We start from the raw sequence: 61,534 nt of genomic DNA on the forward strand, positions 1-61,534 counted from the left end.
CCAAAAACTGTTGAGAAACTGTTATTTCTGAATAAAAATGAATAAAATGTCCCCTGTCCTGTACATCACTGTCCAAGTTACACAAGCATATTCAGTCCCCTCTTCCTAGTTCCACAAGCACTTTCACTGTCCTCTGCCTGCTTAAGCCCATGCCATTTTCCTAAAGTGACATAACATTATTACACAACCTGCCATATCATATGATACTACCATTTTGGGAATATTTACACACACAGAATACATTAAAAAAATATTTTATTATGCACATATGTGATAATTTATGTACAGAAATGATTTGGTCATACATTTTTGTAATTCCGTCATTCCCAACAGCCATAACAGACACAAAAATTCAATGCATCACATTATGTGGTTCAGATACAGCTGCCTGTGATTATACACTTGGCCAGTAGGTGGTATCGTGTGCACATGAAGCTTCGAGTAATGAACCCTTTCTCGAACCAATTGGCTGAAGTGTTGCGATGCCTCATGAGGCTTCATCTCGCCATCACTACTACTGATCCTAAAACAGTCTTTGCACATCAAGTCAATTGCAAACAGCAGAACCAACTTCACCATACAAATTGAAATATGTTACCTGATCAATTAAGTTAGGACGAACCCCCATATGTTACGACCTGGCTCAAGAGGCCGTAACATGAGGGAGACAAGACGAGTTAAAAGTAATAAATAGACATTCATTTAAGGAACCAGTAACTAAACAAACAAACAAATCAACAGCCAGGTCCTCCAAACAGGAGGGAATGAGCGGACTGTCCTTGTTGAGCTGTGGATTTATATATCTATCAGGCTCAGGTGTGGCTCATTAGCTGCTGATCAACATCCTGAAAGACAGAAGACAGCAACCAGGACACAGACCCATAGTGTGAGGGAGGGGTCATCCCACTAGGTCTTCCAGTAGAAATAGAAAGCTTAGTTTGGCTTTTGTTTTACTTGTCGCACCACAAAAGTCTTAAGATGTGTGATGGAAAAAAATCCAGAATGCGTACAGTCTCAGTGAGGAAGAACCCTTTGTAAAGTGAACACGCATTCTTTATTACATTACATTACAGTCATTTAGCAGACGCTTTTATCCAAAGCGACTTAAGTACACAATAAGTGTATTCAACATCGGTTTTCAAGAGAACAACCAGAAGTGCATCTCCTTTCTTCAAACAAGCATCTAAGAGCATAAACCAGAGCCAACATACAGTGCAGAAACAAACGAATGCAATAAGTGCCACAAACTAATATGAAAACAATAAGTGCAATAAGCTAGTATGAATACAATATACTTACAGAAATATATAAATGTATATAATTACAGAAAACAGCCGCGACCGGGTCGATTGGCCGTAGGGACCTCTGAGCGACGGGGCAACCAATCTCCCCGAGGCAGCAGAGCGAAGAGGTCGGGCGGGGGTGTAGGGCTTGACCATGGCCTGGAGATAGGAAGAAGCTGTTCCTTTCACTGCCCTGTAGACTAGCACCAGAGTCTTAAACTGGATGTGAGCTCTTACAGGGAGCCAGTGTAGAGAACGGAGAAGGCAAGTTGTGTGGGAGAACTTGGGGCGATTGAACACCAGGCGAGCTGCAGCTTTCTGGACAAGCTCCAGAGGTCTGATGGCCGACGCCGGGGCTCCGGCAAATCGTGAGTTGCAGTAGTCCAGTTAGCATGCGTGGTTCCGACACAGCCTCCCTCCACGTCACCTGGTAGGATCGACCTGTCAGGTAGGATGCAAACAGGGAGAGTGCAGAGCCTGAGACGGCCATCCCCTCGAGGGTGGAGAGGAGGATCTGGTGGTTCACAGTGTCAAATGCCGCAGACAGGTCCAGGAGAATCAGGACAGAGGAGAGAGAGTTAGCTCTCGCTGCATGAAGCAACCAGTCACCGCAAGAAGGTCTGCAGACTCTGCAGGCCTCTGGCCTCTCTTCTAACCTAGAGACGCAGAGGTGAGATCTGATTGGATAAAAGCTCTACTTAAAACAAGCTGCACTGGAAGCAGAGCAACTGAGGAAGACAGTAGCTGTGCAATGAGAAAATAAGATAATTTAAGAGAAATTATTTTATTTTATTCAATTTAATTTTAATTTAATCATTGTATTGTAGGTGTGTGGAAACAAACAAGGAGTCGAGTATTCCCTTTGGCTGCACCATGTGGCCGTTTATTTCCATCCATACAAACATTTCACACCTTCACTTCCTGTCACCCTTTAACCCCCTCTGTCACCAGGGTTACGCCCCTTTCCTTAAAGGGGCCCCGTGAATTCGGTCGTCCCCTACATGCCTCCCCCCAGAATTCACCAACTCCCGAGATTAGTCCCAACCATTAATGTTTGGGGGCCTGGATCAACCGACCAGCCCGACTCCGTGTCTCTGGGGCCGGAGGCAGAACCACCGTTGCAGGCCCCCTCCGGGTCCTGTCGTGCTGAGGTGGGAGGGCACGAGGCCGCCCCCGCCGTGGGGGTTCAGCCAACCGTATAGGTTGGTCCAGGTCCAGATGTGCTGGTTTAAGGCGGTCAACCGACACGTACTCCAGCTTGCCGCCCATGTCGACCTTGCAGGTTTTGTCTCCGGACCTCCCTCACCCGAAACGGCCCGACGTAGGGGGGTTGAAAGGCTCCACGGTGGCCGTCCTGGCGAACAAACGCATACTCCGCTGACCTGAGGCTGGACGGGACATATGACTGCGGAAGGCCGTGCTGCGACGTGGGCACTGGTTTAAACAGCCTGGCTTTTTCCAGGAGCGTTTCCCGCTGCTGGGTTGCAGACCAATGGTCTGTGACTTTGGGGATAAACTCCCCCGGGACCCGCAGTGGCTCTCCATAGACCAGCTCAGCCGATGAAGCTTGCAGATCATCTTTGGGGGCTGTCCTGAGCCCCAACATGACCCACGGGAGCCTGTCCACCCAACTGCTGTCTTTGAGGCTGGCACGGAGAGCAGCTTTCATCGACCGGTGGAACCGCTCGCATAAGCCATTAGCCTGCAGGTGGTAGGCGGTAGTGCAATGGAGCTTCACCCCTAGGCTTCCTGCAACTGCATTCCACAGCTCTGATGTAAACTGTGGGCCTCGGTCCGAGGAAACGTCAGCTGGGGCTCCAAACTCCCTCCACTCCCTCCCTCCCACCCAAGCCTGAATAAATGCCTGAGCCACCTCATCCGCCGTTGTTGATGACAACGGGACAGCTTCTGGCCAACGAGTGGTTCGGTCTACCATCGTGAGGAGATGTGTGAACCCACGGGATGGGGGCAAAGGTCCTACCAAGTCCACATTCACATGATCGAACCTCCTTTCTGGCACCGAGAACTGTCGAGAGCCGCCACGACATAATAATATCTTGTCGCGTCCGCTGTAATGTCTCTGAGGGCAAACTGTGCCTCAGTTTGAGCGAACCACACCGCCGCTTGCGCCTCCCAAAACTCCGGCAGTTTCAGCGAAACTGCGTGCGTCGTCATTCTTTCTTCTGGAAACGTCCAGGAGTGTCAGGGTCACCAATGTAGGTGTGTGGAAACAAACAAGGAGTCGAGTATTCCCTTTGGCTGCACCATGTGGCCGTTTATTTCCATCCATACAAACATTTCACACCTTCACTTCCTGTCACCCTTTAACCCCCTCTGTCACCAGGGTTACGCCCCTTTCCTTAAAGGGGCCCCGTGAATTCGGTCGTCTCCTACAGCAGGGGTCCCCAACCTTTTTTGCGTCACGGACCGGTTTCATGTTATAAAATATTTCCACGGACCGGTGTTACGTCCCTACTGGTTTCTGGACCTACTGGTTTTCCTTCTGTGCGCGTGTTGTGTTCGCTTAACAGCTGCAGCGGTTTTCTGCCTCTGTCGCCTGTTTCGTCACACTTTCACAAACATATTGCTGGAGATCTAAAAGACACATCTCATATCAATTGCAGGGATTATGATTGTATGAGTGAGCACTGCATCACAGCCACGTATGAAGAAATACATGGAAGAAAATACATTTATGGAAAGATCGCAACAACCTGGATTCGTACTCTGTCCAGCAAAACTCCCACTTGTACTTGGTAATTTAACATTTAACACCGGCAGCAGAGTTGTTGTCCCAAACATACTTTTAAGGCTGCCGTCATTTTCAAGCTCCAGCAGCTGATCTCCCTCTGGCACGGATAAGCTCGATTCACCTGGTTTGTTCACAAATGGGTCGCGGATCCATTCCTTCGCAGTTCGTGGGTCTTTTGTGGTTGGGAAGTAACGCTGGTGACAAGCGTGTTGACATGTGTCACGAGAGACAGGCGCATGTAATTGGGAGAGAATCCGGTCATTTTTCAAAATAAAATATCTTTCCGACTCTGATAATCAATGAAATGAAAAAAAGTTATTTATTCTTTCTGTGCGGCCCGGTACCAAATGACCCGCGGCCCGGTACCGGTCCGCGGCCCGGGGGTTGGGGACCACTGCCCTACAGTATATTAAATTATAAAATATATTTTATTTTTTAATTTTTTAAATATATATATATATATAGCTTTGTGATTCTGTTTAGGCCAGCAGAGAAGGCCTTGCAGGCCCTGACGGCCCGCCACTGGAAGGGGGGTGACTTTGGCAGTCTTGAAAGCCGTGGGAAAGCATCCTGAAACAATGGATGTGTTGATGAGGTGGGTGAGGAAAGGAAGGAGTTCAGTCGCAATAGACTGAAGAAGAGAGGAGTGGATCTGGTCAAGGGAGCACGTGCTGGGGCGGTTAGATGTATCAAGGTTGGTTCCGGTTATGACGTGCAACTGAGCAGACGTGTGGAGCAAGGCTCTGGCAAAATTAATATATTTTACTAACTAAATCGAGCTACCTGTGACCTGAAATGCTTTTTTAAGGTACATTTTACGCGATGTCGAAAAATCGAGGGAAAGGCCGACCTAAAATCGACAAAAAGACAGACTTTGAGACTCTACCTGAGGAAGACACGGAAGACGTAACTAGCGATATGCCAACCCATGAGGAGACCAGCAGCAATGAGAGCCAGATTCTATCGGCCATACAGTCCATGAGGAACGAATTTTCCGCTAAACTACATGAAGTCATTTCCTCCAACCGAGAGATAAAAGAAGCTGTAGGGGCATTTTCTGAAAGACTGAGAAGCAGAAACTCGCATTTGCACTGCGGAAGACCAGATCACTTTGCTAACAAAGCAAGCCGACACCGCGTGGAAAAGAGTCCACAAGCTCACCTCAAAGATGGAAGAGATGGAAAACCTACAACGTCGCTCCAACCTAAGACTGGTTGGATTACCCGAGGGAGCGGAGAGCGGAGATGCACGTACATTCTTAACGGCATGGCTGCACAAGGCTCTCAACATAGATGCAGAACACCCGGTAATCGTCGAGCAAGCCTACAGGCTGGGGAGAATACCACTGCAGACCCAGGATCAGCAGGGTCCAGACAGAATACGACCACGGATTCTCCTGGTGAAATTCCTGACCTACCGAGACAGAGACCGAGTTATGAAAACAGCACGTCTGAAAGATGAAATCAAAGTGGACAGTGGGCGTGTCATGTTCTTCCCGGACTTTTCATATGAGGTCCAAAGACAGAGGAAACTTTTTGACGGAGCGAAACAGAGCCTGCGCCAAATGCATATGGTGTATGGATTTATGTTCCCAGCAAAACTGCAAATTCCACACGATAAAACCTGGCACCACTTCACCTCACCAGCCCAAGCTGAAGAATTCATCCGGAGGATTCAGAAGGGGAACAACAGCGATCGTGATACATAGCAGGGACCAACACCTGAAGAGTAATGAATATCAGAGAACACTGGCTGAATGGTGAGGTGGTCTATTCACCATTGAATTCTGAGAGTATGTTGTGGTAAGCTTGAACTGATGGCGAGTTAAGAAGATTATTATTGACATAGGCCAGGTACAGACTTGGACTTGGCTGTCCATTCAGTTAGGCGAACTACTAAGATACTTTATTATATTAAGGTCACAAATGAATATTGCTCCATCCATTTATTCAAGAAACCCATTTGCTTCCCAGTGAGTACATCCCCTTGAAAAGGAGGTGGTCAGGTCATATCTGCCTCATTCTCCTCTCATGCAAGAGGGGTAGCAATACCTATTCACTCATCTGTTCCATTAAGAGTTTACAATACCATACAACAGGGATTCCCAAAGTGTGGGAACCTGGGGGTGCGCGAGCTGCCTCTAGGGGGTGCGCGAGAGGAAAAGTGTAATGGCGTCTGATGGTGTAATAATGTTAAATATAAAAAAAAAATTTCACAAATTTTTCACAAAATAAAAACATGAATTATAAAAATCCCCTTTGTAAGATTTAAAATTAAAAACTTACAATTTAATAAATGCAGTCTTGACGCCTGCCGCCAGTCATACACACTAGCCAGCCTAGCTTGTGCAGCTAACCTCAGCTAACAGCGAACTTCATGCATTCAGCAACATTAATTTAAATATGCTAAACTGGCTGAAATCGGGGAAACTGTCAGGTGGGACATCTGAAGCTATCAGTCGTAAGAGGGGAGAGAGAGAGAGAGAGAGAGAGAGAGAGAGAGAGAGAGAGAGAGAGAGAGAGAGAGCACAGACAAATCGGGAGCACATCGGCCCATCGCGGAGTCAAGGAGTCTGTGTCTGGGCTTCACTTGGATTGGCAACGCAGATTCCCCAGATTGCAACGCAGATTGCCAGTGCAAGTCAAAAGCCCCTTACATTGTTTATATCGAAATTGGAGGAGTTACAAAACAGCCAAAAACAACTGGAGTCTCATTCATGTGTTGGGTCTATAAATGACGCACTACGGGCTTCATATCTGGTTACAGAATAGCGAGAAAGGGGCTACCGCACACAATCGCCGAAGACGTGAGCTTGCCAGCTGCCAGAGAGATGGTGGAATGTATGATTGGGGAGAAAGAAGCAAAAAAGCGCGAACCCGGTCGGGATGTAGAAGGGGGTGCGCGGCCTAAAAGGTTTGGGAACCGCTGCCATACAAGACACAGCAGGCAGATTTGTTGTTGTCCAGGGCTCTTTACTAAATCAAGATATTAATTTAGTATGTCTATATGGTCCTAACAACGATGATACACAGTTTTATAATAACTTGTTCCTAACTCTATCAACATTGCGTGGTCATATTTGTATGGCAGGGGACTTTAATTGTACTCTTAACCCAACATTGGATAAATTATCAGGTGTGGACGCCTCACATACGCAAAGTAGGAAGGTAAAACAAAACTTTATGTGCGAGTTAAATCTTTGTGATATCTGGAGACATAAGAACCCTTCCAGACGGGAATATTCATGCCACTCTGTTACACACAATTCTTACTCCCGCATAGACTACTTCCTCATTTCTAAGCCTATGATACCTGATGTGAATGACTCATTGTATAAAAGTATTGTTATTTCAGATCACGCTTTACTTCTAATCAATTACACTGTCAAAGCAGCTCAGAAGGGTCCCACTACATGGCGATTGAGCCCACGATGGTTACATGATAACGAGTTTTTCAAATTAGTTGGAACCAATATTGATGTCTATTTCGAAGTCAATACTACTCAAACATCAGTGTCTACAAGATGGGAGGCATTCAAGGCCTACATATGAGGCCAAATGATCAGCTATACAAGCAGCATATCAAATAAACAGCACTTAAAATGAATGGAGTTAGAAAAAGATATTAAAGAACTTGAGACAGAAATGAACCATAATGATACAAATGAGACGAGACAGAGACTGGCCATTCTTAGAGCACAGTATAATGAATTGTCCACAAATAAAGCACTCAATAGCGTAATGAAACTGAAACAGACATTCTACGATCAAGGAGAAAGGGCAGGGAAACTTCTGGCCTGGCGTTTAAAGTCTATGCAGAACGAAAGATCAATTTAAAAAATTGAGTCTCGCATCTCGCACACTGCACAGCTTCCTAGGTCAGATAGAAATACCCTTCCTTGGTGAGAGCGCAAAACAGGAACTCAACTGCCCAATTGCAATATCTTGTCAGACGTCATAGACAGTATGAAAGGAGGGAAAGCTCCAGGACCCGACGGTGTTCCTATTGAAATCTACAAAAAAATTCAAGGACAGGCTATTGGTTCCTTTACTGAATATGTTTGAAGAGTCACTTGAAAATGATGAGCTGCCTCCATCTTTATACTTATAACTTTAATATTAAAGCCAGGTAAGCCCTCCACAAAGTGTGAATCCTATCGCCCCATTTCCTTAATCAATAATGATGTGAAAATAATAGCAAAACTGCTTGCCAGAAGGTTGGAGAAACATGTGCCATCTATTGTGGCCTTAGATCAAAATGGATTTATTAAAGGAAGACAGGGCTCTCACAATATTCGTAAACTGATGAACATTATACATGCCAAGAAAGAAATACCGGATGTGGCTGTGATAGGACTTGATGCGGAAAAGGCCTTTGATAGGGTCGAGCATCAATATCTATTTGAAGTGCTTAACCGTTTTGGAATAGGCAACTACTTCCTTAGTTGGATCAAACTCTTATATCATGACTCAAGTGCTTCAGTAATGACCAACTATATGGTATCAAAACAGCTTTCTCTTTGTAGGGGTACAAGACAAGGGTGTCCCTTGTCTCCTCTTCTTTTTGTCCTGGCCATCGAACCTCTAGCAATTGCAATTAGAGGCAATAGTGAGATAACTGGTATCACAATTAATGATATCAAGAATAAAATAGGACTATTTGCTGATGATATAGTGCTCTTTCTGACAGACTTGAAACAATCTATACCTTCTTTACTAAGTTTAATTGGAACATATGGTAGTTTCTCAGGTTATAAGGTTAATGCATCTAAGTATACAATCCTATTTTTGAAAAAATCTGAGAGATTAACTCCACCACTAAATTCTCCATTTAGAAACATTGTGGACAGCTTCACATACCTCGGTGTTAAAATCACGCCTACAATAGAATCCATGGCACCTACTAACTATAACCCTGTGACTGAGTCAGTAGTTGAATCTATTAATAGATGGAAATCTTTGCCAATCTCCATGATTGGGCGTATCAATATTCTGAAGATGAATATTCTTCCTAAATTCCTGTACCTTTTTCAAAACATCCCACTTGCTCCTCCTTCTAATTTCTTTACTAAAATAAAACGGCTTTTTTGTAATTACATTTGGAACGATAGACACTCAAGACTGCGCATGACCCTGTTATACTTACCATATGACAGAGGTGGGTTAAAACTCCCTTACCTCCAGGGATACTATTGGGCTGCCCAACTACGAGCAGCTTCATATTGGTTTGAACACCAGTCAACGCTGCACTGGATAAGGATGGAGGAAACCACAACTTCCAAAATCCCCTTCTATCTCTACCTCTACTCAGCAAACTTAGCCACTTTGAAGAAACACACTGTAAACCCCTTTGTTAAAAATACGCTGACAGTATGGCATGAGGTGTTGAGCTATCTTGGGGAAAAAACTCCTCTATCCCAATACTCACCTATTTGGGGGAACAGAAACTTTACGCCAGGTACGAACGACTCTGGTTTTAAGTTATGGGCAGACAGAGGTATTGGAAAGATTTCAGATTTATATGATTGTGATACTCTTACTCTTTTAAGTTTTAATGAGACCAAGCAAAAGTTTAGCATAGCTACAAAACATTTTTTCAAGTATCTCCAGATAAGAAGCTTCATAACAAAGACACAGAACTCTGTAAATGTCCCCTCTCTAAATTCTTTAGAAAAGATAGCTTTAAACCATTATGGACCAGCTGGACTGATCTCAAAGTTTTATCAGACTATCATAGATGCAGCAAAAGAATCCTCCGATGACAAAAGGCTAGCAAGGTGGTCAGACCTACATGAAGAAATCACTGAAGAAGAGTGGCAGGACATATGTATACAGAGTCAAGTCCAAACAATAAACTCAAGGTTCAAACTTCTCCAGTATAAATGGGTGATGAGAACATACATTACTCCAGAGTTACTGCATCGCATGGACCCCAATACACCGGATGCTTGTGTTAAATGTGGTATCCATAAAGGTAGCTTGTCTCATTGCCTTTGGGAATGCACCCTCATTCAGGATTTCTGGAAAGAGATTCTTACAATTGTATCTAACTGTATTAACGGACAACTTCCATAACGTCCAAAACTCTGTCTTTTTGGGTGTTTCCCAGTAAACTGTACACTTAACAGTAGCAAAAAGAAGATGGTCATATTTTGTCTTCTTGAAGCTGAACATGAAATTGCAGTGGCTTGGAAATCTGTTCACAGGCCGAGCAAACGAAATTGGATAGAGGGACTGATACAGTGCCTCGCCCTAGAGAAACTTACATATGCAGTTAAAGGGAAATATAACATCTTTGCAAAGATTTGGGGCTCATTCATGGAGTTTCTGGAGGGGGAAGATTTTGTTGTAACCATATAGTCTACCGTTTTCCTTTTTGTTTTTGTTTCCCTTCCCCGTTTTTTTTTCTCGTTTTTTTTCTTCTCTGACTGGTCACATTAGGGAATGTGGGAGCATTCTATTTGTGGGGTATGATATGTATCTACCTGTGCATGTACATATCTGTCACCCTCTACTGTTATTTTAAATTTTTGTTTCTGCTGAGAAACAGTCAGTCACGTCCAACAACACATGCCATTTTTATCTTTATTTGAAATTTTTCTAAGTGCCATTTGTTGTACCTTGTTTTGTCTTTGTATTGTGGAAAAGCCAATCAAAAACATTTGTCAAAAAAAAGATGTATCAAGGTTGGGGACCTCGTTAGGGGAGAGGGGAGCAAGATAGGGTAAGATGGGGCATGGAGAGGGGAGGGACACCTGTTGGGGAAGTGCTGGAGATGGTAGACAGGGACACAGAGAGAGTGAGGGCGAGGATGGAAAGGGACCAGGGGGCTGAGAGAAGGAGGACCTGATGTCGTTTACCTTCTTGTCAAAGAAGTTGGCAAAATCGTCAGGGAGAAGGGAGGAAGTAGGAGGAGGGGGTGGGGGTTGGAGGAGTGAAGAGAAAGTTTCGAAGGGTTTTTTAGGATTGGAAGCAGAGGTTAGGATTTTAGAGCAGAAGAAAGCAGCTTTAGCAGTAGATAGAGAGGAGGAAAACGTGGAAAGAAGAGATTGGAAGTTAAGACGGTCCTCCGGGAGTTTGCCTTTTCTCCATTTACGCTCAGCCTCTCTTAGGCTCCGTCTGTCAGTACGCACTGAGTCCGACAGCCACGTTGCAGGTGGAGTTGGCCGTGCAGGCCTGGAGGTGAAGGGACAGAGGTTGTCCAAAGAAGAGGAAAGGGTGGAGAGGAGAAGGTCAGTAGCAGTATCAGGGGATAGGAGAGAGAAGGATTCAGGGTCAGGGAGAACAGAGGTAACAGAAGAGGAAAGATCAGCCGGGGAGAGGGAGCGGAGATGACTACGGGTAGAAACCATGTGGGTAGGTGGAGGAAGTAAGGGGGGAGAGGAGAGTGAGAGGGAGTAAGACATGAAATAGTGGTCAGAGAGCTGGAGGGGAGTGACAGAGAGGTTAGCAGTAGAACAGTGTCTGGTGAAGATAAGATCCAGCTGGTTGCCGGCCTTGTGGGTAGGAGGAGAAGAGGAGTGGAAAAGGTCAAAGGAGAAGAGGAAGGAAAGAAGAGGTTCTAATTTATCAGTCTGGATGTTAATACACAAGGAGCAACAGTGGGGGCCGATGTTACAGACGTTTTTGGTCTCAGACTGATAGAAACAACAATGAAAAACAAACGGCCAGCAACCAAACCAGCGGCCAGATGGCCTTGGTGCTGGAACATTCTCATCCAACACAGGTAGTTATCTTTGCACGCCGGCAAAGGAGAATTCTTCTTTTGCACAACAATAAGAAATATACATCTGGGCATGTACACTAACACAGTGAAGTTCTACTGAGTTCAGAGCAAACTAAGTAGAAATATATACTATACTACGTATACTATACTCCGTAGAAATATATATACTAAGTAGAAATATAAAGTAAAGATTTACCATTACAGATGATACCAAATTTGAATGCAATAAATACAGTGATAGACATTTAATGAATGGATGAGGACCACCGTATTCCAGATAAAGCAGTGAATTAGATCTTGGCAAGGTGGATTAATTTGGGAGAGCAGCAAGGGCATGACAACTTTAACATTAACCTGGTAAATTGAATTAATGCACCATTCAGCAGCTGTTTTGTTTGGAGAGTTTACTTCTACCCTGACTTTCCTAAGCACTCACAACACAAAGAGGCCAAAAGGAATTGGCAGTGTCTGATGCCACTGGTGCAAAACTTTACACCTCCCAATCTGTCCTGTCTGATTCCATTATTACGCTTTTTAAAGTTAACCACACATCAAATTCTCACATGTGTGGCCTTCTTGGCTGCTAAAGGATACCAAACACATTTTATGAGCTAGCACCAGCAACATTGCAGAATCAAACAAAGGGCGTGAAGGCCCCTTACTTGTATTTTTGTCATAAATTAGTGATTTCTGTGGGCATGCACCGCCGATGTCATAACAACAATCATAACAATCATAACAGCTGCATCAATAAAATTGATGAACACATTAATGCTTCAATACTTATAGTCCAATGATATGATATATATTAGTCTGAAATGTGCCATTCGACATAATGAATACAAGTACCTTTGTTGCTTTAAGTATATGTTGATGGTATTCTTTTGTACTTTTACACAAGTACAATTTTAACCTTACTTCTTAGGTGTAATTATTTTACGTACTATTTTGTTCCACTGTGGTATTGCTACTTACTTACAAAATCAAGGACCTGAATACTTTTTCCACCACTGTTGGATAGTGTGTGTGTGTGTGTGTGTGTGTGTGTGTGTGTGTGTGTGTGTGTGTGTGTGTGTGTGTGTGTGTGTGTGTGTGTGTGTGTGAGAATGTGAGTGAGTGAGCGAGAGAGAGAGAGAGAAAAAGTGCACAGACCAAAATCATATTTCAAACTATGTCTATACTATAGGCTACTATACTATGCTATATATTGTTTTTAATTGAAGAAACTCAACTGAGACAAAGACTCAGCTTTTCTGTTGGTCTCCTGCTTTGCAATGCTCGGTCCCACCATTTGCAGAAGATGTTTACAGACAACTATAAACTCCCGTACTGCATCCATCTCTGACATGACTTTCTCATCATGTTCTTCACCCCCAGCTCACCGTCTCCACTCTGACTTCTGCATTCCATGAACTTGGAGTTCCTCTTTCCTCAGAGAAAACAGAAGGTCCCAGCATGTCCCTGGACTTTCTTGGCATCATCCTTGATGATTTTTTTAGGCAGGTAGGGATGCTTGAAGTAAGACTAGAAAATCCACTGGATCATTATATTAATTTCAAATGTCCTCCTGGCCAACAGATGCATCAAACGCCAACTCCTTTCACTGCGAACCCCCCCTCAACTATGCCGTCCCCCAAGGTCTCTCCTTCTTGTCACACCTTTCCATTGCTGCCACTGTTCCATCTCTGTCTGCTAAAGGGCAATGGGACCTCATTTTGATCTGAATTGATCTGACATTGTCTTGAATTAGAATAATCTTAAAAATATTTGTGATATATAACACTAATGTTCTGTGTTAAACGATGAATGCTGTGCCAGATACAGGCCAGCTGCCTCATGCTTGGTGATCGTCTGACATGATGTGGAAAGAAATGTTTAGATCACATTAATTAACAATCACATAACAAATACCGGGCTGGGCTGCCAAGACAAGCCTGTAAAAAAGGCAGATTGTGCAGTTCACAATTTGTACATGTGAATAAACCCAGAATTAAAGACAACTCATAGAATATTTGTATTATTCTTTTTTCTTTTTCTGTGTTGAGAAGAACAATGCTACCACCCAGTGGATAAATAGTGCAATTAACCATCCTAGTTAATTAGATACTCAAACTTAAAACTTAAAGTGTCTACACATGCATTTATTCAGTGGTGGGCCGTCAGGGCCCGCAAAGCCTTCTCTGCTGGCCTTAACAGAATCATAAAGTTATAGCTATTTTATAATTTAATAATTTTTCTTAAATACACTACTGTAGGTGTGTGGAAACAAACAAGGAGTCGAGTATTCCCTTTGGCTGCACCTTGTGGCCGTTTATTTCCATCCATACAAAACCTAAAACACATTCACTTGCTGTCACCCTTTAACCCCCTCTGTCACCAGGGTTACGCCCCTTTCCTTAAAGGGGCCCCGTGAATTCGGTCGTCCCCTACACTGCATGTATTATAATTTATAAAAATATTTTTCCCATTATCTTATTTTCTCATTGCCCAGCTACTGTCTTCCTCAGTTGCTCTGCTTCCAGTGCAGCTTGTTTTAAGTAGAGCTTTTATCCAATCAGATCTCACCTCTGTGTCTCTAGGTTAGAAGAGAGGCCCGTGGCCTGCACACTCACACGTGCATCCATGTGCAGTTTAAGTGAATGGGGATATTGTTGATTGTCATAGTGTTCAACCAATCAGATCTTTAGTTTGACATGTTGGGCGTATTCTTTGACGTGCCAGAGCCTGCTAGCTGGCCTACAAGTACGTGACTGGTCAGTGGGCTAGCGTGACATGTTGACCGGTGACAATCCCAATATCTGCTGCCTCTGTGGAGCTGACATTTTCAGCCCTCAAACGCATTAAAACGTATTCAAGAAATACAACTGGGGAGGCTCGACTGTCTTCACTGGTGTCCATGAATGGAGAAGGACTTCTTACTGGAACTAAAACACACGGATTACTGAACAACCGTGAGATTAAACTCTTTATTAACAAAGAAAGGAGGATGCACTTTGTCTTCAAGTGAACAGCAGCTCTGGTAAGTTAAATGCGTTTGTTTTTACATCTGCAGTAGCTTTAATATGCTTGTTTATATATTATTATTTGTACAACTTGTTTTTATGAAGATTTCTGTTTGGTTTTATATGATAGGAACCATTGTTACGTCCTATGTTGCTCTGGGGACATATTTAGCTGGTGCCAGTGTTAAATCTGGCGACTTTCCAAACCCTCATGGAGACTTTTTTTGTCAAAAGCTACTAGTGACAAATCTAGCGACTTGTTCTGGTGTTGTTGGAGACTTTTGCGGTGTTTTGACTCGTGAAAGCTCGTACGTTCTACGCTGTCGTGAACGAGCAGCGGGAGCTGCCGTGAGCCCCTCCGCGGCCCAAAGCACTCACAGGCGCCTCGCGCAGCAGTCCCAGCTGCAGTCAGAGCAGAGACGAGACACTCTATCTACAGGTGTTGGCTTCATTTTGACACGAAACAAATAATAACCGTAGCTGTGTTTCAGCTGCAGGACAGCAGTGAAGGCCCAGGTATAACATGCACGGACCGCCACTGACAGGCATTGATGGTGGAAGACTGTTTCAGAATCCTTAACGTCTGGGTGGCCATGTAACCCGAAAAAATGGATGGACCCAGTCAGTAACAGGTTTCACTTAAAATTACAGATTTGGCAAAGTAGAGTGACAAGTGTTTGTCTGATGTTTTAAATAATGGGACTACATATAACACCCGTATTTTAGTATTTGTTATAATATTAAGTACTGTGATCATGTGAACAGACACAAACTTCTCAAAAGTCTCTCGAGCTGTTAAAGCCGACTGACAGCTGATCCAGCTGTGATCAGCTGATCCTCCGTCATCAGAAACAGACGTCGCTTCACGCAACTGAGGAAAGGACATCTCATGTCTCTTAAAACATATTTCCTCGTTCCTCTCTCCTCGCATGGTTTCCTCCATACATCCCTGGTGGGAGGGACTACGACGCTAGGAAAGGACCCAAGTGAGGGAAACGGGGATGCAATTAAGAGACTTGGGATGTACCCATTGACTCAGACAGAGACGAGAAACTTCCATGGAGGAGAGATATGAGAGCTCAAAATGCTGCCAAACTGCTGTATTAGGATAGATTGAATACTAGTAGCCTAGTGATAAAACAAGTGAAATATATAGTTATATAGTATATAAAAGTACAATGGAACAGGTTCCAAAATGACAAATCTGCTTTCTGACCTCGCGACCTCTCTGACACAATAAACTTTATAACTTTTGTTTGCTTCACTTTATCAAAGTCAAATATTTTTATACAGCCCTGTGACATGTTGTGCCATGATCTGGGAGTATTTTTAGGCTTTCAGCTGCATTATTTCAAGACATAATTTCAATAAAAGTGGGTTTTTTTCAGGCGAACCGGAAACTTTTCAATTTGAGCTCTGTGCCATCTTCATTCACTATTAACCAGTAACATATTCACAATATTGTTACATATTAACACATCTCACAAGTGTTACCTGGATTATACCATCAAAGTTATTCAAATAGGCCTAGTTACAGATTTGGGGTCTTTTAGGTATGGTAATGCAATTTTTGAGCAGAGGCCTAAAAATAGGGCTAAAGAGGTTCAAATAAAACACTATTTCTATGGGGAAAAGTAAAAACACATATGTGCACATTGGAATATAGTTATAAATACAGAACACATACTGCACTGTGTCAAATATATTGAAGAAAGAGTAAGTTTACCCCTAAAGGTTGAGAGAGGCTTGAATGGGATTTGGAAGGGACAGGAGCAAATGGAGGTATGGTGTGGGAAACTCAGAGAGGGGTAATAGATTAATTATTATTAATCAAGGATGGATGGAATATCGGTTTTGATTTTGAAATCATATTTAATTTTGACAACGGTAAACTAGATCCCGTTCTACACGATCAGCTACGATAGGTGGCGCTGCGCCCCTAAGAAGTGGTATTGCGATCCGCCAAAACACGCGAAGAAGAAGAAGAAGAAGCAGACGAAGAAAAATAATAAGAAAAAGAAAAAGAAGTAGGCGCGTGAGTACACGCTTTAGCTCAAAGTAACAACACGCGGTCATCATTTAGCGGTTCCTTCTCTCTGCTTTGAACAGTAGAAAATGTCGAGACTCCAGAGCGTGAAAGTGTTCGTCTGCCAGCGGCTCACTGCAGCTGTGGAGGAGATAATCGGCCACTTAGAGGCCACAATGACCGAGTATGAAGAGGAGATGGAGTGCCGCCATTGCAAGCTGCTGGATTCGGTTTCCAACCGTGAGGAGAAGCTGCAAACAGCCGGTTAGTGTGAACACGTCCACTGTGTCGGTAGTGCTGCTCTGAGTCAATGACAACATGACGGAAGGATACATGTTGAGCTGCTAGCTCAGGCTAACCCAGCATACGGGTTCTAGAGTAGTACTGTGAGCAGTAAACAACTATTTGCTATATGAAGCTTTGTTTACATAGCCCGGCAGGCTGTGCGGCTGCGCGTGCATTTTCGTACAGGTGTCTCTGTTGTGCTCACACACCAAGTGTTCTCAAACTCTTTGGGACAGGGGGCCCTTACAGACCTGAAGTTTATCCAAGGACCCCCTTCTAATCCCAACCCTGATACAGTGTATGCTTCCTACCGTTTGTACTCAGCTGCCATAGAAACTAATGTTCTTATGCTTTACCACCTAAATATTTAGGTGTGTTACACTTTGGCAATTGTGAGGAAACTGTTGATGTAGATAAAGATGAAAAGGTCGATCATGACCACAGACTGAGGATGTGATTAAATGTTGCTTTCCACACATTCAGACAAGTTGGTATTGGTACATTCAGAAGATGTACTGTCATTTCTGCACATCTCTGTCTACCTTCTTATCTGTGAAGAACTGATGAACCTCTAAGTGCACGCTGCACAGACGGTACTCTTTACCTGGAGTCTCCTCACGCTTCAGATATCATCAACTGTTTCCTGTTGTGCATTCAGACTCTCCATCCCAGAGCGATGTGTATATTAACAGTTTACACCAGGGGTCTCAAACTCATTTTCACTCCGGGCCACATCAGCATCATGGTCGCCCACAAAGGGCCGGTTGTAAATGTAACTACTCCTAACATATTGTTAAATAACTCTCTGCATTTGATTATTGTTTATTCAAGTGTTACAATATTGTACATGCAGTTATATAAATGTAAAAATATATTTAAGCACATTTATGTTATTACAACTTAAGTCCTTTTTAATTTAGGGTTAAGAAACCCACATTACTCTATCAAAGATCAAACTATTAAAGAAAATAGCAAAGACAAATATCAAACACAAGTTATTACAATAACTTTGTTCAAAGCTTAAAATCCTTTCAAGGGTGCGTTTGCACAATCCCACATGAAGTATTTCATGTGTTTTTAAAGCCACGTTTAAAGTAGTCTTCAATGTACATTTACATGTCAAATGTACAGTAACCAGCCAAAGAGCTGCCTCTGTGACTGTGTTCAAGTATCTCATAATTTTGACTTGCTATCATAATTTTGACTTCCTATCTCATAACTTCGACTTTCTATCTCATCATTTCGACGATGTGGATATTTTTGTTGTCAAGTCTAACTTTTAATTTAATTTAATTTAATTTATTTTTTTGCTGATGGATTCGCGGGCCACATCAAATGATCAAATTTTATTTATTTTTTTGCAATAGGACAATGCACATTAATAACATGAGCACTTCAGTCAGTTATGTAAGTGTACCAGATTTAGCCATACGCTGATTTTCTCCTGCAGTTCCTGGCAGGTGGATGGCTTATTATACACATTAAAATGAAACATACGAAAGCACATGAGCGCAGACATATAGTTCATCTGTGCTTGCACGAATTAGCAGGTAACAAGCATCCATCAGAGCACATCAGCAGAAATAGACTCCTGCACCAAGCAATCCAACATTCACACCAGAGCGGAAGTCATGCAGCATGGCAACACACAAAGCATAGCATGAACATGGAAGTGGACGCACCTCAAAATCTGATTATAGCCACGCATTAATAAGACATAAAGTGTATCAAACACTTCAAAAGTCACACACTTGACATCACAACGACATAACCACCATCGTTACTCACGACATCCTCATGGTCAGTTTTTCTAATATTTCTACACCCCATATAAGGTCAAGATGAATTTTATTGTCAGGACCAAAGTACACACTTGGCATGTATGCGGAAGCAAAATAACGTTCTCATCAACAACGTATACAACGGGCGAGACACCGTTAAATCAAGTCACTAAGGAACTAGCTAAAAAGAGACAGGTATACAACACGACAGAGTAATCCCAGGTAATAAATACAATAAATAGAAAGTATAGAACTACAGTATATCAATGGCGGTGCTTATTGATATACATTGCTATTGATATGGAGTTTGGGTTAACATGAACTTGATTTTCTGCAGATGTCCAGCTTCATTTGCTGATTAAAGAAGAGCAGCAGGATTTGAGGCCCAGCCTGGACCAGGAGGACCCAGTGCGCCCACACATTAACGAGGAACAGGAGGATTTCTGGACCAGTCAGGCGGTTAAAAGCCAGCTATCAACACTGCAGGAGGATACCTCAGAACTCCCATTCACTCCTGTCCCTGTGAAGAGTGAGGATGACCAAGAGAAACCTCAGTCCTTACCGCCTCATCAAAGACAAACTGACGAAGACAGAGAGGCAGAGCCTTCAGCCAGCAGCTCAGCTGAACACATGGAAACAGACGCTGATGGAGAGGACGGTGGAGGATCAGAACTAGACAGGGGGTCAGTCCCTGCTTTTAAATGTCTCTCTGGACCTGCTGAAAAGACTTCACGGTGTTCTGGTGCTGTGACTAAAGACCGTGATGATGATCGGAAGGAGATCAGGAAACCTCAGACAGATTTAACTGTTGTGAAAAATATAGTTCCTGTAAGTGATGTAGGACATTATACTGGCAATAAATTGTTTAGCTGCTCAAAATGTGGCAAAAGATTTGGCCAGAAGCACCATCTTCAGACACACATGAGATGTCATACTGGAGAGAAACCCTTTCGTTGTTCTCTTTGTGGTAAACGATTCTCTCAGAAGGGAAATCTGACACAACACATGACGATCCACACAAGGGACAAACCAATTGGTTGTTCTGTTTGTGGCGAAAGATTTACACAAAAAGGAAATCTGACACAACACATGACAGTCCACAGAAGAGAGAACTTTGTTGGTGAGAGATTGACAAAGGGATTCTGAGAGAACTCGATAGCATTCAGTTTACAGTCGCACATCAAAACTCCAAAGTGACAGCAGCAGTAGTGAAACAATGATCTTCTCACTTTCTTACCATCCATCGGGTCATTCAAATAGTAGTAACAATCAATTTTCAATGTTCAGATGTCGGCCTGTTATCTGCCCAGACAATTGTTGTTCTTGCTGCTGTTTACGTTCCATTTGTATGCAAATTTCAAGAAAATGCACCTCAGGAATGCACTGCTGTTTTTGTTTTGTTTTTCATGTACAAATGAGTGTTAATGACAATAAATGATCTTTGAATCCTTTAATGATGATCCAAGTCATTTGGTTTTCATACTCTTAGCAATGTTGATTGGAATGAACATGGCGCTGTCTCCACTGCTACATCCAGTTCTCCTTAAACATTTTTTTGAGTAGTATCAACATAGACATGCAACTGTCGCTCAGGAGGTGATAAGAATATTAAATACACTTAATTAATTTGTCACTTTTCTTAACAAGGTTACGAAGTGTTTTACAGAAAACAAAAATGGCAAATCTGAACCGCAGCTGTAGCCTTCAGTGTACTAACCACACGTTTTATATTGCTGACTCCAGTCCTTTTTAAATTGTAATGAAGTTTGTTTTTTAAGCCCACATGTTGAAGTGTCTCCTCATGGTCAGCACCTTGCATGGTAGCTCGCTGCCATCTGTGCTGCGAATGGGTTTTTGGATCAAAATACTAAATGAATGCAGTCTATTTACAAAGACTAATTCTAAAGACAGAGTTATTACTTTTTTTGTTGTAAATTCAACATTTCTGGATTGTTGTCTTTGGATGATGTCATTGAGAGTCCCTTATTGAATATCAGGTTTACCTTTCAACATTTGCAATCAACTGAAGGTGAAAACAACTAAAACTCAAAGATATCTGTTCACCTTTTATTGGCTGAGAAGACAAAACACTAAAGTTTTTAGTGGCAGCCTAATTAGTGTTCACAGCCTGTACTAACAACGTGAAAGTGAGATGAGCAGCATAATCTGAATCACCTGAATTGGCCAAGTATGTGTGAAAATACAAGGATTATTTGCAATTTCTTGCATTTCTCTCAATATACTTAACACAGAAAATGAAATAACAGCTAGGAACATGAACAAAGCGGAAGAAATAAAGGTAAAGAATAGACAAGTATTCTGTATGTTGCAATTTATATTAACACTTAGCCACCTGCCCATAAGGACTATCCATTCCAAAGATATTAGATAGGGAATGCAATGGTCATGAATCAAGTTCAAGGTTACTTTTTTATCTTAAAGTTACAACAAGGAACTTTCATTTTGTGCTGATTTAGGTGGCCCCCATGGGCAAAAGTGATAGTGTTTCCGAACACCAGATAGCCTTTAGAAAACCTCTCATTTTACTGCACTGTGACAGGGTTAAAGTTTTAAAACGAAAAAATATGGACAACTCCCAGACCGGACAATGGCAGCGACCTGTCAGTCACAGGGTAGCCCCGCCCTAAAGCATACCCTGCTTTATGGTCTATTTAAAAAGACCATAATTTACGAAATGAACATCATGCTGTATTGAAGACTTGAAACGAGAGATTGAGACCATAAACTCATGTTTACAATGTTTACTGAGGGAATAAATCAAGAGAGAAGTAGAGTCATTTTCTCATAGACTTTATACAACCAGAGGAGTCGCCCCCATATATTGAAGCATATATGGGCAAGATACTGAACCCCAAATATCTCCCGGAGGCAGTGCCAACAGTGTGTGAATGTGCATTAGTTTAGATCCTGAGGGGCAGGTGGTATTATATGCTGACATGTTTATGTGGCTTCATGCATAGGCCAAACTAAGCATAATCTGAAACTGAGATGAAATGAACATAAAGCAGCAATAAGGAATGAAAACTTTGATTACGCTATGACGAAGCACTTCAAGAAACCGTGGTTCTGCTGCCTCTCTTAAATTCACCGCTATTGAGATTCCCAACTCTAGGGGTGACAATATCAGAGATCAGTTGTTGAAGAAGGAAGCATCATGAATATGAACACTCAACTCCTTGGAGTCACATCGGTTGAATGAGCAATTATGAGTCCATTTTTGAGTCCATGACTAACCTACGTTGTGCCTACAGGTAAAGTCGAGCCACCACAACCCCTCTTGGCACAATCGCTTACGCCACCCTTGCTTATTAAGGCATGAATATTAAATATCTACTCTGTAGTGTGTTTTTTGTATTTTCTTCTTATATATATTTTGTCTATACCTATATTGTAGTTTTTGGTATGTGTGTTATGAGGATATTCATGTTCTTTGTACTTATAGAGTAAAGAATAAAGAAGGTATGCTGTGTTGCATTCTGGGTCTACTCATCCTCATGTACTTTGACATTAATTATATCTCATGGAAGGCTTATATATATCTAATTGTATACGGTATGATAATAGTACTGTTGACTTTTTGTGTTGCATTTGTATTGGGAAATGTTGGATTCTCTGCTAATCCGCATCTGACTATTTAAAGGCAACATGTAAAACGCATTGTTCGTCCTTATTGTTATTGATTGCGTATTATCCTGCACCAGCTGCACCCAGGAGAGATCACAGCTGTGCACAGTGTTTTTTGGTGTAGGGCCCTGATGAGTGCAGGGCCGAGATCCTTCTTGTGGCACTGGCACTTCTGTGTCACTGAGCGTCAGTCTGTGTCACTCAGCGTCAGTCTGCGGCAGTCAGCGTCAGTCTGCGTCACTCAGCGTCAGTCTGCGTCACTCAGCGTCAGTCTGCGTCACTCAGCGTCAGTCTGCGGCAGTCAGCGTCACTCAGCGTCAGTCTGCGTCACTCAGCGTCAGTCTGCGTCACTCAGCGTCAGTCTGCGTCACTCAGCGTCAGTCTGCGTCAGTCTGCGGCAGTCAGCGTCAGTCTGCGTCACTCAGCGTCAGTCTGCGTCACTCAGCGTCAGTCTGCGTCACTCAGCGTCAGTCTGCGTCACTCAGCGTCACTCAGCGTCAGTCTGCGTCACTCAGCGTCAGTCTGCGTCACTCAGCGTCAGTCTGCGGCAGTCAGCGTCAGTCTGTGTCACTCAGCGGCAGTCTGTCAGTCTGCGTCACTCAGCGTCAGTCTGCGTCACTCAGCGTCAGTCTGCGGCAGTCAGCGTCAGTCTGTGTCACTCAGCGGCAGTCTGTCAGTCTGTGGCACTCAGCGTCACTCAGCGGCAGTCTGTGGCAGTTCAGCAGAAAGCGTCAGCTGTGGCAGGCGAGCATAGTTCGGACCCGTCAAGAAGCTGCGGCGCTGAGGGGGCGGAGCCACATTTCCTGAGACATTTCCTGAGAACACCCATTGTTGTTACGACAGATCAGCTTCCATAAATCAGTTTTATGATTTTAGTTGAGTCACCGGAGCCCCCTGTTCTCTGTATGCATCCTTAGAGCAAGGGTGACAGAGAGTGATGCAGAGTGACGCAGAGTGACAGAGAGTGACGCAGTGCCGAACTAAAACGGATGATTTATTTTCATTATTTTAGCCGATTGTTGTAAATGACTATAAAAGTAATAATTTGGAAAGTGTATTATGTTCCATTTTGTTGCAAAACCAGAAAAATCATACTTAAATAAAATGAATGAGAAACAAAAAAGTACAAAGTACTTACTCTAAGGATGCATACAGAGAACAGGGGGCTCCGGTGACTCATAAAACTGATTTATGGAAGCTGATCTGTCGTAACAATGGGTGTTCTCAGGAAATGTCTCAGGAAATGTGGCTCCGCCCCCTCAGCTCCGCAGCTTCTTGATGGTGCCGAACTATGCTCTCCTGCCACAGCTGACTCTTTCCGCTGAACTGACACAGACTGCCTCTGAGTGACGCTGAGTGCCACAGACTGCTGCTGAGTGACACAGACTGACGCTGAGTGACACAAGAAGGATCTCGCTGTCTCTCCCTGATGAGGGTGACAGTAGATACAGTTGTGTACAGTATGGTAGGCAAGACGCACTTAAACAAAATTGATAGAGTACAAAACGAAGCACTGAAAATTCATCCAGTGCAAGTTGGTCAACGCGGATTTAGGGAATCCAGGCAACATTAGGAGAAGTACCCTTAGATCAAAGAACAGCCGTCTGCAGGGGCCTGGGAATAAAAAAGACCAGACAGAGTGTATGCTGCGTTAATTCGGTAGCAGTTTTTTCCAGTATACAAACTGTAGTGACTTTAACAATATCCATTTTTATATATTAAAGTCACGGTGGGGGCGAACGGGTGAACTTGTTCAGATGCGTGTTCCACAAACATTTCAATGTCCAATGCGCTGTCTTTCTTTAGATCCGTTGATCCTTTTATTTAAATACATATTGGCACCGTAACACAATACAGGATACGTTACTTGGACACGACACGTTGACACGATTACACGGTCAAAAACTGTGAGCGTCCCATCCACACACACACCTGGTCCTCATTACCAGGCACTTACATATATGCACATTTAAGTTAATGTGCCACCCACTGTTCAATGTCAGAACTGCATGCGTTTCCCTCAAAGACAAAATAAAACAACAAAACTACATTATGGCTCCAACACAAACGATAAAATCCAATAGGAAGATTTAATGTTGGGGATCCAGCAAAGTTTATTCAGAATTCATAGGGGTGGAAGTACATTTATGCTTGGTCTGCTTTTATTGGATCATATTCCTATTTGTAGAGGGGTGGCTGAGGAGATGCTCAAGAAATATTTAAGACAATGGTAAGACAGATGGGACAGGGATAACTGGGGTAGTATATATTAGCGCATGCAGAAAACCATTAATGCGTCGGGTGTGTTTGGAGGAAATAGAAGGGAGGAGAAAGTTCTAATTAGATGAAGGGAACAGTACAAGAGATGACTGCTCTAACAGAGAATGCGGAACATGTGCTCATGCACTGTGGAAAGCATGTGGAAGAAAGCTTTATTAAGAGGGAATGGTACCTTGTGGTTATCCTGGAAACAACAGGAGATGTGTACGGGACACACACAGTGGTTGTGGAATATTTGAAGAAGATGGGATGGATCGGCATTTAGGGAGGTTTTTGTTCTTGAATTATTAATATCACGATTTAGTTATTACTTGTTTTACCTCATGGTGTAAATAGTAGCCCTGGGACACTATCTTATCTAGATAATATATTGTCTCCGCACGGTAGGTGGCGGTATGCACATTACAAGCAGCGGTTGCAACCCGCCTTAAAAGCAAACTAAGAAGAAGCAGTCCGCTTCAAGCAGAACATCACTACCACGTTTTTCACAGCCGCTTTTCTGCTAAAAATGGCCACACTCCAGACGCTGAAAACTTTTATCAACCACCGGCTCGCTGTGGCTGTGGAGGAGATATCCGGGCTGCTGGAAACAACCATATCAAACTACGAAGAAGAGATTAGCCGCCAGCGCAAACTGCTGGAAGATGAGAGGTCTGAGTTCCTGATCAACAAAGCAGGTTTGAAGAAGTTTCTTTCAGAGTGTGTTGACTCTGCTCGTCTCATTACATTCACATCTCGGTTCTTTGTTATTTTCCAAGGTTGGGCTCTGTATTAAAGCTAACTGACTGAAGCTGGAACGGCGGTTCTGCAGTATTTGCGAAACGATAGTTTAGCTTCCCGCGGCTGCTCCAAGCCAACCCACGGAAGTTGAGCATTTACAGCCTTCAGAGTAAAAGCGTTAAAAATAAAACGGAGACTAACAGAGTCGCCGTCGTCGGTAATTCACCAAGAGCTCCGTAACATCAATCGAAAATCATTTTTATTGGAGTGCTAGGATCCTACACGGCGAACTGACACCGGAAGTAATTCTACACCTGATAAAAACTAAACTAGTCCGCACGAAGTTTGTCTCTGCTAACATTACAGGAGAAATATATTATTCGGACCCTGGACATGTCCATGTTTACAGAAGCCAGCAGTTGGTGATTTATGAGTTCGTCAATGTGGGATGGAGAGGTGACAATATTTTAGCAGGTGAGCATTTTGGGTAAAGGAATAATGTGCCTCGGGTTCCGCCCATAGACTGGATTGTGTTGTAGGAATATACTTTACATTAGACGTGAACATATCATCGTGACGTCACCCACTGCTTTGTGATCTGCCGTTCGGAAACTTCGAGTTCGCCGATTTCACCGTCGCCATTTTCTTCGCAACCAATGAACAGAAGTTACCATAGTTGAAATGCCCGCCCGTAAAGCATACACTGACTGCTTTATAGTCCATTTGACTCTAAATGGACCATAATGTACTAAATGAACATCATGCTGTATTGAAGAACACTTGAACTAGAGATTGAGACCATAAACTCATGTTTACAATGTTTACTGAGGTAATAAATCAAGAGAGAAGTAGTCATTTTCTCATAGACTTCTACACAACCATGGACAGTAGAGAGAATGCAGCTTTAAGACTCTTTCACATCAGCTTCACTGCCCGGGTTGTATAGAGTCTACGATGGTGCCTGCTTGTAGATTTCTACAGGGCCAGGCCTGGGTCTTTCATAAAAGTGATAGTAAAAAAACTACGGTAGTCAAACAAGTAGGCAGTCCGATCCATTGTTTTTAGTGTTTCACTTTCTTTAATAAGGACCAGTATGTGAGATCTAGGTTGCAGATTTGATGCAAAAACCAATAAGATGACAGTAAGAGGATAACATTAAGAACTTTTGATTGGTTTACAGAGCATTGAAACCCAGAATGTTATATGCATAGGGTTGGGTATCGTTTGGGTTTTTTCCGATACCGGTGCTAAAACGATACTTTTAAAACGATACCGGTGCCTAAACAGATACTTTTTTCTTCAAATTGAACAATATATTAACTGTTTAAAGTATACTAACGATATAAATAAATACAAAACAGTTGGCTTTAAACTACAGCTTCAAACGTTTTAACTTCAAACTATGAACAATATATTAACTGTTAACAGTTTACTTAAATAAATATAAATAAATACAAAACACACACATACTCTGTACACACACTACAGCTTCAGACTTCAGCAATTATTTTGCAGAAATATGAGCACATTTGCCTTCTCTGGCAAAATACGACACCTATTAATTTGACCAGTTGGTGGCGCTAATGCGCCTATTCATCGTTTGCCAACCGCCACTACACCTCGAAGAAGAAGAAGGTTTCGCGTGCCTGATGTTGTGCTTGTTATGAGCGGCAGTGCTAAGTACCCGGATGTCGATGGAGTTAGTAGCATGCCAGCCGTTTGACAGATCGTTTTTATTTATTTTTTTAATAAATCATGGCCGAAGCTTCGCCAGAATGATGGAGGGGTTTGTTTCTAAGCGCGCACGGTTCGTCCGGATGTAATAATACTATGAGTGAGGAGCGGAGGATCGAGGCTATCGTTAGCTGCTGCCAGGACGGAGTCATCAGAGTAGTGTAAAAAAAAGTATTTCAATCGGCTCAGGCACCGAAATCTACGTTGCGTTTCGGTCCGGTAGATACCGGTCGTATAGGTACCGGTGCCATACCGGCACCGGGTTTCGGTATCTAACCCTATATATGCATTAAATGGATTTAGTTTTGACAGATATTATTATATGTAATATTTTCGAAAAGGAAACCCAATTAGTTGTTTGATCTAATTTTCTATTGTATATTCAATGTTGTTTCATAATAAAGCAAAAACAATCAATAGCTGCAGCCCTACCAGATATTTGAAGCTCTGAGAGAATGAATATTGGAATTGTGTTTTTCTGGTGCCCAGAAACAAATCAAATATACCAACCTTATAAGTCAACTTGGTTGTTTTCAAAAGGCCAAAAATACAGTTTGTGGTTACAGCGATAGATCCTGTTTTTCTGACAAAGAGGGATATAATATTGGGAAGCAATTAAAAGAAACTCATTCAACTCTGTCACTGTATAACACTTTCTGTTTCTTTTACAGATATGCAACAAGCAATGAGATTTCGAGTCATCATCGATCATGATATCAAGAAGATAACTTTCCAAAATGGCCTCCCCTCATCTGTGGAGGACTTCATTACAGTGTTAAAACAAGCTTTTTCCATCACCACAGAAATAAGTCTTCAGTACAAAGATGCTGACTTTGATGACTTCTTCACACTAACCTCTACAAGGGACCTGAAGGATAAAGACACGCTCAAAGTAGTGCATGTGCCTCCAGGCATAATAATCACAACGGCCCCTCAGGAACGCAAGCCTGAAACATCCGACGTGTCCTCTGTGGATGATATGCTCTCTGTGGATTCACAGGACGCTCTGCTGCTCAGTCCCCCTGCGACTGACCGGCAGAACCTGTGGCCTGCTGTCTTTCCCATTCCAACCTTCTCCTACAACACTGAGATGGCACTGAGGCAAAGCAACGAAAAGTTTCTAAAAGATGGAATCCCGCTGACGACACCAAGGGACAAATCGGACATCCTGGAGCGTCTGGCGGAGGCCATGTTTTCCTACACCGCTTATCCCAATGATCATCAGAGGACTGCAGTAGCACAGGCACTGATAGAGAAGCATCCCTGCTTGAGGGAGCCCGGCTCCTATAACGGATGTTACGGGTGGCAGCAAAGCCTAAAATACAAATGTGCAAACTACCGGAGCAAACTTAAAGCACACGGAAACCCTGAACTTCTAATAAATTCATTGAAACACAAGCAGGAGGGCGACAGGAAACCTAACAAAAACCTCAAGAAACCAAGGAAGTCTGAGGTGAACTACCTCCCCCCACATCCAGCAGGGGAAACGGATGACAGCCTGGAGAACCTGAGACTTGGGCTCATTGCAGCACGCAAGACAAAAGACAATGGTCCGATGATAAATGACATGATGTGGAGGACATACAGCTTTAGGAGAAGGGAGGTGGTCTGCCAGGCCTTGCAGGTGTCCGATCTAAAAGAGAGATGGCCTGTCCTCTTTGATCCAGTACAAGTAAGTCAACTAACTCCAATCACACATTACTGAATATATGTGTTGTGTAGAACAGTGGCTCCTTGTTCATGAAGTGGGAAAATGGAGGTGTGTGTGTGTGTGTGCACGTATATGTGTGTGCACGTATATGTGTGTGCGCACGTATATGTGTGTGTGCACGTGTGTGTGTGTGCACGTATGTGTGTGTGTGTGCACGTATGTGTGTGTGTGTGCACGTATGTGTGTGTGTGTGTGTGCACGTATGTGTGTGTGTGCACGTATGTGTGTGTGTGCACGTATGTGTGTGTGTGTGCACGTATATGTGTGTGTGTGTGCACGTATATGTGTGTGTGCACGTGTGTGTGTGTATATGTGTATATATGTATATGTATATATATATGTGTATATATGTATATGTATATATATATGTGTATATATGTATATGTATATATATATGTGTATATATATATGTGTATATATGTATATGTATATATATATGTGTATATATGTATATGTATATATATATGTATGTGAGTCCAAACAATGTCTCTATCACAAATTTATCTCGCCGCTGTTACATTTCGAATTTGTTTGTTTTTTACTACAACTTTTAATTTCAAGTCCAAAATTGGAGTGTATCGAAAAACTGTCCAAAACAAACTAATCCCCAATAGTTACTCTGTTGTGTCTGTTTGCAGTGTGTTGAGCCTTCAGGGCCACCGTAAGCTGCCAGTCAGAAGTGTTAATCCATAAAGTCCAAAATAAGTGTGACAGTGAAGCTGTGCAGTAGCAGAATGCTGCAGATCAGTCCTTCCTGAAGACTGGGTAGGACGCACAGGAGAGTTATACGGGTTGCAAAAACATATAGCAGAAAACATAGAATACATCCCACACACTGTTCATGTGTATATATTTTCAATAATGCATGCATAACACTAAATTATGATTTATCAAACGTATATCAGTTTGAAATGGCTGGTTTACCCATTTAAGGTGATGTGAAAATGGTCAGTAAATTCTTCACAAATTCTTCTCCTGATTTATAGATGAGGCCTATTTTGAATTACGGTAGGTCGTGATGTTTATTTTTTAAAGTGTGTCTACAAGAGGAATAGGGATATGGGAGGAGCGATGTATTAACCAAAGGAAGATGGAAACAGCAAAAAAACCATAACTCCAACGCTCTGGTTGGGCTCTAAGGACAAAGAGGCACATTATTTATGAATTTATTCTGTTTACTTGGTACTTACTAGGAGGGTGCCGGCCTGTTGTGGGTCAGATCCCCTTTAGAACAACCCCACCCCTCCAGGAGGGTTCTCTTCAACTGGGCACGAGGAGCAGCTTTCTATTCGATGGGCCTAGCGGGGATCAGGTGCTCTGACTCTCAAGCTGTCCCAACAAACATCTCAATGAAACATAGAGCTCAACAAAGTTTGTTCCTACTGCAGGAGAAGTGCTACATTAGATGGGAATGTGCCTGTGTAACTTTGTATGACTTCTGTACAACATCCTGTGTTCCAGATAAATGAGGAGTTCCGGAGGTGCACCACTATACCCCTGGAGTCGACCTTTATCTCGCAGCTGGACAGCTACACGCCAAAGTTCCTGAAGTTATTCAACTCAAAGGGAGGAGCTGCTGGACTGCGCGTGAGGAACGTGTTGATCGACCTGATAAAGGTGAGGTTAAAGTGGTAGAAAGGGACCACGGTCACATTATGTCAATCTAGATTTGTTTTGATAGATAGAATACGTAGATCTAAAATGCCACATTATGACACAGATCTTGAGGAAAAGCATGAAAATTATCAAAAGCGTTTGACATTTGGACAATTCGGCAAGTGTTGCATTTTCGTCAGTTGGATGGTGAGTACTTCTGTTCTGGAACGTGCTCAGAACCCCCCTTAAGGTCAATATAGCTAGGGGAGTCGTACATCCTCTGCACAGGGTCTGTAGTTTGTGGTTATTAAGTTTCATGAGGCGGTGATTGTCCTAAATCATACTAGTATGAATGAACACTAGTGGGCCCATTGGATCCACAAGCTCTACAGACAACTTGTACAATTCAGTTGCTGACGTTTTAGGAACCCCGTTATGCTGAAACCCTTTTTAGAACAGGCAACAAATATATTAACATTCTTTTAGCATTCATGGTTATGATGCCAGTAGCTTCACTCTAAAACTGAGCCTATGGTTTGAAATGCAAAAACAACCTGTTCAAGACCTACTGTTCCATGTCACTTTCAGCTTACAGACGTCTTATGAAATATTATTGTGATGCATAACTGTAGGACCCACATGCCTCAGTGGTGAAGAAGAGGGACGTGACTCTGAGATGCCTCATTGAGTACTTGGGGGAGACCGTGCAGGAGCTCGTCTCTGACTACTTTGTAAGTACTGTCCTAATTACTGTGTAGTTCTTGTAGTTTGTTCACTAAACATTACCGTTAGTACTGGACTATGATAATACTGCATGCACTTAAAAACATCGCAGCACTGAGAATGCGCGCACATTGAACAATCTAAAATGAAACAAAAAACTCAAATAAAACCATAACTCCCATGCACTTCAACATACTGTCTCCATAAGTTTAACAGGTAATACTCCTCTCTGATATCTGTGTTATATATTTCAATGTTGTTCATATGGAACAACAAAATGTTCAATATTAAAGACATTTGAAATCGTATGTCGACTGTGGCGAAGTGGATGGCAGGGCCGTCCTTCAGAGGATCGACTCAGGCTTGTTGAAGTGTCCTTGAGCAAGACACTTGACCCCAAAATTGCTCATCTGTAATGTAATATGAAGAAAGTGACATTTTGTAATAAAAGTAGACTTTATGAAATAACTAAGTGCAAAAAACTTATTAAAGAAATAACTACTCATTATTACAAAATGTAACTTCTTAAAGTTTTAATCATTTCTTCAATTATTTTACAAATCATTATTACATTTTTATATTTTTCGCAATCCATTCATGTGATTATTTATTTAAACTCACACTTTCTGTGGCCTGTGGATGGAAGTTAGTTTGAGTGCCATACTTCCTTTAGAAAGCCTGGTTTGCTGCAGCCGGGTGCGACAGTCTAACCGGCTCAGTCCTGGTTCGTTGAGTCTAATGTACACATACAGTGCAGCATGGACACCAACAAAGTGGAACCATTTGAATAGTTTGGGCTCTTTACTCTCAACACTGAAATACATGGATTATTTTGAGTATCCATGTTTGCATGTTTTCTAGAGAACAGACGAGGATAAAGTGCACCAGGACCTTCAAACACAGAGCATGAGGATCTATGTGTGTCAGCAGCCGGACGCAGTGGGCATCATCATCAATGGGACTCCGGTGCTGACGGGTCTGGATAGCATGTCCAGAGCCTGCTGCCTCCTCCTGGGCCTGACCTATGCCTTAAATCTGGATTATCCTCCCAAACTTGCAAGAACTTTTGAAGTCTTCCAAAGACTGTTTGTGGGACTTGATATGATGCAGCCAAAACCAACATCCAAGTACATCAGCCTGAAAAACAAACTCCTCACGTAAGCAAGCGCTGTGCTTTAGGTCGGACTACTTATTCAAGGCGGTTTGTTAGTGTTCTATTCAGGAGCTGTAGAGGTGCATTCATTAAGGATTGTAATGCATATTCATTGTTTGTAATAAGTGTTATTGAGTGAGTCCAAACATTGAGCAGTACTTCAGAATTGTAGGAACTTAAAACTAGCATCTTGCTAAGGACACATTTTCAAATATCCACAGCAGTTCCAGCTGTGACACCTCTGTAATGTGGTTCCCTTTTGTTGGTCAGTTCACCCAAAAGACCCCAAACACACAGATTTCATTATAGTGCAGCTGTTCTTACTGACAAAGCGTGTTGTATAAGCTCTGAAGAGCTTCAAGTGAGCTGCATTTCCACCAGACACAGGTTACTGTAGTTCAAAGCTTTACATTTAGATGTTGCTGCCTTTTATTTGAGGTCAAATAATACTGAAACGTTTTAAAGTTATAAAACAATGACTGCTTTTATAAGCAGATTTTTGTTGAGGGGTGTACTGGGGGGAATGTCCACTTCTGTAAACACACTTTGTCCAGTTTCAGTATTCGTCCTTGTGCATGGCTGATAAAGCGTTCACTCATCACTCAACTGGGACTAATCTAAAGAACATTCTGGAAAATGTTGTAGGTTGTGAAGACATTTTTATTTTTTCACTTTGATGGATTGATGATTGACATAAAATGAATTTGCTAGATCATTGAGGACATTGTGATGCTTCTGTGCATCAGCCACATGGAAGCTCTGAGTGTCACCCTCCAGCTCAATTATTCACACATGGCGAGTTCAACGGGTTACTTTCACTGTGGCCATGTTGAATGTCTTTAATGTTCCTCCTCTTAAAAGGGAACCTTTTTGGTTCGTCATTGAACCACAAATGACTTGTAGAATGCATTAATGCCAAAACATTGTTAATAAATTGGAACAGTTTGATTCCATCCTCCTACTGGTGTGTGAGAGTAAATGTAGGCTGCTGGATTCTAGAGAACTGTTTGTGATGTTTCCAGTCGTTCGCTCAGGCACCCATGTGGAAATATGTGCGGATCACGTCAGTGGTCAATTACTTTGCTTGCAACCAGAATTAATTATTTTTTAAGGAAATAATATGAAGTAATACGTTGAACATTTGTACAACATACAATGCAAAAACATAAGCGCTTTAACTAAAGTTTTAGGATTATTTCATGGAGACTCATTTAACTAAGCAAAGTTCTCGTATCCTCTCTGCTAATTGCAAACAGTGGAGCACCCTGGTTCCTTCTCTCTGGAGCTCCTCGGCACTCACTTGGCCCACCAGCTTGGCAGAGAAGTGGATCAGGTCCTGCATGAAGAGGTCCCCACACCCTCTAGGTGCTGGTGGGATCTGGGTCAGGGTGCAGCAGTCAAAGTGAAAGTTGATTTTCTTGGCCCTGGGGAGGCCCGGCCCCCGCTCCTCAATCCATGTCAGAGGTCTAGAAGGACACCGATTAAATGAATGATTAAACCCGTCGCCACAGCTGGCAAATGAGTGGCACATATCACCCACAATGCAATACTGTAACGCTGCTTGAAAAACTAAAAGTCAGAGCAGAGACTGGAAGACGTTCCCTCATGACGTGTTCCTAATATGACCGGTCCACAGTGAATGATTGGAGGGTTATGATGTAACCGACTAAACCGTTATTGACAGCAAGCACATTCAACACTGGCATCTGAAGAGCAGCTCAAAACGTTCTGGTTTCTGAAAAAGCTGTCGGTCTGAAACCTCAAGGCCATTCTGACCACGAGAAACTGCTTTTGAAAACAAGCTGTTCAAAGTCCACAACACTGTTGTTGCTTTTTTTAATTTTTAATTTTTTAGAAAACGTCCACATGAAAACCAGATGTGCAGTTATCTACTTTATGTATATATAGCTGGAGCACCAAGTACGGATTAATCTCCCGCTGATAATGGTCCAAAAACACAATTCCCCCTTTGAGTAGAATTTGTTAAAAACTACAGCAGCCAGCTGTTTAGAAACTACAGAGTCTTTAAACAAAAATGTAACTATACACTTTAAAGATGCATGTCTTCAGTGGGAGCCCATTGACAGAGTAGGGAAGTCAGTATTAAGGGGCGGAGCAAGACATTGTTGTTTAAAGTCTTTTCATGACTATTTATTCCACCGCTGTGGTAGACATACAAGGACACACTCCTCTCACCTGTTGTCAGAAGTTAGCAGCGTTGCAGTCATCTTGCTGCAGTTGTTACCAGAGTCTTCCTCCATGGTTGCTACAGAGACCGACAGCTCACCGAACAACTCGACCAACCATGTGAGGCGAGCAATGCCACTGAATGCTGGGAAACCAAATCCAGGCTTCAGAGCTCCACCTTCAACAAATGACACAATGCACACAATTACATTTCCTTATTGAGGTTTAGCCGGAGTTCCAAGCCTAAAATGCAGTCTCTTTGGACAACTGTCACATTCGACTGGTGTGACCGTCAGGCAGGAGTGTTTTCAGCACAGTGTCCAGCATGACATATGATAAACTAAAACAATATATTACTCTCAATTCCAATTTTAAAACAGATGAAGGGTTTGGTCAAAGCTGTGTCAAAGAGACGAACCGTCCTGTCTCTTACCTGTAAAGTGAAGAGTACCTTCCTGCAGGATTTTACCCTCTACCTCTTTTTTCAGTTCTTTGTAGTCTTCTGTCAGCAGTTCAATGTGCTCCTCATGGAGAATCACTCCTGACACACACACACACAAATGTTGACGGAGATAGAATGAGATGCTTTAACTCTTCGTTGGGTGTGTGTATTTGCAAAAATGTCATTGAACCCAAGCACTGATCTGAGGATATAGTCATTGATGAAGTGCAATCAGGACTCGGAATCTTAACCCCAATTTCTTTCTCATAATGCAAGATGTTCAGTACCCCACAAACATGTCATCAATAGTACCGTCAATGATACAGAGTCTGAAACAAATCGATGTACTTCCACTGCTGAGGAGAATTATTACTGCACTGAGCTCATCCAGCCCAGCTGGTCCTCTGAAGCTCCTCTTCACACTGCACTGGCTCCTTGTAGCTGCTGAAGTCTTATCCAAGACACTGGTGCTGAGAATGGCCCTGGTCAAATGACACCCCCCAGCAGACCCGCTAGGCTCTGCTACTGCCAGTCAGCATGGCTCCCTATCGCTCTACAAAGTCTCGACTGTTTGCTGGCTCCACAATGAGGGAACCAAGCACCCACTAACATAAGAGCAGCATAACCACTACACATCTTCAGACTGCACCCAGAAAATGAGAAACAATAAGACTATTTCTTATTGTAGCACTGGACATAGATCAGCATGAGTACATGCGAGTTCCATACTGTTAGAAATTAGCATCACCTTTTTTCTGGGCTAAATCCCAGAGCTCCACAGCAGCCTTGTAGTTCATGGTCATGGGACACTCGACACAGACGTGTTTTCCTGCCTGCAGAAAAGTTCTGATGAGACAGGAGGGAGTGTTCTTTATCACAATTGGTATGAAAAAACAAACGACTGAATTTTGATGAGAAACTAAGTTGTGCATTTTGTTTCTCAATAGGATTGTAAATAAGTTTAGAGAACAGATCAGCTCCACAACATGTGACATTGCCTATTTACACATTGAGCAGACTCGGCACATTTAAGCACATTTGGCCATCACTAAAAGTGTGGTGATCATGTGGTGGATGGACTAAATGTTAACAATTCATAAGACTATCTAAAATTGAGTTAATGTCAATGAATGCGATGTAACACTATTTTTCTTTATCAAAGAAAGTCATTCAGTAGTTAAAAAAACAAACATTCCATCCTCTCCTAAATAAAGTGCTCTAAATCAGTGATGAATTCCTCTGTTTTCTGGATGATTGACGCCTAACAGGCGACCCCTCCCCCAAGTAGCCCCCCCGACAGGTCAGATATTTAACCTGATGCATTGACCTGTTTACTTTCTGTCTCCACCAAAGCATGATATGTTAGGATTATCGACACACGGAACATGTTTCTGTTGGTAGTGGTCACTTACAATAGATTTTCTAAATGTTTCTTCATCGTCACCATGTTAAAAGTTATTTCAGCACTGCTGCTGTTAAACATCTCATGTTTTATGTTTTCTATTTACGTACAGCTATATACGAGTGAGAAAATGGTTTGAACTAACTTTACAGAAGGTTGTTATAGTACGTGACTGACCTTTCAATGATTTCCCTAACCCCACACTGATACAAAAATACATTTCCAGTGATCATCTGAACCGCACATTACTCCATGATGAAATGAATCCATGTCGTAGCCATTTTACATTTTAAGTCAAGTACTTGGGTAAAAATACAGATTCTCTAGTTCTGGGAAAGGCTTGCTGTGACCGACAGTGATTCAATGAATCTAGTGCTTTTCTGATCAGGCATCTGACAAATAAGGTCCACCATCTTATTACATTTGGTTTGTTTTTAAGAGAAGATCATTGAATGACATTCAAATCGGAATCGTGTTTTTATAAATATTTTGGGTAAATACATTTTTTTAATTTTTAATCTGGAATGAAAAAAATATTCGTAAGAATATTTAATACATTAGTCATCAGAATAATCAAATCGAAAAAATAATCGTGTGAGATTTATTTTTAAAAGAATGATGGTTAAGGGCAAGCCTTACGCATGAGGAAAACCAGGGCTCAAGTCGCCTGGTGTGAACTACGCTACCCGTCTCAGAGCCTCGATGTCAGCGTCGTCTGTAGCGGTCTCCATTCTTCTTATTAGTACTCCTTGGACAACAGCTTGACATTGGCGTGGAATTTTTTTTTTTCTAAACATGAATCTGTCCATTATTTTAATGGTTCAGTATTGTATGCAGGATAACAGGTATCTTTATGCATGGCAGTGGCACTAATAGGCTATCCCTCATTTTAGTTTCCACATTTATGTTTAAAATGAAAACATCAGTTTGAATAGCTTGCATGCATGATTATCATGCAATTAACAGACAATGTTGATATTGGCATTGGTATCAGCTGACAAGGTGTGTTTATAAATGGCAGTGGCACGGCCTCCCTACTCACTGTGCCTTGCACATGTTTAACATAACAACATGAATGTATGAACCTGTGTATTATTTGAATAGCTTAGTATTGAATGCACAATAAAGAGGTATTCATGGTACTAGGCCTAGTTTAATATAAAACACAATTTGATACAATGTATATCGTCGGGGGTCCCTGCTCCATCTCTCTATCAGATTGGGGGTCCTTGGCCTGAATAACGTTGAAGACCCCTGATATAGACTGTATGTAAGAAGTGGACGTAGTCATTGTGAAGTGCCCCATTGGTTCGCCATTATGAAGCCTCGAGTTCGTCGATTTCGCTGTCGCCATCGTGGGAATAAGGCCGTCGCCATCTTGTATTTTTTGCAACCGATGAACGGTAGTTACTATATTTGGAATATGGAGGAGTGACGCCGGATGCATCTCAGGTAGCGTCAGCAACCTGTCAATCACAGTAGCCCCGCCCTAAAGCATCCCCTGCTTTATGGTCTGTTTGACTCTAAATGGACCATCATGTACTAAATGAACATCATGCTGTATTGAAGAAGACTTGAAACTAGAGATTGAGACCATAAACCCATGTTTACAACGTTTACTGAGGTAATAAATCAAGAGAGAAGGAGAGTCATTTTCTCATAGACTTCTATACAACCAGAGGAGTCGCCCCCTGATGGACATTAGAGAGAATGCAGCTTTAACACACTTCCGCATCTGTTTCACTCAGCGAGGTTGCCGTCTGGTTCATACAACGATGCCAGACAAATGAGTCGACTTGAATGACTGATAAATCGTTCCGGCTCGAATAAGCATACCTCGATCCAAAGGGCACAACTTATGCTGCGTTCACACCGGTCGCGTTGATTTTTTGACGCGCGTCGAGATTACATACAAAGTCTATGCACAGACGCGATGAGACTGGCGCGGCGCGATTTTGCGATGGCGCGGCGCGTTGGACGCCGCAAAAGTTGGACGCCGCAAAAGTTGGACGCCGCAAAATCGCCAACGCGCGAGTTGAAATTTTTCAACTTCAGCGACATAATCGCGTGACGCTGTGGCGCGATAGCCTATCAGCATTGAGTTGCTCCCCCTGTCATCACTGGCTTCCTGCCGTTGTTGAATCAGGAAATAAATCCTGTAGCCGTCTGTGTTCACCCAGAGCTCTACGATACCTCATATCAACAGAGACCGGACCAAACTATGTGTATACATGTGTGTGTAAACCATACGGTACAAACAATGAATAGACGCTGCCGTATTTACGTCTACGTGACGTTATTGAGTGCTGCTGGAGCTGCTACGATGTTAGCATAGCCTAGCACCGATCCATCAGAGCTCCATTGAGAAGACCAGTAACCTACAAATCGGCATAATTATGTAGTTATTTCGGAGTCCCTTTTTGTCGGAGAAGACAAGTACAAATCTGCATCATTATGTAGTTATTTCGGAGTCCCTTTTTGTCGGTTTATTGCAGTTGAATCACAGCCAAATCAGTTTATTTTGTGTTCCTACAGCTGTAGTAAACAGCGACCGGTGGCTTGCTAGACACAGTGAATACAGCTCGATACAATCCACGGAGCTCCTCTGAACAATATTATGAACCAGACATGACGGCGTTTGGCATTCCGATGTTTGAGGGACTTCCACAACACGTACAAAGCAGCAATTGTCCTTATTCCTTTCATGGTTGACAGCGGAAAGAAATGGCGGCCAGGTGAACGGCTTCCAGGACGATAAACCACGCCCCCTCTCCGGCACTACGAGATTTTGCAGCGTTTGGTGTGAACACGACCGGCGGCGCGTTGGACGCGATTTTGCAGTGCGTCAAAAAATCAACGCGACCGGTGTGAACGCAGCATAAGGCTTGGGTTGATTATTATGAGAATGATGTATATCATATACTCCATAGCTGAACACCAGAGATTCTGGAACGTCGAGTGATGAACTGAACAGAACTATTTAATGTGACAGATCAAGTGTCGAGACTTTTTGCAGACTTGCACATTACCTGATGCTGTCCTCGTGCGACGCATTCTCAGTGCAGACGAACGCCACGTGAATGTCTTCTCTACCCACAGCTTCTTCTACTGAGATCTGACTCACACCCTGCTGAGGGTCCAAGCTTCTCCTGTTGACAAAAACACCGTCAGCTTGATAATGACAGGAATGCTACTTCGAAAGACATTGGCGCCTTTCAAGATGATACAGATAAAATTGCTCCTATCCATTTCACAAACGGTATCTGGTGAAATAGCTCCATTTTGAAAAAGCCAGATAGGGTTTGTTGTTTTTGTATCTTAACAATAAAGCCATGAGTCTCTGTAATGTGTGTGTCCTTCTCATATCTACTGTTCAGTCACTCTATTTCACACTTGGCTGGTGTATTGCTGGACACACAAGGACGTGCAGTTTGGACACAGGACACGTTCAATATAAACTTTAAAAAAAACAAGCGACAGCGCACTGTGCCACATCAGGGCTTCAGGTCTCAGCTCACTGACTGCAGCTCCCCCTTGCTGCTGGATGAACTAACGATAAAACCGCCTACGCATGGCCAGGACAGTAATGCTTGTGTTTATCTGTGCATGCTGACAGTCGTGTGTGGGTTACCTGGATATGAACCCTCTGACATTGAGTTCTGCTGCAGGACTGCCAAGTAGAGGAGCCAACATGTCTCTGATCCTAACCCAGCCTGCTGTGCCGATGCCGACAACCACCGCCCCAAACATTCTGACATTCTGAAAAGCAAAGAAAGAGAAGAGATGGAGAGTAAAGTGGGTTAAATCTGGTGTCCCGGATATCCAAAATATAATTATGGATAACCAAGTGAACCCTTTTATGTGTTCAAACCATTTTATCTCATAACTTTCCCATTTGGTAAATCATATGTGGGTAAAACTAGCAGATAAATGAAAACAAGTATAGCAGAGCATCATAGCAACATCAGGCTCAACAATATGAATTTCTCAGTTGCTGAACATTTCTTAAAATAGTACCATCTTATTTCATCTCGCTCACAGGAGTTTGACAGGATTATGTGGACCGCTTACCCTCTTCTGTAAAGTTAAATACATCAACCTGGTGCACTTTGAGAGCTCAATTAAATCATATATATACAGTGACGTGCGGTGAGGTTCGTGGCTGGTGAGGCACTGACTCTTTCAGGGTCAGATTTACAAATATATGAACCCAATATAGAGTATCTTAAATCACCATTCAATTGGCAGCCTGCACATTGACTACTGGTTGTTTTTCATATTTCGTATCAGCATTCTTTACACACACATCGGTACGGTACATATTTGAATGCACCAGGAACGTGTGTGCCGCGATCTGCGACCTGCCCCACCAACCTGTTTCAGAAGCGGAGCGCTCACGGGCGCCACCCGCGAAAATCTGTGTAACAACCATGGATTTATAAAGAGAACAACAAACACATAAAAGGTTACTTTACTCGTCCGACGTTGGATTTCTGTTGATTTGGTCATATTTTCCTGTTTTTTGAAAATTGTTAAAGCTTAGATATTTCATCTTCAATGTTTGCGGACAAAGCAAAATGGAAGAAGAAGAGTAGTAAGGGAACTACAAGCATGAACCCGACCCATGGGCTCTCTTACACCTCCTTCATTGAGGCAGAGGTACTGGTTGCCTCACCTCTGTGCTTTTTCACTGCGGTTTCTGTCAGATCAGCAAGACTAAATATGTTCTACACATACGTGAAATACATGACCTATTCTATGGAAAGAAAGGACATATAATACAAGTGTCAACCAGGGACATGCAGTCAGAGGAGGTATGATTCCCATAATTTCAAGCATTTTTGTCATCAAAATTGCTGAATTTGCACATTTCCTGTTCAAACAGAGAGGAGAGGAGACACGTTGCGCATTGCACATTGCGCAATCCCTCACAAACTGGGTTGAGCACAAACGAAGGCACACGCTCAACCCAGTTTGTGAGGGATTGCGCAATGTTTAACAGCAAGTCAAGGCTTGACTGCAGCCGTTACATCCGCAATCTACGATAAGAATGTATGATATCATAATGTGGATAATAATAATGGCATATATTGGAGCACAGCCGGTACCCTCTCTTTTTTACTGCTGAGTCCGACTTTAAATCAGAAAGACAAACCAGCCAGCAGTGTCCACGCGGACCCCGTGAGGACTAACGTAACGATGGCCTGCCTCGGACGGCGCTAGCTGCTATTGGCCTGTCTCGAACGATTCCGGCGTGACGCCCTTTCCGGTCATTATGCTGTCATTTTCTTCGGCGAGTAATATTAGTTCATACATATCAAATAATCTACGTGTCAAATTTCATGAATATATATGGACGTTTATGTCTAAATACCATAGCAAAGTGACTTTGCTGAGAGGAAGCAGAAAGAACGCTCGGGCGACGCTCGGGCGACGCTCGGGCGACGCTCGGGCGACGCTCGGGCGACGCTCGGGCGACGCTCGGGCGACGCTCGGGCGACGCTCTTTACTCTGAGATGAAGGATTCAGCAGGCTGTTTGCACTGAACAGATGGCGGTCAACTGCATGTGCTGACCATTCAGTACATTTTATCAACAATTTCTACCTTTTCTGGGAGCGCAGACATCTTTTTGCAGCGCATGGAATTTGTCTGAACAAGTCAGGGGTAAAACTGTTTACCTCGAACCTGTTTTTCTCCCTGCGTCACCTGTCTGTCCCTACTGTCAAGGACAAGATACAAGAGGAGTCTAAACACAAGATAACCACACAGCATCGCCATGGAGACCTTACGGGAAGGATACCCCGCCTAACGACAGCCAAAACTTCAGTTTCATGAGTGAAACAAGAGCGCATAAGAAAGGAGGTGGAGTTGCTGTTTTATTTAATGATTCTCTTCAATGCAAGCAGATGTCCTTTGGTCATTTTAGTTCTTTTGAATATGTGGCTCTGAATTCCACTCAAGCTTTATTCCTAAACATTTACAGACCGCCTAAATACTGTGCAACCTTCTTTGATGAGTTTACTGAACTGCTGTCTGTAATCTGTATTGATTTTGACTGTGTTGTTATTGTTGGTGATTTTAATATCAGTTTCAGTTTTGGTCTCCAAAATGGAGAAACGAGAGTGTCGGAAAGCTGAGCGCAGGTGGCGAAAAACTAATCTCCAGGTTCACTGTGACATCTATAAAGAGAGACTTCGCAATTATAATTTGGAACTTAGAAATGCAAGGCAGTCATTCTTCTCTGACATCATAACCAAAAACAAGAACAATACACGCGCCTTATTTGCTACCGTCGACAGGCTAACAAACCCTCCAGTGTCGGTAGCTGCTGAACTCCAATCCACCTGGGCATGCAATCAATTTGCCTCCTTTTTTACTGACAAAATTCAGAAAATTAGACAAGCAGTCAGTGCCTCCACACCAACCACAGGATATGTGTTGTCCCGATCTCTGAATAACATCCATTCAAATATCATGATACAATTTCATTCAATCGACCGTAGAAGCCTAGAAGACATTATGCAACATCTGAAGTCATCCTCCTGCTGCTTGGATATTCTACCAACACACTTTTTCAAAAATATTTCAAACTGCATGACCACTGATCTTTTACAAATTGTAAACACATCCCTTCTCTCAGGTGTCTTCCCACAAGCCCTAAAAACTGCAGTTATTAAACCGCTCCTAAAGAAGGTTAGTTTAGACTCCGCAACGATGAAAAATTATAGGCCAATATCAAACCTCCCATTTTTGAGTAAAATAATTGAAAAAGCGGTTTTCCAACAGCTGACCAACTTCTTGACCGTAAATAACTGCTTTGATGTTTTCCAGTCAGGCTTTCGACAGCACCACAGCACTGAAACTGCTCTTGTTAAGGTTTTCAACGACATCCACTTAAACATAGACAATGGCAGAAGTTCAGTCTTAGTCTTACTAGATCTCAGTGCTGCATTCGACACGGTCGACCATGCCATACTCCTAGAAAGACTAAACATCTGGGTGGGACTCTCTGGCACAGCACTTAACTGGTTTGAATCCTACTTGAAGGGCCGAGAATACTTTGTGTCTGTAGCTGATTACACATCGGAGCTGACTAAAATGACATGTGGTGTTCCCCAAGGTTCAATACTGGGGCCTCTTCTGTTCAACATCTACATGCTTCCACTAGCTCAGATTATGGAAAACAACAAAGTGTGTTATCATAATTATGCAGACGACACACAAATCTACATAACCATGTCATCAGGGGACTATAATCCCATACAAGGGCTGGGTAACTGCATTGAACAAATCAACAACTGGATGTGCCAGAATTTTCTTCAATTAAACAAAGATAAAACAGAAGTAATTGTTTTCGGTACCAAGGACGAACAATTGAAAATCACCGCTCAGCTTCAGTCACTGATGTTAAAACCCACAAACCAAGCCAGAAATCTAGGTGTAGTTATGGATTCAGACCTCAACCTGAACAGCCATATCAAGACAATTACAAAATCAGCCTACTATCACCTGAAGAATATATCAAGGATTAGAGGACTTATGTCTCAACAGGATTTGGAAAAACTTGTCCACGCATTTATCTTCAGCAGACTGGACTACTGTAACGGTGTGTTTACAGGTCTCTGTAAAAAGTCCGTCAGAAAGCTGCAGCTGATTCAGAACGCTGCAGCTCGAGTCCTCACTAAGACCAGGAGGGTGGATCACATCACTCCAGTTCTGAGGTCTTTGCACTGGCTTCCTGTCCAACAAAGAATTGACTTTACAATCCTGCTGTTGGTTTACAAAGCACTGAATGGTTTAGGGCCAAAATACGTCTCTGATCTGCTGCTACCTTATGAACCATCCCGACCCCTCAGGTCGTCTGGGACCGGTTTACTTTCTGTTCCCAGAGTCAGAACTAAACATGGAGAAGCAGCGTTCAGTTTTTCTGCTCCACATATCTGGAACAAAGTCCCAGAAAGCTGCAGGTCTGCTGAGACCCTCAGCTCATTTAAATCAAGATTGAAGACTTTTCTGTTTGCTGCTGCCTTTAATTGAACCACATTCAATTAATATATTCATCAATTTCCTGCATTTCTGCATTTTACTACTGCATTTTATTTCTTGCACTGTTTTTTAATGTTTTAATGAATGTTCTTAATTGTTTTTAAATCTCCTTTTCTTTTGCCTTATGTTTTGATGCTTTTAATGGTTTTATGTGAAGCACTTTGAATTACCTTGTTGTTGAAATGTGCTATACAAATAAACTTGCCTTGCCTTGAGAAGTGTCTCTGTATTTTCTCCGTATTGCTAATATAAGTTAGCATGCGAGTGTAGTTTGTAGCTAGCTTTACACTACTTTGTCTAGCCAAAGAAAATATAGCATTGATATGTGACATAATCTGTAGTCGAGGGGAGGGAGGCAGAAATGTTGTGTCTGAAAAAAACAGTTGTGGCCGCGGGAAAAACGATCAAAGAATCATAGCGCGAGTTAAAGGTAGGCTGCTGTTTGTTTGGTCTTAGCTCTGAAACATAACAGCAGACATGTAAAATAATGTTTTTCTTGTTTATCATAAGCCAGGCTACATCAAGTGTAATAATGCACAATGATCTGATCAATTATGCAAATAATGTTGGTGTGTGTGTGTGTGTTTGAGAGTGAGAGAGACTGTACATTTATTGAAAGCCAGCAGTGGCTCTTATGATTAGAACTATTGTTTATGTAGATAAGCCTCCAATATAATACAGTGCTATGTTATACAGTATATAAGGTTAACCAAAATGTAATGTTTTTTACTTAAATGTCTCTCTTGTGGTTTATGTTCCTGCCTGAAAAGATAGAGAACAGAGACAGAGAGGAGAGAAGAGAGGCAAAGGGAGACCGCAATAAGCAGAAAAACAGTAGAAAGCAGACTTAAAGAAGCAGAAAATACCAGAAAGAAGACGAAAAGAACAGAAAGAAGACAGCAATAAGCAGAAAAACAGTAGAACGCAGACTCAAAGAAGCAGAAAAGAACAGAAAGCGATATGTGCACATAATTGTTAAATTCCATACATCAGCTCATGTTTTGCCAGTGATTGACATTAGAAGAGTTTAACAAAACATATAACGTTACAGCAGGTGGTGGTATACGCTCAAACGGAAATTAAGGAGCTTTTATTGCATCATTTAGAGTTGTTGAAGCGTGATATCTTATTGTGAAGGACAGAACTACGGTCCCGGATGTGTTGACAGCATTGATGGTCATTTTTGCGACCCTGTAACAAGCGAATATCCCCGAAAAACCAACAGCAGCCAGTGTTTACAACGAGGATAGAAGTCCGTACGGATTAGGCCAATAGCAGTGCACGGCTAATTCACCGGTGTTAGCATCGTTTTAACGACTCTGGTAAAGGCAAAGCTAACTGTAATAATTACAACAATATTTCGGTTGAAAGGTACGAAGTTTAACTTCAGTTTAACACCATTAAATCAACTGAAAACATTACACGATCATTTGTATCAACATTTTGAGTGAATTGTATTGAAACATTAGCTAAAAACTGTCCGGTTTGGGATACAACTCCGTTATGTACCAACGTGAACGGGGACAGTTTTTCCAACTGTGACTTGCAGCGAGCGGAGAAAGCTTAAAGGTGCCTTTTGTTCAACAGGACACGTCGCTGTTTGCTTACCTGGTTTTCACGGAACTCGTTCGCGACTCACAAGAAGAAGAGTTCTAACTGTTACTGTTGTCCTTCTGTAGATGTTTCCTCGCTGGAGATGACATAACAGGTAGCTCGCGCTTCCCTAAAACCAGCCGGGCGCGAGGAGTGTTTCACGCGCACGCGCGCCTCGCGCCGCCTTTCGCAACGGCGAAAAGTGAAGTTTGAGGCGCTCTCGCTGTGCTGCAGCGGTGAGACCGGCCTACTGCTGGGAAAGGGGCGGAGCTGGGGGTCTTAGGTCCCTCTTCATTAATAGGCTTAACTGAATAATCAGTTCAATTTATGAATTCAATAATGGGTGTATGAGCCATTTTGTTAGTTTTGTACGACCTCCCACCAATTGGGGGCGTACTGCCGGTGTGAATTAGGGCACAGGTTATTATAATCAGTTGCTCCCCTCTGTTCAGCAACACTTGTGTGTTAAAACCCATAAAATGTCCAATCCAAAATTACATGTCTGAAAATATCTTCACTCTTCCTCTGCTTATATGTAGGTGTCAGTAGGTGCAACATATCACGTTACCATGAAAACGACAAAAAATATGATGAATTGTGGGTATTTATTTTATACTTTGTACTCCCTGATTTGAACGTCTTCAGGCTCTTTCCTCACTATATGAGAGGTAACTCATATCATCTATTTACTCGTTTTTGTCAAAACAGCTTCAATGACAGAATCAAATATTTGATGAATAAATAAATAAATATCTTCTGATTTCATGTCTATTTTTTGTTTCATCTTTAACCCTTAATGTTTCTCAGTCAATTTAATATGAGAGGCTGAACACACGTGAGCCGTCCTCTTTATTTACCTTTTTTTGTACGTCTCCATGCGTCCACTGGTTACCCCGTGTTTAACGTCACATTGCAATGATTTGTGGGTAATTCCCTTTGGCTAAGTCAGCATACTGATTTTCGGAAAGGGTTCATAAAGGGCTCAAAAAGTCTGCGAGAGAGCCCTCAAACACTTGACGATTTGACAGTGGGACATCCCTAAACCCTCACGGACTTCGCAGGAGCGCGCCTCAAAGTCCGTGAGTTCGTAAGGGGGGACATTGGGATTTGGCCAAAGTCGACAGAAATGTGGACTTACAGAAAGTGTGCATAAATGAGGCCTTCATTTAGGAAGAAAAGCTCTTTGTCTGCCTCCACACAGTCCTTACACTGCGCCATTGACTTGCTCCCCGGGGCCCCTGCCATCCAGTGGTCTATGCATCATGTCCTGTCTTGAGAGAGGTCGTGGGGAGACCGTTGGTGTAGGGTTTTTTCTTTGTTGCCAAAAAAGACCTTTCCCCACGTCCCTGTATTGACTACCAGGATCTCAATAACATCAGAGTGGGAAATATATACCCTCTTCCTCATATCAACTCCACCTTTGAACCCCTCCAAGGAGCCACAGTCTGACTACCACCTGATCAGAATCAGAGCTCAAGACGATATTCAGATTTTCTGCTGCTTCATAAACTCATTTTGCATGTAAGACAGGTGCTTTAAAGACTATTGGAGAACAAACTACATCAAAGCAGAGACATGTGAAGATTAATTCAGTCTTTTTCCATCGCCGAGAGCAGGCGGGGGCTGACGGATCCTGAAAAGTTGAGGCAGTGGCCCAAACCAACTCCAGTTAAACAGCTTCAGCTTCCTTGGCTTCGCCAATTCTACTGCCGCTTCATGAGAGACTTCAGCAGAATGGCTGCCCTCACCTTTCTGTGATATTTCATAACCAGTTGAAAGTAACTTCAACTTGACCTAAAACCAGCCCTAAGGCTAGGAAATGAAAAGTGATCTTTCTGGTACTAGCTGACACTGAATACATTTGTTGTTCACTGGTTGCATTATAGCCTACCAGCAGGTATTGTATTCTCTTCAAATGATTGTGTGTGTAGCCTCTACTCAATGATAGATGATGATAAATGATAAAAGTAGAGATAGGGTGGGATTAGGTCTTAGGCTATAAAATAAAATGCAAATAAAAGTTATTCAAAATGTTGATTCCCTTGTGATTGTGTCTGACGTTTCGGTAAAGGAGACTTGTATATATTTTGTATCATGTTTTTCATTTATTTAGCTGTTTCTCATCATGAGTATAAACGGATTTATTGTTCTCTTGCATGTGCAATAGCATTTATAATATTCATGGAACGTGAAACTTTCTATATATATAGTAGCAGTACAGACACCGCCTGCCTGAACATGAGCGGCACACGCCTGTGTATTAAGGGAGCGCACCCACATCCAATTGGATACGATCCGTGTGACGTTTACGGATGTAAACAGAGCCGCGTCCTCTCTCCGCTGTAAAACAAGGTGAGAATGTTTTCAGATTCCGTTTTTAGGTGAGCAACAACATTTGTTGCAAACGTGCGCGTTAAGAAACCCAAACTCGAGCGAAGGCGTGTAGCAGGTAGACCACAGCTGGAGACACGAGCACAGCTTTGTGTCACATCAGAGATGACACTTTTCATCAGTGAACTTGAGTGAGATTCAGCGAGATGACATGCCTCCTCAATAGCATGTGTGTCAAATACAATGTTCTCTGATTGTAAACATGTTGATCCAGCTGCTGTTCTGAAGCGGTTCAGTGAAAGCTCTGATGACCCTCAGGGTGACTCTGGGAACCCAACGTGCTTTTCTCAATAAACCCTGACTTTCTCTCATCCAGAACCATACGCTGTTATTTCCTCTTTGAGTCAGTCCCTATCAAAGGTCAGAATCTAAATCCTGGTTGCATATTAGTTTGTTGCTCAGAGAAATCTAAAGGTACCTCTTTTATGAGCTGTCAGTCATTTCTATAAACAGCATTTTGTTCAGTGTAGCAGACCTAAATAGAATATGATTCCAATATACGAATAATTCGAACTTTATTCAAATGTTGGCCAACATTTCAGAGCTTTCTTCAAGTTGTTTCTTCCCAGAATCTTTCACTTTGAAATCCAGACGTTTTATGGACTGCATGCCCCAGGGCATGATGGGAAACGCCTGACTGTCGCCTGATCAAAGAGCTGATTGGCTCTTAGATTTGACAACAAACACCACGTTTTGTAGCAAATCTATTTTTCTGTGTAGTTGTAATATTTAAAGCTAGCTTGTTGGCTATTAGTCGCATGTTATGCAACAAAGGTTTAATCTAAAAACATTGTTTATGATTGATAACAATAACGCTTATTTATAGAACATACATCAAAACGAGCATCAAAGTGTTTCACTGACAGCCATAAAAAAAGATAACATAAAATGCAGATACACGCACATTTCCACATGAATCTATATTTAATTGAATTGTTTGACGTGACTTCCACTGAGCTTTGAGTTGCTTTTTTAATGTCACAAACTCAATATGTATCAAAGAACTACAATTCCCTCTCCACTGATAAATAACTTATTCTCAGTAACCTTTAGTTTGAGAACCGTTTCATTGCTAATGATTCACTTCTTTGTCAAAAAGATCAAGTGAAACAGCTGTTCTGTGTCGTATGCATTGTTCCCATTAAAGCAGTATTTCTCAGTATTTCTGTGGGGCGCAGTGGGAAATGCAGAATTTTTTTATTTCAAGAACTTTATTGAGAACTTCACAAATTACAAAAGTACACGGACATAAAACTAAGTCATTGATAAATACATGGCGAAATGCCTGTACTTTCGTGTAAATGTTTACGTTACTCCGTTAACAGGTTACGCTTGCGCATGCGCGACGGCCAAGATTCTTGGCGACTCACATGTGTAGCTCAGTGTGCTTCCCTTCACCACATCCTACCTCTGTGAGATCGGCTTTTCTGCTGTTGCCTCTCTCAAAACAAAATACAGATCTAAGCTCAACATTGAGCATGAAGTGAGAGTGGCCGTATCAAGTCTGCAACCCCGTTTTAAAAAGATCTGTAGTGGAAATAATAATAACTAATACTGATAAAACTTGGTGGCTCACACATATCTGCACTCATTTTCTTTTCTTTTGCACAGGTTGCACGTTATTGTTATTATCTTGAAAAGATATTCAGTGCAAAACAGGTTAATTGCAGCCACAATAAGCAATTTTTTGCCAAATATGAGTTCTTTTTTTGCACAGATAGAACTTTATTTGCATTGTTCTAAGTGATTGCACATTGTATTTGTTTTTGTCTGATGGAGCAATCTGGTTGACTTCAAAGTGATTGCAATTTTCTTTATTCTATTATTTGAAAAAGCACAGATGGAGGAGTCACAAAATGTTGTTATTTCAATAAAAGTTCAACATTGATCATTTTGGTGGGGCATGAACATTTTTCTTCCTCCAAAGTGGGGCGTGACAGAACGAGTTTGAGAACCACTGCATTAAAGTGACCAGCCCAGGAAGAAGAGATGAGGGTTTCCACCAGTCAGCTGCAGCAGCTCACCATCTTCACCACCGTGCTGACCGGGGCCGGGATCGGCACCATGTACTATCTGCTGCAGAGTGAGTACAAATGAGCTGTGTGTATGTGTGTGTACTTAGTAGAAGTTGGACAAAATATTGATATGGTAATATATTTTATTATTTGCAAACTGCCAAATACTGCTATTTTTATTAAAAGATGCAGCGGCTCTAACCTGCTGTATTGGGACGGTTGAAAAGAAAAGACTTACCTAGGCTACCGTCTTTAGCATAGAGGTTGAGTGGCTCTCTGAGCCCAGGACTTCACGGCTCGAGGAGGGTCCGACTGGAGGTCCCATAAGCATAAACAACACAATACTACGGTTTGTATTTTCACAGCATTGGTCCTCTGCCTTTCAACTGGGTAAATACAGCCTGAATGTAGAAAAATGTTGTGTATGAAATGCCCTCACTATGCTGCATTTTTATAATGAATACCATTTTTACAATGAATACAATTTATAACACAGACATAGTTTTCCTTTATTTATTCGCTAACTACATAGCTCACCTTTCGTGTGATTAATCCTCGTATCAGTGCGTATCATCTCCAATTAATAAACCAGTTCCAAACCGGCATTCTAAGGAAATGACTGGTAGATGATTTATGCACTGCTTCTGCAAGACGTGAACATTGTGGCACTAAATTGGGCATGGCGCGAAAATGTATAAACTGTATAATCGCAGGAAAACCCTGTTTCTTACAGAATAATAAACAGATTGCAAAAAGCAAAGGTACTTTCCCACTTACTCAGATTTGCTTACTCAGATGGGCAGGTGGCACCTTGCATGGTAGCGCCTGCCATCAGTGAATAAATTGGTGTGTTTTGGCGAATGATGACGTGTCGTGTTAAAGTGGTCGAGAGACTAGAAAAGCGCTACACAAATACAAGTTTTGAGTTGTTGCTCCGACTTGAGGTCGCGCTCACTTAACTTTTTTCAGTCCGGAACGCATTCAGAAAATGAATAAATGCAGCTCAAATGCCCGATCCCGCTGTTCTGTTAAATGCTCATGAGAGAATTGAAACATGGCTGTCTGGGTTTCTGGTGCTTACACATCATTGGACACTTAAAGGCAGGATTGGTAATAATCTGTAATTTGGCCCAGATGTAATGATTGGACGGGTTACCTGCCTGTCTGTGTGTATTCTGCCCGTGCACTCATTGCTCATCACCGGAGACTTCCACAGGCTGCTATCTTAACAACTGTGAGTACTAACAACGGCCATGTTTGTTATTTACATTCATGATGATATGTTGATGTTCATTGTGATCATTTTGGGGGAGTTGCTTTTGAGGGAGGCCTGAAGGGACGAGCTGTCAATGTTGGCGACTTGGCAACTTTCTTGCTAGATTAAGCTACTTTTACTGGTAAAAAGTTGGCCACACTGGGATGCTTTTTAAGTTGGATCATTTTTTTAAAATCTAGCGGCCTCTTGCTAGTTTCTGAAATTTACCAACCCGGCCTTTAACTACATTTGTTGCTTTTACTTCAAATAAAACGTCAACTGCTTTAACCTCCGGTTCGCACATACTGAACTAGCAGGCGCTCTTATACACTTGTGTTGCGAGCAGCTGTGCTTCTGTTTCCCGGGGTAAACACAGGAGTGTAACCACTCCTCTCCAGGTTACAGTAGGGTGCCCCTTGAGCCACAGAAAAAACAATTATAATAAATTATACAAATTGTCAATATTTGTGTTTTTGAACGATGGAATGCACCCAGTAATATGTGTAAAATATGATATCGCCGCAAAATATATGCTTTTCCTGCTCGTCCTCTCCGCCTGTCTGCATGTCTCAGCAGCTCTGGAAGAATCGCCCACAGGAGGCGGGTCTATGAAGCGGTTTAGCCAATTGCTGATTAAAGATATGAATGTATGACATACAATTTAGCCAATCAGTGCCCTCAAATACATTTAGCCATGGGCAACATTTGTATTGCGTGTCCTCGCCAGCACTAGTCTCTACAGGTGAGCACGAGCACTACTCCAAGACCCGTTTGAGAGGAGAAGTTTGGCGGAAAAACTTGAGGCCAAAGAGCTGTTCCCAGATCAGCCTGACCTCACAATCAGACAGCAGACTCGCGGGAAAGGGAAGCAGTACATGCGGAGCTTCTGTACTAGCTGTACACCAGACAGGTTTGGCTAGCTGGATGACGTCATGCTAATAACTTATTTAGCTTTTTAAAACAACGGGGACGGATCCAGCACGGACAGTTACCGGAGTGAGGGATGAGGAGGTAAGGAAACATGATAATGAATGAATGAATTTTATTTATATAGCGCTTTTCACAAAGTGCTTAACAGAGCAGACATTTAAAAGCATAAAAAACACAATGTGACCCTAGGGTCAATAAATTATATACACAGAGAAAAGTAAAAAAAAAAAAAAAAAAAAAAAAATGTAAAACATTTTAAGAGCAGGTCTAGGACATGGGTTTACTTTTACACAAACGCCAGCCTAAACAGGTGGGATAACACCAGGACACACATGGAGAACTCTGTCAAGCTACATATTAGACAAAGTGAACATCTTTTCTTCTACATAGTTGTCCTCAGTCTCATCTGCTTAACTTGGTCATGGAGGCATCAACATGTAATATAGATGTTAAATTAACAGTGAAAACTCATCATAGCTTAATTTAACATCAGTATTCATAATTACCCTTCATGTTTACTTCTCCTGATCTTTACCTCCTATAACAAGGTCCATAGGACATCTCAATAAATACACATGTTATATTATATATATGTGTGTGTGTGTTTTATATTATACTGAATATTATTATATTCCCTGTGAGGGTGACAAAAATAAGATGTCCTGACGTGTTTGTCAAAGTGTTATTTTCTGATTTTTTTCATGTTGGAATAAATGTTAAATATTTAACTGCAAAGTAGTAATGTGTGTTTGATACCTTCATTTTTTGCATTAAATCATTCTGGGATGTTTGCTGAAATTGATGTGGCACAGCTCATCTAGAACATGTTCCAACAGCCACCACTGTATATGGAGCTTATTTTCACAGTGAGGCAGGCTGAGGCCAGAGGCACAACATTCAACAGAATGTTGTGCCTCTGGTGTTTGCGTCTGGATAAAAATGGGGTTACTCTTCAACTTCTGTCAGAGTTGCTATATGTCAACCCACTTTTCAACTACTGTTCAAAGAGTACCAGTGGAAAGCAGTTAAACTACTCTATCAGTACACTTCAACATTTCAGCTGTTTTCAGCACTTTTACGTATTTTATTTCATTTACTTCATTTCCGTCCACTTTTTTGTACCTTTCTGTCTACTATCCAATCAGAGAAATTTGTTGAGTCGGACTACCACCGACTGGCTCTTCAGAAGTTGGAAGCATGTCCAGTCGCCATGGAAAGCCTGGGTGCTCCACCTTTAAAAGTCCACAACATCCATCTGACTGACAGAAACAACCGCATAGATCAACACACTGCACAGGTACACAGGTGTTTAGTAAGTCATCAGAATGACGTGGGCGATGCTGTCTCCGGTGCGTGTTTGTTTGGTAATCTTGTTCTTGTAATTGTCCTAAACTTCCAAGTTGCATCGTTATTACATAAGAACACGGGTCATGATGTTTGGACTAAGTAGCTCCTTCTATTGCTTTTTAATGTCGTGGCTAGGCAGGCCCCTCATTGTTGGAATGCTGTTAAGCATTCCAAGTATTCCAGGCATTTTATTCCAGGCATTATTTAAGCTACAGAAACCGTTCAACTATCAAAATGTTCAGCTCGTTAAGGACACGTGTGCTATGTCTCTTCATATTTCTAACCTTTAAACGTTTTGAATTATTAAGCTTTTTGCAATTTTGTTTTGAATGGGATCTCTATGGAGAAAAATTTCAAATCCTCTTAAACTTTTTCAACTTTCAAATCCTTCTACTTCCTCATACTTTCAGCTAAAGACACCATTTCAACTTTCAAATGTTGAGAAAACCCTTAACTAATATTGTATGAATGAATGAATGAATTTTATTTATATAGCGCTTTTCACAGACAGTACTATCACAAAGTGCTTAACAGAGCAGACATTTAAAAGCATAAAAAACACAATGTGACCCTAGGGTCAATAAATTATCTACACAGAGTGAATAAAAAATGTTAAAGAATAAAATAAAAATTAAATCAAAATAAAAATGTAAAACATATTTTAAGAGCAGGTCTAGGACATGGGTTTACTTTTACACAAACGCGTAGAGTTGCAGGCAGAGCATTCCAGAGCCTCGGGGCCACTGCCTCAAAGGCTCGGTCACCACGGGTCTTAAATCGTGTGCGTGGGACTGACAGAAGACCTAGAGCGTTTGACCTGAGAGTGCGGGCGGGTGAATAGGGGCGAAGTAGATCAGCTACATAAGCCGGAGCCTGACCGTGAAGTGCTCTGTAAGTGATGGTGAGAATTTTGAAGTGTATCCGAGATGCTACAGGAAGCTTGTCGGTTTATTGCCGTTGAATCACAGCCAAATCTGTTTATTTTGTGTTCATACAGCTGTAGTAAACAGCGACGTGTGGCTTGCTAGACACAGTGAATACAGCTCGATAAAATCCACAGAGCTAAATGTATGTTATAATCTTTTTGATATCTTTTACAGTTTTTGAACTGCAGCAATTTAACTTTTATGATTTTTCAGCCCTTTTCTGACTTTATAATGGGTGTGTATTGCGCAGCTTAGAGTGCGTGATGTCACCGCTAGAGTGAAGAGCAGCTTCAGAATCTTGTAAAAAAAATTTGTCTTTTGCCACGGACTCCACAATTTTCACTCCATGCATAATTTGTGGATGGAAAAGTAGCTAATCTTGTCCTTGTCGTAGACAAATGACTGTGGAATCCCACAGATTTACACATTTGGCACAAACGCCTTTAATTGAGAGGAAAACCAACTTTCTGCTCCATAGAGACCAATGTTAAATTTTGCGCCCCTTTGTTTGGGGCGATTTGCCGTTTGACGCGAATTTGTGTCAATCGCGCCGCGCCATCGCAAATTCACGTCACTCCAGTCTCATCGCGTCTGTGCATAGACTTTGTATGTAATCTACTCGCGCGAATAATTCGCGCCGCATTTGGTGTGAACGCACCTTCACTCAGTACATAAAACTGTCTGTCTGTGTGTCTCACTCACTCAGTACATAAAACTGTCTGTCTGCCTGTCTTTCTCACTCTCTTCTCTCTATATATATATGTCTCTATCTCTCTGTGTGTCTCTCTCATACAGTGATTCAGGTCTATGAGATTTTGAGAGGACTTTTCCCTTTCAAAATGTTCAGCTCTTTCAGGAGAGGGGTGCTTTGACTTTTCATATTTGTAATCTTTAAACTTTTTGAATTATTAAGCTTTTTGCAATTTTCTTTTGAATGGGATCTCTGGAGAAAATCTTCAAATCCTGTTATACTTCAACTTTCAAAGCCTTCTTCTTCCTCATACTTTCAGCTGCAGACACCACAGTTAGACATTTCAACTAGAAGGTTCTTCAGCAGTGCAGTTTAAATGCTTTCGGGCTTCAACATTTTTCAGACGGGTAGTCTCCCATTTCTGTTTTTTCAGCAATTTGTTTACAATTAATTTCAGCTTTCAGCATTCCAACGCATTTTCAGCAGGAAATGCATTTTCTAGTTTACACTAATATCCTCTTGGAATATGTGTTTGTGTTATACTATTGTGGGAGTATGTCTTTCATCTGTAAGCTTTTGGACCTGTGTATCTTTTGTTATTTTGCTTGGCTGACCAAACTAGTTTCCATTCTCGAGATTGATAAAGTTATCCATCTATCTGGCAGTCAAACATGTGATTGGTGTGGGATTCAGATGATGGGCAGCTGTACCACACAATCATTATGTGAGGAGCTCTGGTACCTGTCTACACATGTGCAGATTCATTTGAATTTGCATTGTGTTGCAGATAAAGATCCCTGTGACTGGTTCACAAACTGGAGGTTATCTGTATACTTCTTCAATTCAAGACCCTGATACGAACAGGTGAGTACATTCTGTTCTATTCGGATTTTAATGAAAATCACAATTAAAGCTCATGCAAAATTCACTTTTTCATGGCTTTTAAACATAAATATGTGTCTACAGACCCCCAGAGTGTCATAAAGAACACCCTAAAAGGAGCTGATCAAAATATGGTCCTATTTCTATGTAAAACGAGGTCCCAAAGCATTGATGTGTTTCCTGATGGTTCTGTAGAACAGTCAGTAATAAATGCTGACTGTGAGCACATAACACATTTATCTTTGAGTCAAACTTTATTTGAGTACAATATGAATTATACTATACTGTATATATTATTCTTTACAGTAATGTGAAATAGTTTAAAATGTGATCTGCAGCTTTGAAACATTTCACATCATATTTGGCAATAACTGTCTGACAAGTAAAACTGTCACGTTTATATGAGATCAGTGATTCCACCTTCAGTTCAGTTGACATGCTGCCGCACTTCATGTGTCGTCATGTGTAATGTAACCAGGTAGAGAATTTGAGCCCCTAATATCTTTATTTTTAGGATTATTTTTCTATTTGTGATGTAACCCAGCAGATAATTTAAGTCTTTAATGTAATTTTAATTTAACCTTATTTCTGTTGTTAAACAAAGTGTCAATCACAGCAGTTTTACCCAGATACGCTTCTCATTGGTTATTTCGGGGAATGCAGACTCCCGATTGGGGAAAGGAAAATAAGTCCCGCCCTACCAGAAAGACGTTCGACGTTACAGAGTAAGAGAATGCGCGAGGGAACGAGTACTATCTGTTTCATAAAGTAGTTCAGCCGAAGTGATACCTGTTTAAACTAGTGGTGTGAAACTCATCTCCACTCTGGGCAACATCACATCACGCTCGCCCACAAAGGGCCGGTTGTAACTATAAGACTATAACTAACTACTCCTAACATATTGGTAAATAACTCTCTCTGCATTTGATTATTATCAAGTGGAAAAATATTGTACATGCAGTTATATAAATGTAAAAATATATTTTAAGTTATTATAACTTAAATCCTTTTAATTGAGGGTTAATAAACCCACATTACTCTATCAAAGATCAAACTATTAAAGAAAATATCAAAGACAAATATCAAACACAAGTTATTACAATAACTTTGTTCAAAGCTTAAAATCCTTTCAAGGGTGCGTTTGCACAATCCCACGTAAAGTAGTATCTGTTGTAAAGCCACGTTTAAATGTAGGGTAACCTATGAAGAGCTGCTTCAAGTATCTCATAATTATAATTATGACTTCTATCTCATAACTTTGACTTTCTAGCTCATAATTTCGACTATGGCGATATTTTTATGATCAAGTCTAATTTTGAATAAATGTTTTTAATTTATTTTTTTAACTTTTTAAAACTTTTTTTTTCGCTGGCTGCACAAAATGACGTGGCGGACCGGATTCGGTCCGCGTGCCTTGAGTTTGACACCCCTGGTTTAAACTGGCAGAGACACAGCGCTTTGTGAGACTGCACTCATGCAACGTGAGAGGTGATTCAGAGAGCTTTGTGCCACGAGTTTACAACGTTTAGCAGCGTCTTGGCATGGTTTTTGATGTTCCCTGGATACCTTTGATATTGCTGGATATTGAACTCTTCCTGACGAGGAAGATGGCGAGCCACCACTGAACTAATCATCTCCTTACCTCGAGGAGTAGGATCAAGATTTTCTTTGTTGCTGAGGAGAAAACAAGCGTTTCTTCATTTCTCATCACCTGAGTGCACCAGTGTGGTAGGATTAAGAAAGCAACACATATTACGACTTGACTTATTCCTTTTGACTTTGGAACTGAAACTGACTGTTGAATATTTAAACTGACTGAATAAGGAAATGAAGGAACTTGAACGCGAAAGGAACAAACTGAAGGAACACTGCATTTCACAGACACTTTTACACATTTCAATGGAGATGTGCGTAGTTATCTGATTGAGAAGAGCATTGTAAATGTTGTATAAGATGTCAATTTTATTTTTGTACCTGTAAAGTCAAAGGTGAAGCAGAGAGTATGTCCACTGAGTTTATGCATGACATAAATATCAAGTTAATGAGAAAGAGAGATATAATAATAGCATTATTTACCAGGGAAAAATATCAGGGAACGCTTTGCACAGAAGCGCTGACCAATCAGAACAGACTGGGCTTTTTTTTTGAAGAGGGCTAAAGAGAGAGACGCTAAACCAGAACTTTTCTGGCAGAGGGTAAACACAGGCATACAGTATGCAGGCACGCCAACAATTTGTTAAATAGGACCCAGTTTAAAAATGTGCATTGATACTTGCTGATGCTCAATATGGCTGCCAGGTGCAAGGTTCATTCAAGCAGTGCGAAGCAAGTCGCTGATGGAAATTGGTACAAAGTCACATTATTTTAGTGATCAAGAGCAAATTAAATGCATTGCTTCAATTATTGAATAATACCTACAATGTAGTAAATAAACAATTTCAATAAAAAATGCTCTATTTGCAAATGACACCAGGATGCACCAAGAAACTGCGCACACACATCTACACACACAGACGGGTCGGTTATAACTTGTTACTCTGCCTGTTTCTCATTGGCTCATTAATCATGTGCATCACTGCATATTTTCCAACCTCTAAGCAAAAGTGGCATTTCATTATTCTATCCAGAAATATAGAATAATGCAAAAACTACTGTATCACATAATTTATGATATATTGTGACCAATTACACATGAGCATTGGCTCAGGTGTTTCAGAGCTAGAAGACCTGTGATGCGACTAGCTGAGTGTATTTAGGAATCGCTACATCCTCTGATCTATATTCCACTTTTTTCTCTTTTTCATTTAAATTGTATTCATATAAACAACAACAACTTGTATGGTGACATAAGGGGAATCATGCAAACTGTGATGATGCTTGTAAAGTGACATACAGATTTGAATGCACGTTAGAGTGACACTTATATGTGACTTTGGGAGTTTCATGCAAAGCATGTGTGCATATTTGATTCCACAAAACCTGTGTTTTTCCCTCCCTGCAGGTGGAATCTGAAGCAGGCAGTTCTGAAGCTCCGGGAAGGACAGACCATCGACCTGCTGAATCCTCCTCCAGCTTCAACAGAGCTCACAGAGGGGCTCGACAGCGGTCGCTGGCACTGACCAACTCCATGTAATGCGACCGTGACTCACTGGGTTTAGAGGGTTGTCTGGGAACCGGAAGATCAATGGTTCGATCCTCGACTGGGACGTGTCACGTGTCGAAGTGTACCTGAGCAATACACTGCTCCCCGGGCACCTGTCATGGGCAGCCCACTGCTCCCTATATACAGGGATGGGTCAAATGCAGAGACAAATTTCCCCCTTAAAGGGATCAATATAGTATATTAAATAAAAAAATAAAAAGTTGATAGTTGATTCAGTTTGTAAGTGATGTTTGTGTAGTACATTAAATATTGTTTAATTTTGAAACCGGATCCAGTTCCGTTTTTCTGATGCGCGTTCGCAGTAGGAAGCTTGAAGCAGAAATCTCCCTGCAGCCGGCTGAAGCCTCGCATCCTTCTGATTTAAACCCTAACACCATCCAGATATTCACGTTCCCATGAATTGTCTCCGGAACGCTATTCTCATGTAAGCCGCCACCATCAGGACTTCACCCGCAGGGAACCTGAAAGGTACCGACAGCCTTACAGAGACACGCACTACTCCGCCCATGCCTCTGGTCCTTTTGAGGAAAGGAGATGGAGGCAAACCTCACCCAGCAGACACCACTATGACTCTCGTCGCCGAAGCCCCTATTCCAAACATGTATCATTCCAAGATTATGAGGACAAAGGCCAGCAGAGCCCCACCAAAACTGACTACAAAGATCATGGCAGATTTGAACAGGGAAACGGACACTAGCTGATGATGCGGGGCACTCATCAGCTACTTCTCTGGAAGCCCCAGAGGTCTGCCTCACTGAAACAAAACGATAGCATCCGACAACAGACAAGGCCTGTGAGTGAAACAGAGAACACTGGAAGTAAAGATTTCACCTCCTATATAAATGGAATTGTTAGGGGCACTGATATGCACATCATGCTCGATACCGGCTCCACTATTTCATTTATAAGCAGACCAAGATGTCAATACCTTCTCTTGCAAAAAGACCCATAAAACAGAAGTTCATCATGTTTGGGTTGTTACTGTTGATTGTTGTTAAATGTTACGCACGTCCCGTCATGTCAAATTCCTTATATGTTCAACATACAATGGCAAATAAACTTTTTTTTCTGATTCTGATTCTGATTCACAAGCTGTGACTGGCCAAAGCTTGGATACATTGGGCATGGTAGATGTCACCTTTAAGCAGTGGTGTACAGTAACGAAGTAGAAATACTTTGTTACTGTACTTAAGTCGTTTTTTTGGATATCTGTACTTTACTTTACTATTTATATTTCTGTTGACTTTTACTTTTACTTCACTACATTTTGCAAAGAAAACTGATACTTTTACTCCGATACATTTCCCCTGAAACCTTCGTTACTCGCTACAAAATCAAATCTATCTTCAGAAACAAAATGAATCATGAGAGCAGCGTCGGGGACTGTGGTGGAACACAGACTGCAAGCAAGCAGGTTTGGTGAATCAGTGGTCCTAGCAGCAAGTTAAATCATTGGTTAATCACGTGAATGCGCAATTGCAAACAAGTGCTCTCAAAGCCGCGGTGTTTTGATTCCCAGTGATGCCCATGATGCTACATGCTATAAGCTAGCGATCCTACATGAGTAGCATTCCACTCTACGATGACTGATTTCATGATGGAAGCAGAAATGGAAGCACCTGCTACTCCCGCAACAAACGACGGTGGTGACGAAGACCAACACCAGTGGATCGCTAGCGAGTTAGTGAGCTGAGGAAGTGTTAGCTAACTTAACGTTAGCTAGCCACCACACCATAGGATTAACAGGAGCCGAGAGAGCGCAGCGTTAGCATTAGCATTAGCGTTAGCATTAGTGAAATCCTTCGCAGCTGTGCGCAAGCTGTCTGTGACGCTGAACACACCTCTAC

The 61,534-nt window shown here is 42.0% G+C and overlaps 4 protein-coding genes across 4 annotated transcripts; 3 read left to right on the forward strand and 1 right to left on the reverse strand.

The window, feature by feature from the left end:
- The first annotated feature begins 16,757 nt into the window (after positions 1–16,757).
- On the forward strand, positions 16,758–20,267 carry LOC306789858 (uncharacterized protein). Its single transcript, XM_079285925.1, has 2 exons — positions 16,758–17,052; positions 19,192–20,267. The coding sequence occupies exons 1-2, from the start codon at positions 16,878–16,880 to the stop codon at positions 19,998–20,000; spliced, it is 984 nt and encodes a 327-aa protein (XP_079142051.1). The 5' UTR covers positions 16,758–16,877; the 3' UTR covers positions 20,001–20,267.
- A 5,020-nt stretch (positions 20,268–25,287) lies between these two features.
- On the forward strand, positions 25,288–32,448 carry LOC306789506 (uncharacterized protein; the record flags this gene model as incomplete). Its single annotated transcript, XM_079285479.1, has 5 exons — positions 25,288–25,456; positions 27,905–28,905; positions 30,406–30,561; positions 31,173–31,271; positions 32,125–32,448. The coding sequence occupies 5 exons, from the start codon at positions 25,288–25,290 to the stop codon at positions 32,422–32,424; spliced, it is 1,725 nt and encodes a 574-aa protein (XP_079141605.1). The 3' UTR covers positions 32,425–32,448.
- A 38-nt stretch (positions 32,449–32,486) lies between these two features.
- blvra (biliverdin reductase A) lies at positions 32,487–46,240 on the reverse strand. The gene is made up of 7 exons (XM_079285480.1): positions 46,103–46,240; positions 40,079–40,206; positions 39,477–39,596; positions 35,794–35,891; positions 35,037–35,144; positions 34,613–34,781; positions 32,487–33,882 (listed from the first exon to the last, which is right to left on the reverse strand). The coding sequence occupies exons 2-7, from the start codon at positions 40,195–40,197 to the stop codon at positions 33,624–33,626; spliced, it is 873 nt and encodes a 290-aa protein (XP_079141606.1). The 5' UTR covers positions 40,198–40,206; positions 46,103–46,240; the 3' UTR covers positions 32,487–33,623.
- A 2,145-nt stretch (positions 46,241–48,385) lies between these two features.
- Positions 48,386–60,741, forward strand: coa1 (cytochrome C oxidase assembly factor 1). The gene is made up of 5 exons (XM_079284759.1): positions 48,386–48,439; positions 50,406–50,561; positions 53,824–53,975; positions 56,430–56,506; positions 59,526–60,741. The coding sequence occupies exons 2-5, from the start codon at positions 50,468–50,470 to the stop codon at positions 59,641–59,643; spliced, it is 441 nt and encodes a 146-aa protein (XP_079140885.1). The 5' UTR covers positions 48,386–48,439; positions 50,406–50,467; the 3' UTR covers positions 59,644–60,741.
- The last annotated feature ends 793 nt before the right edge of the window (positions 60,742–61,534 follow it).

Source organism: Melanostigma gelatinosum (assembly GCF_949748355.1).
Source record: "Melanostigma gelatinosum genome assembly, chromosome: 15".
In the NCBI taxonomy this organism is placed as follows: Eukaryota; Metazoa; Chordata; class Actinopteri; order Perciformes; family Zoarcidae; genus Melanostigma; species Melanostigma gelatinosum.

What these genes read in the sequence shown, in the direction of transcription:
- blvra (XM_079285480.1), bottom strand. Translation starts at nt 40,197, where the DNA reads ATGTTTGGGGCGGTGGTTGTCGGCATCGGCACAGCAGGCTGGGTTAGG. An exon ending in TCGCACGAGGACAGCATCAG is followed by an intron (nt 35,892 to 39,476) that starts GTAATGTGCAAG and finishes CTGTCTCATCAG; the next exon opens with AACTTTTCTGCAGGCAGGAA. An exon ending in AGGTACTCTTCACTTTACAG is followed by an intron (nt 34,782 to 35,036) that starts GTAAGAGACAGG and finishes CATTTGTTGAAG; the next exon opens with GTGGAGCTCTGAAGCCTGGA.
- coa1 (XM_079284759.1), top strand. Translation starts at nt 50,468, where the DNA reads ATGAGGGTTTCCACCAGTCAGCTGCAGCAGCTCACCATCTTCACCACC. An exon ending in CATGTACTATCTGCTGCAGA is followed by an intron (nt 50,562 to 53,823) that starts GTGAGTACAAAT and finishes CTATCCAATCAG; the next exon opens with AGAAATTTGTTGAGTCGGAC. An exon ending in TAGATCAACACACTGCACAG is followed by an intron (nt 53,976 to 56,429) that starts GTACACAGGTGT and finishes ATTGTGTTGCAG; the next exon opens with ATAAAGATCCCTGTGACTGG.
- LOC306789858 (XM_079285925.1), top strand. Translation starts at nt 16,878, where the DNA reads ATGTCGAGACTCCAGAGCGTGAAAGTGTTCGTCTGCCAGCGGCTCACT. An exon ending in GGAGAAGCTGCAAACAGCCG is followed by an intron (nt 17,053 to 19,191) that starts GTTAGTGTGAAC and finishes GATTTTCTGCAG; the next exon opens with ATGTCCAGCTTCATTTGCTG.